At 30.7% G+C, this 72,089-nt stretch overlaps 7 protein-coding genes across 7 annotated transcripts; 5 read left to right on the forward strand and 2 right to left on the reverse strand.

Annotated features, from left to right (window-relative positions):
- The first annotated feature begins 13,554 nt into the window (after positions 1-13,554).
- Positions 13,555-16,337, forward strand: LOC120201819 (ankyrin repeat-containing protein ITN1-like). The gene is made up of 7 exons (XM_039202356.1): positions 13,555-13,876; positions 13,949-14,431; positions 14,600-14,749; positions 14,826-14,903; positions 15,013-15,060; positions 15,148-15,602; positions 15,700-16,337. Exons 1-7 carry the CDS (start codon positions 13,570-13,572, stop codon positions 16,288-16,290), a joined length of 2,112 nt encoding a protein of 703 aa, XP_039058287.1. The 5' UTR covers positions 13,555-13,569; the 3' UTR covers positions 16,291-16,337.
- Positions 16,338-26,712: 10,375 nt separating this feature from the next.
- LOC120201928 (cyclin-T1-5-like) lies at positions 26,713-31,731 on the forward strand. Its single transcript, XM_039202444.1, has 6 exons — positions 26,713-26,768; positions 28,839-28,973; positions 29,430-29,605; positions 29,692-29,843; positions 30,092-30,185; positions 31,278-31,731. The coding sequence occupies exons 2-6, from the start codon at positions 28,857-28,859 to the stop codon at positions 31,729-31,731; spliced, it is 993 nt and encodes a 330-aa protein (XP_039058375.1). The 5' UTR covers positions 26,713-26,768; positions 28,839-28,856.
- A 2,661-nt stretch (positions 31,732-34,392) lies between these two features.
- Positions 34,393-38,778, forward strand: LOC120201820 (protein argonaute 2-like). The gene is made up of 3 exons (XM_039202357.1): positions 34,393-35,039; positions 35,330-36,506; positions 36,984-38,778. The coding sequence occupies exons 1-3, from the start codon at positions 34,565-34,567 to the stop codon at positions 38,434-38,436; spliced, it is 3,105 nt and encodes a 1,034-aa protein (XP_039058288.1). The 5' UTR covers positions 34,393-34,564; the 3' UTR covers positions 38,437-38,778.
- A 1,211-nt stretch (positions 38,779-39,989) lies between these two features.
- LOC120201821 (ras-related protein RABF2b-like) lies at positions 39,990-41,878 on the reverse strand. Its single transcript, XM_039202358.1, has 5 exons — positions 41,759-41,878; positions 40,826-40,874; positions 40,602-40,675; positions 40,283-40,376; positions 39,990-40,173 (listed from the first exon to the last, which is right to left on the reverse strand). The coding sequence occupies exons 1-5, from the start codon at positions 41,861-41,863 to the stop codon at positions 40,037-40,039; spliced, it is 459 nt and encodes a 152-aa protein (XP_039058289.1). The 5' UTR covers positions 41,864-41,878; the 3' UTR covers positions 39,990-40,036.
- Positions 41,879-44,582: 2,704 nt separating this feature from the next.
- Positions 44,583-45,923, forward strand: LOC120201929. The gene has a single exon (XM_039202446.1). The coding sequence runs from the start codon at positions 44,583-44,585 to the stop codon at positions 45,921-45,923; it is 1,341 nt and encodes a 446-aa protein (XP_039058377.1).
- Positions 45,924-51,784: 5,861 nt separating this feature from the next.
- Positions 51,785-52,507, forward strand: LOC120201823 (photosystem I reaction center subunit III, chloroplastic-like). The gene has a single exon (XM_039202359.1). It carries the CDS (start codon positions 51,853-51,855, stop codon positions 52,504-52,506), a length of 654 nt encoding a protein of 217 aa, XP_039058290.1. The 5' UTR covers positions 51,785-51,852; the 3' UTR covers position 52,507.
- A 3,658-nt stretch (positions 52,508-56,165) lies between these two features.
- On the reverse strand, positions 56,166-57,351 carry LOC120201765 (transcription factor JUNGBRUNNEN 1-like). Its single transcript, XM_039202302.1, has 3 exons — positions 57,088-57,351; positions 56,691-56,995; positions 56,166-56,606 (listed from the first exon to the last, which is right to left on the reverse strand). The coding sequence occupies exons 1-3, from the start codon at positions 57,284-57,286 to the stop codon at positions 56,202-56,204; spliced, it is 909 nt and encodes a 302-aa protein (XP_039058233.1). The 5' UTR covers positions 57,287-57,351; the 3' UTR covers positions 56,166-56,201.
- Positions 57,352-72,089: the final 14,738 nt, after the last annotated feature.

Below are 72,089 nucleotides of genomic sequence, written 5' to 3' on the forward strand. Positions count from 1 at the left end.
TTAAATTTGCCATAGGAAAAGAAAGTCTATAAGCTCGCCCTTTCCTTTTAATGAGTGGTATTTAATACTATCCAATAGCTTAGCTAAGATTTCCTTTAGCTTTCTTTACTACTTTTTGTTGTAAGATATATATCTCTATCCATCTATCCAAGAGCGGTTTGGTTCCTTAGTTTTTTTTTTTTTAAATGTTGTCAATATTTTGACTAAGAAATTATAGAGTAAACAATACGTGTAGTACCTCAACCATCACTTTTGTTCTAGTTTGATTATTTAACTATTTTTTTAAATCATACATAATATTTAGTTTTGATTTCATTTTGATCATTTGTCAAAGATAATGTCATGTCATCAATGATTTAAAAAAAATACCATGCCAGTAGTTATGTTATTTGTTTAACGGTGAGTGACCAAAATGAAATCAAAATATTATGATTTTGAAAAGAAAAAAAATGAGTGATCAAAACGGTACAAAAGTAATAGTTGGAACACTAAACGTGTAGTTTACCCTAAATTATAACTGATTTTATTTGTTACTAAATATAGACCACCTACCCTTTGTTACTTAAACGAATAGGATAGGGTTTTGAACATTGAGTTGTTTAAATTCTATTGCACTCCTTTACCAACAAATTAAAGAAGCTATTAATGAACAAAACGTGATAATTCCAAAATTAAAATGCGATTAATCATCTTTCTAATTGAATTAGTTTTAGGGGAAATGGAGCCAGTTGTCCTCTTTTCTTCTTCTTCAATCTATATTTGAATTATTTACCAAAAAATGAATCAATGATTAGAGGATACAAATCTATCATTATGAGTAGTTAAATTTTATTATTGATCTGTCGATTAATATCATATTTTCAATATACCTTTGATTTCGAAACATACTGTTTTTATTTGTAAAGAAAAATTTATTAGAGACAATAATTTAGAAAAATAATAGAGATTAAAATATATTTAAGATACTGAAAAATAAATGAGTGGGGTGAGATAAATAGGTTTTTTTTGGTGCAATAAGAGAAGATGGAAAGTGGGATAGCTGACTTCAATAATGTAAGTTTTGAAAGAGTTCCATACAATTTCTTAAAAGTAGCCTCACCCACCATGTGTAATCTTATGCAACTCAAAATAAAAAATAAAAATATTAAACTTTAAGTAGGTCGAAATTTATAAAAGGTTTTTACATTATTTTTAAAGTTTAGAATTTATTTATTTTTCTTATTTTGATTTTATGATATTAACTATTAAGTTTTTTTTATTAAAAGTCCTTTTATTTTTTGTTTGTCTTATTTTAATCATCAATTCTAAAAAAGATTTGTGTTTCAATCAATTACGTTATTGGTTGATTATATTTTGATCATTGAGTCATCATCTCTCAATAGTTTAATGACTTGTCATGATAGTAAAATTTTGATTCTCGACACGTGTAATCTTTTCTTTATCCGCTCGTGTCAGTGTGATGTTTAATTGGCCCCCACTTATTGATTTTTGAGTTTCATTCAACTTACTTATTCCATTTAAATTGCCTTCTACACTAACTGGTAAAAGTTTCTCGTGAAAGATAAATGAAAACAAAATATCCATAATTCTCTTGAGATATATTATTACTTTAAAACCCATTTATTTAAATACATATATTTACAAAATTATTACTTCTATATAATTAAAATCCAGATTCAACCTTTGCTAGTCGTCAATTATTTGCTTTAGTTTCCAAGTGATTTTTCATTTCTTCATCGGGGCGTACGTACACCACTACGAAACTTCAACCTGTACGAAAGGGAATAATATGAAGTTATAAACAATATTTGACCAGGTTCACTTCTTCGAAAATTGACAGGTTTTCAACGACGTGAAGAATTAATTACTTCATTTATATAAAATGTAAGCAAAATGTTAGTAAAATGAGAGATATGATTGTAAAAGGATTCAATTTATACATTATTTTCTCACAATATTTATGTTTTTCATGCGGATTAACTAAAAAAATTATTATCTTTTAATAGTACTAAGTGTTTACGATGTAATATATTTTTATATTTTTCTTAATTATTTACAAAACACACATAATAAATATAATTGCTCAAACTCATAACAAGGATACAAATTACGACTTAAAACCATTAGTTTAAATATATAAAAAGGAAGCTTCCCTTGAGATATTGTTACATGGAGTGGAGATAACGTCTCTTAGCAAGCAATGAAGCATAATTCAAAGTCAAGTAATACTTATCACAATATCTAACTGTTTTTGTGCGCAAGAACAAACATATGATTTTTATAGTAAAAGAACGAACTTTTAAAATTTTAAGAAATAAAAATATATTATCAATAGAAAATATAAAAATATATCTAAAATATATGATAATTAATTTTTTTTAAAAGCGATGACTGCATCACATGCTCCTCTTAATCTGTTGATTTTTTTATCAGGAGATTAACATGACATCACAATCTGTTGGTACTTAACCTTTCAAACTAGCCAGCTGCCTAATTAATTGTAATAGTGTGGTCAAATTCATTTGCAGACGCATTGAACTTTGTGGTTCGCCCCTTTCAAATAAACCCTAAATATGATATTGGAACTAATTAACTTCTTATTTATCGTTTTCGAAAACGTAAGTGACAATGCACTATGCAATTTATATAACATATATTTGATTTTCAATGACAAACTCAATGGGCAAGTCGGGAATATTTTATGACAAGTTGAAAATGTTGTGAAGGGTTCAGTTTTGATGAAGCAATTAGAAGAATGGAATAATTAATCTATAACCCTAAGTGACACACTTTATTCGTTTCATGACATAACCCATATGGCCTATCACCAACCGTTTTAATCATCAAATGTTTGGTCAACTAATTCAATTCATTTTGGCTACTTCCCTTCCTAACTAGCGTCTCATATATACATTACATATATAATATTCATGCACGGAGTTTATATTTGTTCTTATAATGTTACTTTTTATCATTTAATCCTATTCTCTCTCTTCTTTGGAGTATAACATGTCTTATGACTGTATTCAACTTCGTATATAGCATCAAAAGAAAATTTAGTAATTAATGAATTGTTGTTATCCTTTGAAATCTCGAGTTTAAACATTACATACGCATAAATACTAGTGTTCATTATCAAATGATTGAGAATCTTTGAGCATATATTATATTGTATTTACTCCAAATTTATTAAAAGAACTTCATATATATATATATATAGAGAGAGAGAGAATACTGTTTACTTTCCCTTAGAAACAAACAATATTTTTTTTATAGAAACATAAATAACTAATTTTATTAAGATATAAAAATATTTAAAATTAGAATAAAGGTTTAAACATAATTATAATATTTTTCTATAATCATCAACATAAGAAATTAGTCACTTAAGATCATTATAAGACCATACAAGCGAAAGGTAAAAAACTCATCCCAAGAAAAATCGAACAAAAAATAGATATGAATTGATCCGACCGGTACGAAAAATAAAACACAAGTTCACAATAGGATATTAAACTACTAAAAGGTCATCAGAAAATGCAAATCAGAACCAACTATTGTGAGAAAAATATCTATGAATGTAAGTTGCGTATCTAAATTCAATTTGAAGGTCAAAAGCATAGAATATCAACGAGATAAAAAACAAGCGTAAACTTGATCAGTCGCGATGACTTCAAATTCAACTATGAGAAAAACAAACGCCAAGAACAACTAGAAAAAAAATGAAAAGACATATAAAAACATGTCATAAAGATAAAAAAAATCGTGTCATAGGATAATTATTAAAAATAAAATAAGAATAAAGATACAAAATAAAAACAAAAAAATATCGATGACGACAACTAACACTAATACTCCTAACAACCAAAAATAAGAGAGAAAAGAGCAAACTATGTGTTAGAAAAAAATATAATATTTTATTCTCAAAAAATAGGATTACAAATATTTATTTGTCAAAAAAATCAAATTCATCTGATCGAATACTTATATATATATATATATATATATATATATATATATATATATATATATTGAATACAATGAAAGAAATATAAGCTAAATCAACTACATCCTGTTGATCAAAACAGAAATTTCAGCAGCCAATTTCAGAAGGACAAGTTTATTTATTTTTAAATATTATAATAGTGTAAGTTCATTTATATTTTAAATATTATAATAGTTACCAAAAATTATGATAAAATATAATTTAAATATCCTTTTTCAATTAATACACCATTATTTTCTGCTTTGAGTGCCAATTATTTGTCAATTTGTCGGCTTAAAATAACATTAATTTGGAAACCCCATGTCACAATCAAATAGCTTTGATGGATCTGCATTAAATCCTAAGAATAATATATACAATTAAATTTGAGGTGAAATCATCGTTATCTTGCTTTAATTATGGGAATACCAAACAAATTACTTTAATAATTAAAAGTTGCACCTCCTTAAGTGTAATTAAACTTTTTTATATTAAATTAAATAAGAATAAAAATGATTTCAGTAATGTATGGTTTTCTGCTTTCTTTTTTAGAAAACTCAATGAATAATATATTTAAAATAATAAAATACAATTGTTGATGTTAGTTTTGGAAAATAATAGATAAGCAGCTGTTCCTAATGCACATGTTAATGGAAATGAAGAATTTACATACATATAATTTAGTAAATAATAGATAACATTGATACCCTTGATGGTGACCATTTTCACATAATATGGTTGTTATGCATTATCAATTAAATAATTAATTTTCAATATGTAAATAATATTGTTTTTAGTAAAATATTTATTTTTTTTAAAAGATAATTTATATTTTTAAATAAAATTATTTTTAAATATTTTTAAATTAATTAATTTCATTAAAAATATGTGATATTTTAAAAATATTTGAAGTATTTAGAATTTTATAATCATTAATTAGATAAATCAGTTTTAAACTTTTTAAAATTAATTAAATTTAATAAAAATAAAAATATTATAAAAATCTAAACATTCCCAATTTCAAGAATTGATAGTTTTCAATGATTTTTATTAATTAGTACAAAAGAAATTGATATAATGTTTTAATCTTAGAAATATATATATACTTTCTATTTTATACTTTAGTTTAAGCATACTTTTCAAAGGTATAGTGTCACTAGGTTAAGTGACTAAATTGAAATACACTTTAAAAATATACAGTATAAAATAAATGAATAATTTAGATAAATTTTATTTGTGAAAATTGAATTTTCAAATGATTATGGTTGAAATGGTAGAGGTTTGTGTACAATAACTTTTAGTACTGCATTTGAATTCAAGTAATAATTTTTAATAATTTAATAAAATTATGAAATATTACAATATGGCGCCATCTAAATCCATTTTTCTTGTACGAATTAAATGAGCTTAGTGATTAAGATAATATTGTTAATTTTTGGGGTTTTGAGTACTAGTACATTATTTGTAAATGTTTATGAACATTGACGTTAAAAAACAAATATTATCTTGTACTCACTCAAATTAATAAAAAAATATTTTTATATTCTTTTTAAATCACACTCTATTTGAAATCCTAAAAATTGAAAATCAATTTCAAACCTCTGAGTCTGAGATATCTATATTTCGTTCAATTATTGATCCAACAATTCAATTAAAAATAAATGAAATATTACATATAACTTCAATAGTGAATACATAATAAACATAATAAATAATTGATAAAAGTATATATTTAATTTAATAATATTTTATAATAAAAACAAGAGTTTAAAGATTTAAATTTTACGAATTCCAAATTTTATTAAAAATAGACTAACATAAAAGGACTTTTAAATGATCTATTTAATCATGATTGATATTTACCGAATCGAAAAAAACTCCGATTAGAAAGATACGTTGTCCATAGACACCATGTAATGTTGGTGTCACAAAGGAATGGACAACAATTCATTAGTACGCTAAAAAAAAGGGATGTTAATTAAAAACTATGATTAAGTATGAAATGATTTGTTATATGATGCACAAAGTTGCCGCCCATGACGAACCCAATCAACCCATGGATGATTTATCATCCATATCTTCTGGTTGACAAATCAACTTTCTTTGTAACAGAAAAAAAATGTTTTTCCCTTCTAGTTACAAGGTTTTATCTTAATTAATCCAAATCGACCCGCGTCGTACACCTGATTCTGATGGGTGAGTCTTCCAGTAAAGATTTTCTGTATACTCGAACTTGAACTTTGCTTAAGCGATATCAAACTACTGAACCAACTTATGGGTAAAATGTTCCATTATCTACTGCAAATACAATTAGTTTCTTGGTGTGATTGCTACCTAGTTTTGTCCATGAAATATAATCAGGGTTGTGAAAAGGTCGTCCCATCAAATACAAAATCGATTGTCTTCTTACCAATTGAGTGTTTTGCTTGATTTGTGCAATGTATAATGCCTAATCTCATCTTTGATTCTTTTATTATCTTACATCACTTCAATGAAGAAAAATAAAAAAAAAAATATTTTTCTATCTTAAGAAAATGGGAGGCCAACCACCCTCATGTCTACTTTTGTATTTACCAAAGTGAAATAAAGATAGGATAAATTACACTTTTAGTACTCCAACTATGATTTGTTTTGTTTTAACCATTCAACTATTTTTTTTTTTCAAAATCATATCTAACGTCATATTTTTGTTTTATTTTGGTCTCATATCGTTGAAAAATTAACAATGATGCTGATGTGTCACCATAAGGTAATATCATATCATTATTAATTTATTTTTTAAAATACCATGTCAGTAGTTCTGTTAATTTTTTTATGACGGGTGACCAAAATGAAACTAAAATATAATGTTGGGTATGATTTAAAAAAATAATAAATGAATGATTAAAATAAAATAAAAGTGATAGTTAAAATACTAAACGTGTGGTTTATCCTTAAAAAAATAAAGTATGGTGTTCATTTTCAGCCTCAATGTCATAGAATCACATGTTAATGTCATGTGGGTCATTTCCTTTCTCCTCAAAGCTTTCTTGTTTATCCTCAATCATAACACACACATTTTAACATTTAATAAAAAGTTGATAGACTTAAAATCTCTCCATACACCATGCACCATGTCTCTCTTTGATGACAAGAACAAATACAGTCAATAAAAAATAAAATAATTGTCATTTTCTTTTAGCTTTGCTTCATTTCTTAGGTTATACCTAATCATACTTTGATAAAAATTTGAAATTATCAATAGGTTTATCCTTACAAGAAATCAATAAATTTAAGCAATCAGGCATAAAAATAGGTAGAAGTTGATTGCTTTTGTGGAATGGCCTATTAATTGAATCAATGTGAATGGACGGTTTGGAGTGTAGGAGATGCTTTGGAACTTTTGACATGAAGAGAAAAAGACTCATCTTTTGGACAACATGGCCATATCAAGACATAACAGGCTATCAAGACAAGCTATTAATTCATCCCACATGTTTTCGCCAACCTTTTGATATCAAACAAGTATTGAAAATGACACATTGGTCCCCACACTCTTTATTTGTATTATTATGGGTATTTTGTGAGTGGAAAGGACCCAATGTCTGACACAGAATAGAGGATCCCAGCATCTAGGTCCATGTCCTTATATCTTTGATTAGTGGGACAGTGTCCTTGACAATGAGAGGGAGAATGGGATCCTGTTGACTAAAGAGATGGAAAGGTGTGTCATAAAACATTCCACTTTGTAGTTGGGAAGGTGTCCTACTCTCAAACACCAAGTTGAGATAGATAAAAGGGAGCCCTAGCAATCTAGAATCACGACCTTCTCCGGTGCATTAGGGGTAAGCGTTCGAACAAGTCGAGTCAAAAAAAAATTGAGTTATTAGAGTTTGCGAGTCTTAGTTTATAACTTGGACTTGACTTGAAATTTTCTCGAGTCGAATCAAATTTTTGAGTTTCCATTTAAATTTAATTATAAATATTTACAAAATTATGACATTACTTGATTCTAATTTAAATGATATTTTATAACTATATACAATACATATATATATTTTTCGTATTTTTCTCATATATGATTCACATATACCATACAAAGTCAAGAGATTCGACTCAAACTTGAAAATCAATCTAATAATTACTAAATTTTTTTGAGTTATTCGAGTTATTCGAATTGTCTTTTACAACTCGATTTGAACTTGAACTTTTTTTGAGTCGAGTTTATGAAATTATAACTTGAACTAAATTCAAGTCGCGTTTTTTCAAGTTGAATCAAGTAGAAAAAACCAGTTTTTCAAATCGAGTAGAGTTTTGCTCAGCCCTACGATGCATGTGCCTTTATTTGGGAAATTTTCAAAGGCATGGGCTTACTTTTAAGGCATATAAATTCTAATGGTGTGATTTTGTACAAATTGGGGGTGGTATTGGAGTGGAAGTAAAGCATTATTCGATGGTTGCATCAACCAAAAACACCAATAGGGGAGGGAACTCTAAAAAACGTAATGTATTTTTTAAAATAGGTTAGAGTGATTATGAGATAATATTTATTTAAAATTTATTTAATTTATTGATAACACATATATCCCTTTAGACACGACTGTTCAAATCCAGAATTTTTAACGTCTCTTTTATTATTGAGTTTATTTAATGTGTTTAAAAAGAGCGATATTTGTTTAAGGTGTTAGCAAAGATGAGATGGGTGATCACATTGTATTCTCCCACTATAAAATATAGTAATTCCCTTGTGCTTTGCCTTGAAAACTTTTGGGTCCTTTTCGATTCCGTTAATGGAGGCTTAGTGCAAATCAAACCAGCACTCATCTTGAGGTACAAGGATTTTGTTTTCCTTTTTCAAGTTTTAAAAAGGTACGATGTAAAGATAAGTGTTCAAATTATGCTTAAAGTTAAGGTGTTTAAATAATTTTTCGTTAAAAATAGGTGTCTAACTTTTCTAATGTTACACTTTTAGGTGTCTGGATCGTTACCATTGTTAAATTTAACCGTTAAGGTCAGACATATAAAATTTCACAATTTTTTGAATATTTTTTTAAAATTTTTATAAGCTCGGCACGTGTCATTTAACAGTCAAATTTAATGACAGACACCTAAAAGTGTAGCGTGTGAAACATTAAACACTTATTTTTAACGAAAAAAATCTTTAAACATTAAGTTTGAACTTTGAGTATAATTTTATCACTTATTTTTGCGTTAAATCTTTTTAAATCCTTAAAGTCATAGTGACCAACATAAATGGTGGATGCTACTTTCATGTATGGAGAGAGATTATGGTTCCATTCATATTGTCAAAGTGGTACACATTACAATCCATCTCAAACTTGACTTTTTTCAAGGGTGCAACCACACCACAATACCCTTTAGTTCATTGCTTATAATTGTTATATGTTGAAAAAAGTTGACAATAAAATTTGTTTACATAGTAGCATTTGTTCATATATTTTCTTAACAGATAATACACACATATCTTATGGACGTAATTATTCGGACATGAAATCTCAAAAAAAAAACAACACTCTTCCTTATCCACTGAATAGGTTAATTGCTTTTGTTCTATGTATCATGTCGTGCAAGTGGATAATTTGAAGACCAATTTGAACAATACTGATATAACCCTCGACTGGGTTGGTGTTTCAGTGGGTTCAAGATATTGACCCAGAAAAGATTGAAAGGTCCGAATGTTGTGAAGAAGATGAGAGATGTGGGCGCCCAAGTCATTGAAGTCGTCACTTATTTATTAATAATTTATCATTTTAATTAAAAAAAACACGTCAGTTATTTCTGTCATCGTCGGTAGTGGCTGAAAGCGGCGAATGCCGTTGGTGAACTCGATGCGACCGATATTAAAAATACTAAAATCTATTAAAATTAAAAATACATCACAAACTATAAAATGGTTAAATTAATAAAAATAAAAAAAAATATTATATGTCTTGTTTTTTTAGATCTTTGTGAACATGTACATGTTATATATTATGTTATGCTTGATGTTTCACCATTTGACCATTACATGTGATACTTTTCCTTCTTATCCCATAATTTTTATGCTTAAATCGAAGTTGTTGACTTATTAGAGGACTCGATTGATGATATTTTAATTTCTTTTGAAATTAAACAACACCGAATAGTACTTTATAGTCTCTCTTTCTATTGAAGTTATTTATGGGCATGACCATGTTTCATACATGTTTAGTTGATATGAATAGTACTTTTAGTATATATATTCTTATTTTTTTTTTAATTTGATTTTTATTTTTGTATTTTTATATTTACTTTTTTTGGATAATTTTATATTTAAAATTTAAAATATATTTTTTAAAAATTTAAACAAGCCATTAAACTTTTAAAAAGTGTTAATCTGACCCTCAAACTCTACAAAAAAAAATCAATATAACGCATAATTAGTCACCGTTGATCATCACGTCAGCATCGTAACAGTCAATAACGGAAGTTGTTGGTCACAGGACCTCATTAAATTTTTCTTGAGTTTGAGGGCCTCGTGTACCATTAAACCAACAATAGAGAAAATTAAGAAACAACATTGAAAACTTTTCAAAGGAAGCCCAATGTAGCCTCCCATTGCAGTTTTCCTGGATCCAGCCCATCTTGAATCATTTTCAATTTGTGATAAATTTCTGCATCTTTCAGAGTGATAGGCTGATAAGGCGAGGGTGGGTAGCATTGCTGAATTTGAACAAATTTTATGTCTTTTTTTTTTTTTGAAGAAAATGGATTCCTTTAAAACGCTTGGTCCTTTAAGTACGCTTGGTCCTTGAATTTTTTTTTAAGATTTTGCTGCTGATGTTTATCTGAAAACTTGCTCCCATCAATTCCATCGCAAAGAAGAAACAGCAACTACGTTTGATAAGCTTTCCACAACATTAGTTATTTAACTTATATTATAAGGAACGCCAAAAAAAGAAATGGAAACAAAAGTAACAATAAAACAACTCGAACCTTAACCTATTACGAAATATAGAAGAAAAACAACTTATTATTAATTAATTTAAAATATAAAATATTAAATTTATTTTTATTTTAGATCTTATTTTAACTACATTTCTAAATATATAATATGTATTTAATTATTAATATTTATTTAATTGTTAATTAATAATTTCACTTTTTATTAAAAAATAAAGTGTACGAATCATTTATATTTAATTAATCTTTTTATTGGATCATATAGTTAAAATGTGTAACTGGAAGTTGATTTTAATCTTGTACAAATCTTAAATCTCTTTTTTTAATATTGCATAAACTAGTGTTTAACTACTTAAATTTTGGCCTATTAAGAAATAGAAAAAAAACTTAACTAACTAAAAATGATGTAATTATCAGTTAATAATTAAATACATGTTATATATATATATTTTTAAAAGTGTAGTCAAAATAAAAATAAATTTATTATGTTTATATTTTAAATTAAATTTAATATTCTTAATTATTTAATAATATTTATTTTGAATTATAAGTGTAAGTTTTTTATATTTCGTAATAGTCTAAGGTTAGATTTGTTTTACTGCTACTTTTGTTTTCCTTTTGTATTTTAGCTTCTTTAATATAAGTTAAATATTAAATGTTGCGAATCATTAGCCAAAAATTGCTGCGGGCGCAGTGGTAGAGTGGACGCTTAACTCTTTGGAGACCGGGGAACAATTCTCTATGGCAACAGTATTTCAAATCAACTCAATTTTTATTCATTGGTGCCATATGTCAGCATTTGATTGGAGGAATAAAAATTTTAAATTATACAAATTTTATTAACTGCGATATCAACTAGGGTTGTTCATGGACAGTTAATCGTACCGTTTAGCCTAAACGATCGGTTAACCGTTATAACGATTATGAGATTTTTCTAATTGTAACTTAACCGTTGAGAAACGATTAACCATTATTAACGGTTCAGTTATAGGTTAACCAGGTTAACCTATTACAATTATTTATCAAATTTTTTCATAATTCATACTACAAAAAATATATATAACTTAACATATACTTACACCGATGTAAGTAAACAAAATAAAAAAATATAACATTTGACGCATACTTACATCGGTGTAATTATGTATATCTCCAAGTATCTTAGTACTTAACAATAAACACATAATTAAATTGGTGTAAGAATATTTCTATATTTTCAAAGAAATAAAAATGATTATATATATATATATATATATTAAATTATTTGCATACAAAATTTATTAAATATATATATATATTATAAATCATAGAAAATTATATTAAGTTATTTGTGTAAAAATATAATAAATTAGAAACATAATTATAAATTTAATTTCATAACGGTTAACCAACAATTAACCGTTCATCAAAACTTATATTAGGTTATTTGTGTAAAAATATAATAAATTAGAAACATAATTATAAATTTAATTTCTTAACGGTTAACCAACGACGTTCATCAAAACTTGTAACTGTAACCTTAATCGTTAACTATCACTTTTAGCAGTTCAATTAACCAAAACCGTTTAATATTAACAGTTCGATTAATTAACCTGTTAAATATGACGATTATACCAGTTAACGGTTACGGTTAACAGTTTCGGGTTTTTGAACACCCCTAATATCAGCGCTTCCATTAAACGTTAACGGTAAGTGGCTTAATTGAATGCATTTAAATAGTTGGGTGACTTGATTCAAGAGAATTCAAAAATGGTAGTCAAAATGAAAATGGGCTATAGTTGGGTGGTCAATGGTATAGTTTACCTTTTATTTTACATACTTTTATGCTAGAATCTGAGGACTTCATGGTCCCTTAACTTTACTAGTTTAGTCATTTTAGCGCATAAATTATCATTGTTTTTTTATCTCAAACTTTTGTTTTTTTTCATATTGACCCATATGTTACTGAATCGTAACTCTATTTTTTCTTACTGAAATTTCCACATTAGCTATTTCAAATTATTATTGTTTTGCCACATCACATCTGGGTCAATTTGACAAGAGAATAAAAGTTTGAGGGCGAAAAAGAATGTGAAAAAAGTTTGAGGGCTAAAATGACTAAATTGATAAAGTTAAGGAGTAAAAAATCTTATTCTTCTAAAATAAAATAAATTTGAAGTTATTTGACTCACTATATACCAAATCTAAGTCCTTAGACAAATACATTCTAAACAAGAAATACCCTACATGATCAGTGTTGTTCAACATCTTCCCCTCTTTTACCATGCAGAAAAAAAAAGAACTTTCCCTTAAAGTCGTTGCCAACGCGTTAACTTCACTTCCTGCCCTACTGACGGGGCTGCCTTGACTTTAACGGGCTAGTAACTAAGAACTTTCCCTTGTACTATCATATATATATTTATATAAATATAATGTTGAAATTTTTATTCCTCGTGCAAAGAAAGCTTTAGGATGTTTCTCTTTTCCCATTTTCCATCTGTTGGCCTTTTGTAAAGCTTTAGGAAGTTTCCCTTTTCCCATTTTCCATCGGTTGACCTTTTGTAAGAAGTTTTTGCTCCTGTTTTTGATTTGTGTATCCTTTGGCATTGCTTGTATGCATATATATATAGGTTGAATGACTTGCCTATAATGAGTGGAACAAAGTCTAAAACTAACAAGAAAACATGTTTGTTAGGAATCCTTCTATCAGATCATGTCCCCCGGAGAGATTCTCCAACTCAAGCCTTGATGAACAAACGCGACCCTCGGTTTCCGGCCCTTTTAATAGTAGTCCCTGTAAACTCCCACTCCCCCCGGAAGATCATGCAAGTGCTGCACGGTTCTCGCAGCAGACTCATGTTGTCAACAACATGGGTATTAACGTTCATGTTAGTGCTGCAACGCCTGTTCAAGTAGTTGACAAGTTCATACCAGAGCATTCTCTTGCAATTCCCCCACCCTCTATGTTACCAAATGTGCTTCCAACGATTGGTAAGTATCAACGAGGGTTTAAATGATATTTCGAGTTCATTTGTCGAATTCTAATATTCAATATAGTGGCAGGGAAAAATAGGAGTTCGACACGGCTTACCTTGTATGCTCCTTTATTTCAAGCTGCATTGAAAGGTGATTGGGGAAAAGCTAAAGAGTTCTTAAACATGCATCCGGGTGCCGTGAATGTGAGGATAACCAAGGGATGGGAAACAGCTCTTCACATTGCTGCAGGGGCCAAACACATTGGATTCGTGGAGGAGGTAGTCAAATTGATGAGCGATTCAGATTTAGAAAGGAGGAACAAGGACAACAACACCGCGCTTTGCATTGCCGCTGCTTCGGGTGTTACACGGATTGCAGAAGTAATGGTGAAAAAGAACAAAAAGTTGCCAGGGTTAAGGGGGAACAAGGGAATCACACCACTCTACATTGCTGCAGGGGTTGGCGACCGAGACATGGTCTGGTATCTTTACAACGTGACTTCTGCTCAGGATCTTACGCAGGAGGATCACGTTGGGTTGCTTATAGCATCCATCGCCACTGATTTATTTGGTATGAACTATGATTATGAAGTGAATTCTATTAGACGTTTTTCTATGCATGTAGTCAGGGTTAGTGCCAGTAGGTCCATAATGGTTCATTTATTTGTAATTACAAAGAACTATTCGTAGGAAGAACCCTCCTTCACAAAATAGCTAATCATTCTCCATTTCTACTTAGATGTAGCTCTGTTCTTAATTCAGCACAATCCAGAATTGGCTGTTCTGCGTGATTCGAATGGGGAGACAGCACTTCATGTTTTAGCTCGAAAACCTTCAGCCTTTGCCAGCAAAAGTGAGCTGGGAACTTGGGAGAAATTTATCTACCCATGTAAGTTTTAATTTGAGATTAAAACCAGAAAAATTGTCCTGTAATCATAATAACATATCCTTGTACGCTCTTGCAGGGATCTACGTTGAACCAGTGGTAAAAAGCACATGCTCATCCGGCATATCAAAGCGCTGCTGCTGTGATACGAATCAAGGTTTCTCTCTCGTTTAAGACTTGGGCATTTCTGGAAAACTTCATGTTTCATGGTATTCCAGGTTGATCAAAACTTCAAGTTTAACAAGTTTTTTTGGGAATGTCTGCAGTGTTAATTGGCTTAGCCGGAGAACTTTGGAATGCAATAGTGAAAACAAGTAGGTGCTGATATGAAATTTAGATTTTTCCCCCTTCTCCTTTTGGAATAGCTAAGAATCCGATATCTAATTTGTTTTTAACTCTAGTCCCAGGACATAAAGCTGTTTATGAGAAAAAGTTACTGCATATGCAAGCCGTTGTCCTTGTGATGTTGTTATGGGATCAAATTATATTATTAGAAGACTCACAAATTACAGATATACTAAGAAGCCCTTCACAAGTGTTATTTATCGCAACAGAATTCGGAGTTGTGGAGCTTGTAGCTGAACTTATACAGTCTTATCCCGATCTAATATGGAGAGTCGATGAGGATAGCCGCAGCATTTTTCATATCGCCGTCATTCATCGTCAAGAGAAGATCTTTAGACTTATCAATGATATTGGGGCACATAAGGATATGATTGTTGCTTACAAAGACGAAAACAAAAACAAAAACAACCACTGCATACTGCATTTAGCTGCAAAGATTGCTCCTCCAGATAGACTTAATATTGTATCTGGTGCAGCTCTTCAAATGCAAAGAGAACTATTGTGGTTTAAGGTCAAATTAACTCCATTTCTGTACCAAATTTTGAATATTTTGGTTTACCATTAGACTTAATTAGAAGTCGTAATTTGGTTTGTTCTTATCATCACAGGAAGTAGGGAAGAATGTGCAACCATTGTACAAGGAAATGAGAGACGTCAACGGCAAAACGCCACGAATGTTGTTCGCGGAAGAACATGTGGAATTGGTCAAGGAAGGAGAGAAGTGGATGAAGAGCACTGCTTCCTCGTGCATGCTCGTTGCTACGCTAATCACAACCGTAATGTTTGCTGCTATCTTTACAGTGCCAGGAGGCAATGACAATATCAGAGGAACTCCCATATATTTAGAATCTAAATCTTTCATAGTTTTTGCTATGGCAGATGCATTCGCATTGTTCTCTTCGGTCACCTCGATATTAATGTTCTTATCGATCCTGACTTCGCGTTACGCCGAAGAGGATTTCTTCAGGTTGCTCCCACAGAGACTGATTGTGGGTCTTGCTACTCTTTTCTTGTCCATAGCAGCAATGCTGGTAGCATTTGGTGCAACGTTTTGCATTGTGCTTAGCCAAAAATTGGCATGGATTGCTGTCCCAACAGCCTTGATTGCTTGTATTCCAGTCACTTTGTTTGCCTTCCTACAGTTCCCACTCCTTGTTGATATCATCCGATCTTCATATGGTGCTGGCATCTTTGCCTGAATCAGTTAATATTCAATTCATTCATTTATTTCTATTTCTTCTGTGTTCCATAAAAAGAAAAAAAACTTATTTATTAGATCCCAATGCAAGAATATATAATGTTTACAAATAAAGTAAAATGGATTTGAATGGCCACCTTCATAATAGACCTATGGTTAACTTTAAAATTGATAATCTCTCGTGGATTTTATTAACAAATGTGTTTTGTTCATTTAAGATTTTTATTTTCTTTTTGTTTAGTTTTTTCTATAACATTATTTGAGGATTTTATCTTGCATTATATAATTTTTTTGGATTAATCTAAGGTGATTACAAGTGGTAGTATCTGTTCTAAAATATTCTCAACAATTTGACAATAAACGTTCAAATACCCTACAATCATTGATGCTAAAACCTGAAACTTCTACGAATATCAATTATTCTTTTAACAACTGAAATAATTTGATTTTTGTCTTATTGTATAAATTTTGACATATAAATTGCTCACTTGTCATATCAATTCAAATATAAAATAAAACGTAAAGCAGAGAAATTTTACCATAAATATTCATGACTTATTTCCAATCATTTACTATATATATATATATATATATATACTCTCTGAATGAGTACAACACTCCTTCCCAAAACTCGCCTATTTTTACCCTGACTGAAGAACTCGTGCCTAAAAATGTCTTGTTTTAGGCACGAAAAAGGCTATCTTTCCACTTCAAAGGTCTTATTGAAGTTCTCATTTATTATATAAGTCTTACGTATGATTAAAGGGATTATAAAAGGGCTTTTTAACATGCTTAAACATCAAAAGATGCAATATACGATGAACATGATTCATAACTCATGCAACCTACCATTACATACCTAATAATCTACATGTGGTGGAAATAAGTTAGAAGGGTGTAACCTGATCATTTAAACTATTGAGAGCTCTGAAGACCTCAACCAAGAGTGGGTTTCTCCTTTCCTCTACCTTAGGAGCTTTCTCCAACTTCTCTCACTATGCAAGAATCAAACACAAGGGTTGGTAGCTGAGTGTAGAGGTTTATAAGGGTTTAAAAACACTTCCTAAGACTAGAAATCTCTTAAAACGGATTAAATCCTTCAAGTTCCTTAAACCCCCACAAAACCAGTTTTTGAAAATCATAACCAAAGATTGTGTTTGAGGGCTTGAATAAAAGCTTTAGGAGTGAAGATTATGATTCTTACCTTAACCTAACCGGACTAGGATTAAATACCAACAAACCTTCCACCTTTGTTCAAGCTTCTAAGGGAAGAAGACGAAGTTTGAAGGTGAATAAGATGATAAAGGAGAGTTGAGAAAAGGAGGAAGAAGTCAAACGTTAAATCACCCAAATTAATGGGTTTTCATCCTTAGTTTTGAAAATTGGTATAAACACCTCCTTGGTTCTTCAAACTTTGGTCACAATTCAAAAATATCATTTTTAAGGCCAATCCGGCTCAATCCAATCCCAAACGGACCAAGCTCTCCTACAAGTCCAATAGGGTTTGTTTAAACACTTCCGGGTTAGCACAAAATACTAACCCGAGATTTAGAGCATTAAATTGATAAAGAATATGTCGAACACCTTTTTGCACTCGACGTTGTGGGGGCATGGAGGAGGAGTCTCGATTGTTATGGAATGTATCTTTTCGCTGCTCTCAAATGTAAAATAACAATGATACTCATGTTTTATTTGTTTGAGTATTCATCAGATTCGATACCACTCATTCAGTAAATTTGTACAATTCTTGAATTCAAAAGATTTCTTGTTTTGGCACCGTAGTTGATCGTGATAGTCAGATCATGCAATAGATTTTTCTGTCAAATTTGTCAGCTCAACAAGTGTGTTCCTCATAGTGTTATATTACCATTATGTTTTATTTATCTGAATTAGTCTAAACTTCTGAGCATATCATATGTTTTAATGGTATAGTTTCTGATTATCATTTTTCTCGTAATCTGTATACAATTTTTTGGATTATTGAAAATTTTTCATATTTTAATAAGTTAGATTATTGTTTATTTTAAGATGCGTGCATATTTATTATTTTCATGGGGTTGGTTGTTATAGGAGGAAATAATTCACGTTTAGTCTATAACTTGTAAGATTTCATCGTACGTTCCTCTATTTCGTGCACAATGTACATTTTTATCTTATGTCCTCATGCTATATGCAAAATGTCCTTACCAACCGCAATTATGAGGATCCTATATATTTTTAGAGATCAAACGAGGATAGTTATCATGTTTTCATATTTTTAAAATAAATTTTTACTTGTGCTTTTATATATAGGATGATTCTTCTAGCTCGACGATCGGCGATGAGTACCATTAACGATGAGTACCATTAATTTAATTTATAAAAGTTTAAAATTTCAAAGGACTCAACGTATAATTATAAATTAGTTGACAATTTAAAGGTAAATTATTTAAAATAAAGGGTAAACTATACAAGTGACTATCTAACTATTGTCCCTTTTCATTTTGACCATCATTTTTAAAATTTTGTCAATCAGGCCACTCAACTATTTAAATGCATTCAATTAAGCCACTTGCCGTTAATATTTAATGGAGAAGCTGATGTGTCAGTTAAAATATTTTGTATAATTCACATTGATCAATGTTACTTATATATTATATCAATTTGATTCTAATTTTAATAAATTAAAATAAATTTAACCCTCAAATCAAATGGTATCATATGTCACTGGTTTTAATTATTGGAAAATATTTTAATTAATTCTTAATTTACAATCATCGTTGTAAATATCTATTATAATTTAATGCATTCTTTAATAAAATTAATGACTTCTATAAAAATATATTAATTAAACAATTTTGATCCCAAAAATCAAACGATACCATATCCATGTCCCTAACTTTATTTCTTTTTACCCTATCATGCTAATAAAGTTAGATTTTTAGTCATATAACTGCCTTTGAAAGTTATATGTCCTCAATCATAAAATTTTGTTTTTAGTTCCCTCAAATCAATAATCATGTTATACTGTTAAATTGCACACATGGTGCTCATGAAAAGTACTTGATTACTAGTATGATATATATATAGGTCCAATTCTTGTTTTAGGTCCCTCTATTATGCCAAATTTTAAAATTTGATTCATATACTTTAATATGACATAATTTAGTCCCCTGTTACCATTATATTATTAATTAATCCAAATTCGCAATAGCATCAGCTATTCCAATTGAAATACCAACAAGAAAGTTTTCTAATATTTGTCATATAAAAAGAATGATTAATTTTTAATAAAAAACTCCAGTGAAACAACTAACTAATCCATTAAAACTTTTCATGTTGATCAAGTGTTTAAGGGCGTTATTTAAAAAAAATCTACTTCTTGAAAGTAATAGTCAGCAATATTAATAATTTGGCCTAACTTAAAAGTAAAAAGATTAAATTATGTGAAATTAGAGTAGAATAATCAAATTCTAAATTTTAGCACAGAAAAAGGACAAAACAAAACTTTAACTATATATATATATATATACATATAAAGGAGTTTGTGCAAGACACTTGAGTTTGTAAGATATCAACATTGAAAGTTGTAGTGGGGTACTATTAACTGTGCAGTGCAATTAATCTTTTATGATATGTTCTTCAACCCCATTAAAGGTGAAGGGAAAAAGGATACTTTACTGGTAATATCAAGCATTATGAAGAGATCTTTTAGATCTGTATGTGGGAAGGCTGAAAAAACCAGTAATTGGTGCTTTTGTTATGCTACAAAATTATTTTACGTCTTTCAGGAGAATAAGAAGGTAGTTGATAGATTTTCCACGAGCAAATTTTAAAATTTAAGTTTATTTTAATTTATTAAAATTAGGACTAAATTGATATAATATATAAGTAACAGTGACCAAATGTGTAATTATACCAAATATTTTAACTGTTACATCAGTTTCTCCGTTAAAAATTAACGACAAGTGGCTTAATTAAATGTATTTAAATAGTTGAGTGACTTGATTGACAAAATTTCAAAAATAGTGGTCAAAATGAAGATGTACATTAATTAGGTTGATCACTGTTATAATTTACCCTTTATTTAAAATAATTTACCTTTAATTTTTCAACTATTTTATAATTATACATTAAGTACTTTAGAATTTTAAATTTTATAAATTAACTTAATATTGATCATCAATGCTTGTTAAGCGTTATAGAATTTTTATTATATACATATATATACACTTTAAAGAGCATATATACTTTAAAAAGCATAATGTGCATTTTAGCTCATTCCCCTTTGTTTACTTTTTCAGATATTACTAAACAATAGACTTTGGATTTGGCATTTCCAGAATTGACTGCTTTCCGTTTTTATCTATACCTTAGTTATTTTTTATGATATGAAATTGTATTAATAAATACTATATATTTACGTTTTATTTCTGATATTTGACGTTATTGATATCTATACACATGATATTTACATGGTTATATATATATATATATATATATATATATATATATATATATATATATATATATATATATTTATTTATTTATTTATGAGGTTTACTCAATAAATTTTAAATATTATTTTATTAATAAATAAAGTTTTTATGAAAAAATTATGTATTCAAACGAGTATAAATTTATAAAAATTTCTAGGATACATTATGCGACTAACTAGATCTGGTCGTAATACTTAAGTCGGATCTAGTATGAACTTCTTCTAGGTCGGTTGCACCATGAAAGAAACCCAAAAACAATGGAGAGCTTGCTACCGTATCCTTCCAATGACCCCAAGATTTTTAACCCTTGAGTCATCCCTAAGTGCAATGCTTTGATTTTCTTTGTGCTTTTTTCTAAGTGATCTTCTTCTTCAATTGATCGGGGGACTTATCATCATCGCACGTTCTATCTTTACACGACGAGAGGAAAACCCTAGCATCAATGTTCGTTTGTAAATAGTTTTTTTTAAACAATGATACAAAATTTTATTAATAAGGTAATGGAATGAATCAAAATTGCAATGCACTCAAGTATAAAGAGTGAAATGAGGATAATAGTAGCAAAAAATTTATACAAAAACAAAAATATTAAAATCAAATATATAAAAAAATCTTTTATTGAGAATGATATCTAATATCAAAAGAACCTAGTTTTTACAGTGTCTCTGTCGAACGAGACACTTTACGAAGTGATAAAGAAAAATCAAGCAAACCAAATTATTTGACAAACTACTTCATTACACAATTCTGATTATATTGACAAATAACCTTTTATCAAATAGAAGATTTGACTATACATGATCAACAACAAACCAATCACAAAATAAATTTCATGAGGATCTTTGTGCGAGAAACAAAACGACTGTAAGGGTATGAAAAAAAACATATCAAAAGTCATAAAGATCGTGCCACAAGAGTATAGAAAAATTATATAAATTTTTATCCAAATTGAAAACAAAATTAAAAAAAATGATATAGTATGAAAAACAATAAAACTTATAACGTGATCAACAATCAATATTAAGATTGATGTCGCCGTCGACTAAGCAAGTATCAAAAGAAAAAAATATGACACAAAATTATTAAAAAAACCATCTCAAAAACCCTAGTCACCCCCTTTCCTTAGTCACTCTCCCCTTTGTCTTTTTTTCTTTGAGTTTGTATCTTTTTTTTATAGATCAGATCAATTTTTTTTTTATTTAAAGTGGTGACACTGGTTTTGATATTGGTTGCCGACCGTCGATTCTCTTTTCTTTTTATTTTTTGCTTTTGTCTTTTAGTAAGAATAATTTTTCCTGTGTTGCACGTTTATATATGCCTTTGTGACACATTTATCTCTACCTTCGTGGCACATTTTTCATTTTATTTCTTGGTCGTTTGCCTATTCTTTTATTTATATTTTCTCAGGGTTAGATTTGACGACACCACGACTAATCAAGATGACGCTTATTTGAAAACTTGTTGATCTTCCCTACTATAGACATTCAGATTGAATTTGGATGCGTGATTCTGCGTTTGTGGATAGTTTCTCACTGCGCTCAACTCTGATAAACAGTTTTCGATGGTCTTTCAATAACTTAATTCCCTTTTATGGTTCATTTGTTGATGCAATAAGATTTATTCGTATATATTTTTGTTTTAGTCTATTGGTTTGTTTTTAACATTTTCCATGTATGATCCTTATATGATCTAGAGTGGCTAGTTTCAATGTTATAGGAAAAGTCTAACTTATGTATTTAATTTACGATGATAATTATAAACTCTTATTGTAATTTTGAATAATTTCACTTTTTAATAATACTAGTGGCTTTTATTAAAAAAATAAATGTAATACTCATAGCACATATACATCTCGTATTACGAGTTAAAGATGTCACATCAATTTAACAGACACTTGTTGAACATAAATGCTTAAAATTTTGTTTTATTTAAAACAACATTTTTTTACAAATTTAAAAGTTGTTTCCTTTAACATGCTTAATCATAATATTATACTTCATCATTCCAAACAAAGTTGTTTTTTAGGCAACAATTGGGCAATTCCATGTTATTTCGTATTTATATTAAATGGACTAATATTTCTTGATTTAAAACCTCCATAATATTTATTCTTAAAAACAGTTATAACAAAAATTAATCAAAATTTAAAGCAGTCCTAAATTACTATTACAGACCCTTTTTAGAATAAATCTGATAAAACAACCTAACAGATATAATGTATATGCCATTAATAAGTCAAAGTTACGATGTCTTACTGATTCTATCGGTAGGTTTGATTTCCATAAGATGATGACAATCTCCTCACTTCACGTCCTCTACTTTATTCGACCCTACGCATGAAAATTTTCACGCGCTAAGAAAAACTTAGTAAGGCAAGTAAATAAATCAGAGTAAACTATATCAATATAATATCATAAATAATTCAAGACATAAAAATAAAATGTAAATAAAGTCTTTAAAACTCCAAACCGAACTTTCCAGGTCATATTTTTTTCCTCATCAGAAACCTGAAAATCATGGTCTCCTAATTTTATCAATATCACAATAATCAATACTAGCAATAGTATACTTTCCATATACTTTCCATTCATACACATTTTAGAACTTTCATATTTCGTATTCATATTCTTTTACCTTTCAGTCACTTTAAGAAATTTCCTTATTTTCATTTTTATAACTCAATATATATTTATGAGAATGCAAGGTATGTGAGTAGAGTGTGCACTGGACACTTTAGTGCCAATTCTAACTTAAATTGAAACATATGATGCATTATAACATGAGAATCAACCGTGTAAATAACTGAAAAATGATAAGTAATCAATTAATGGCACCTCAATTATAACTACAACTCTTAATGCAACATACAATGAGTTTTTAATTCCATATTATAATCATTTATTCATCAACGTCTGAAAATCATAAATATTTAGAATTCTTTCTCATAAAATTCGTACTTGGATAGTTCATACTCTATATCATCCATAAAAACATTTATGTAAACACTATGAAAACATTCCATAATTAAAATAGAAAATATACTTGAAAATAGTTACGAGGTTGACTTATCACTAATCGTCATCAATCAAATTAATTAAATTAAATAATAAATTACATTCACTTTGACACTTTGCTAGTAAATCAAAATATAAGTCTCTCTAAGGTCTAGAATTAATCATTTGTTCTCAAATGCTTCAACGATCCAATTTTATCAAAATTTCATGCTTTGATATTTTGCACTCCCTTCAAAGAAGTATTATTTTGTATTAATCTAAATACTTAAAAATTAATTCGTTAATACCACTGAAAACTATACTCAAATATGAATCTAACCACATAAGACACTTATTCTAGTTCAACTTGTACAATTTATAGCGAATTTTCAAAACTGACTCACCGAAACTGTTTTGAGTAGAATCTACAACCCTAATTTCTGACCTATCATCGATTAAAAATTCATATCCTTTCGTATACACCTCAAAATTAGCATCCGTTTGTTTTAGACAAAATTAAACTGATACACGATTTCAATGGTATAAAATTCATCTTTAATCATTTCTATATAATTTATTATGAATTCCTAAATTTACTATTTGATTCATAATTTCTAGAAAATTTTCCCTAATTTACATCCTTAATTCATTTCTCTAATTATATAAACTTAATAAATGAACATATAGGCTAAAATCACAATTCATATAACATTAGAAATCACATTTTATCGTAGTAATTTCGACACTGACTCATCTCAAGCCAATGTTTGTTTGATAACATAAACACAAATTAAATGCACTCACTTTTGTCTCACTATCGAACATTCTCTACGATAACCTTCTCGATCCCATACTTTTTCCTTTCCACTTGAGCTAGTTGGATCACTAGGTTTACTGGGTCTGACGACATCATATTTTAACATAGAATGTTCAAACTATATATTAATATCGAACTAACATAATATGAGCGTAAATATAAATTTGAAAATCGATAATTAATCGATTTAATTAAGTATACTCTCATCATAAACTCAAACTTCTCACGAATACTTATTAAATTCCATAAATATTTATTTCCTCATCAACCTTTCAACTTTTGCTAAATACACAATTTAACCACTAGTTTTAAATTCTTTCTAGAATTCACCTCAATTTTTTTTTTAAATTCGTAATAGTCCTTCACTATTATGATTATGTCACAATAATCACATAAAATTTCCAATACCTTAATAAAATATTCAATTCAACACTTAAACATTCAAAAGCTTGCAATTTCATCCTAAACTTTCATAGGCTTTTCGAATTCAACCACTGACCTTATAAACTTGTAATTAATCCCAACTTAAATAATTAAACTCAAAAATCAGCAAACTACTAAATTTTCCAGCAATATACTATTTTATCCAAATGATATTTTCACATTTAAAAATTTGAAATCAAGTCCCTATATTTACTTTTCGAATTCCACCCCTAAATTTTACCAAATTTGAAATTTGGTTTCAAACAACTTTAAGACCTAAATTTCCAGCATTCAAATATTAAAAAATTAAACCTCCAAATATCACATTCTTGCAATAATGTCCCAAAATTCTCAAAACTTGTACATTAGCCCTTTTACTACCTAAAGCTTTCAAATTGATTCAAATCAATCTCCAAATCACATAGAACACTTCTAATATCGATTATAGACCATAGGTAATTTTTCAATATTTCCCCCCTTAATTTTCCCTAGTTGCCGAATCTTGCTAAGAAAAAAAGGCAAGAATTTCATTCAATTTCAAACATGAATTCAACTTCCTTACTTCAAATTTACGCTATACAAATCAATACATCCTCAAATTGCATTAAAATCAATCAATTCTCCACAAACCGTAAAGTAACCAAACCTAATATAAGCATGTATAAATAATTTTAATCATCATACATGCTTTAAAATTAATCTCCGACGTCAAAAACATAAAAATTCTTCATCAATCTTTCAAAATCCCGAAACCCTACATAAACCCTAACTTTCAATCTCAACATATAAGCATCTTCACCATGAAATATTGGTATCAAATGATAGAGAATTTCATGTAGGTTAAGTCTCTATCTAATAGTTTAGTCCAAAAATCAAGTATATAGCTTTAAAATTCAAAACAAAAATCTTACCTTGGTAGCTAGGCATGTTTCGGCCTAAGGAAGAAAATTGGATGAAAATTATACTAAATTCTTATTTATTATAGTATTTCCACCTTTACACTTGTCTTAATAATATAATTGAATTTAAAATTCATTTAATGATAAATTCCAAAAATACAATTAATGAGACTTGATAATTACCCAATGCCATTACATTATCCTCCATTAAAATATTACTTAGTCAAAGATTAATCAACTTGTCTTTGACTTTCTATTTTAGCCATGTAATTTTCAAAAATTATATTTTATTCACTAAAATTCCACTGTTCGGTCCAAACAGGAAAACTTACACTGTTATGTGCTAAATTTCTTTGATATAAAATATGGAAATAATATTTCCAACCATTATCTAGCATTCTTAATTTTTTTTTAAATTCCAATTAGATCTGATTATCCGATTTATATCCCGAAGTTTATTGCTTTATAACTTTTTCTACTCATCCCAGATCAAAATATGAATTTCATAAAAACTTCATATTTAAAGATAAACTATTCATTTATGAAATAATATTTTGGGAAAAATTACCACTTTAGTCCCTAAACTTTTACAAATTTATACTTTAACCATTAAACTTTTAAAATTTACATTTTGGTCACTTATCAAAATTTGAGGTATTACAATTCTTCCCCTAAACATTATATTTTTATCACACAGAGATCTGCTATTTTGACATTGAGTGCATTTATAAGCATGTCAATATTTGCTGGTATGATTGAATTTGATTAAAATTATTACTTGATACAAGCCCCAGGTAACAATAGCCACATCAATTATCTTTTGTCATCGATTCCTAATTCGACAATCACATGCGAAGAATGATAGAAGAGTGAGTGATCGCGTGTATAAGTGTGTGTTGTGGCACGTAATTTTGTGCAAGTATACATAATCGAAGCAAGTAATATAATAGTAAGTGAGTTATCGTCTCCACAGAGATTGGTGGGAATTTTTGATGATTTCTATAGCTAGAACTATGTGTCACTAACTATTCCTAAGATTCTTGTCTAATGGTATTCATAAAGGAAAAATAAGTAGTAGCAAACAAATGGAAAAAGGTATGGCCAAGGCAAGAAAAATTGTAAAGTGAAGTCAGCAGAAAAGTTTTGTTGTGGAGAGAAAAATATGCGAAGGTAAACAGATAAAAGTTATCAAGGCAAAGGAAAATGTTTAGTTCAATATATTATGAAAAGCCTCACACAATCAAACCTCTAATGGAGCAGTTGTGTTAGATTCGCTACGTCAAGAAATTATTCTATGTCTAGAATGATTTAGTATGCTATGCCTATGATGCTTGACAGGATTTACTAGAGTGTTCGTAGAACTTTTGCTACGACAATACTACCCAGCGTGAACTGCAACCCTTGGTTTGTCAAATTATTGTTGCGACAATACCCTCAGCGTAAGTTGTAGCTCTATCCTATCTACTCAAGCATTTACCCTTCTTAGTCGAATGAAACCCTCCCCTTATCTCTAAGGCAGATTAGAACCTTACCATCCCAGATTAGTTCGCTTGTTCACGTAGATCTAACCTAACTCTTTCGAATATTAGGTATCAACTCCTAGAAAAATGGCAATCTTTCAAAGACTAGGAATGTTTTGTCGTGACACCAGGCAATCTTTCAAAAACTCTTATAGTGCCAAGATAAAATATTAAAACAGTGAACAAAACAACATTCAACAAAAACATACTTAATCATTCATTAACAATCGAATAAAGTATCATTCAAGCATTTCCAACACCAAATAAAATAATTTATGGTGTGACAAACATCATCTCAAAAATAATCTTTAAATATAAGCCCTTAAATGATATGGAAATGAAGAACAAGAGGAAGAAAAACTCCGAGAGCAGAGCTATGCCGTGACATCAGACTATCACCATGATTGTTCTAGTGGCCAGCCTCTCTCGAGGTTCTGACTGCTACTCCGACGAAGCCCGACTATAGAGGGCACCAAGGACGGTCGAGTGGGAGACGATGGAAAAGGATGTGCTTCAGCCGCCTTTCTCCAAGCCTCGCTTTTAGGGTATGTTCTCTCCTCTCTCCTTTAGGGTGGTATAATGAGATATTTATAGTGAGAATTTTTAGAGTTTAGTGCCCTTAAAAATTCCATAAATACCCTTGGTTTCATGCCCATCGTGTGAATAATATGGCAGCTGGTAGTGGTCCCAAATTCCTTAGCAGGGGTATGGTTTCACGTGAGGTGTATTGGACAGATGGCCAAGTGACGTCAGCAGTTTCGTCTTGTACTGTGTCAGACTTGTGAGATAAAAACTCGCCTTGGCAATAAAATTTGTTCCTCACTATCGTTGTCTTTTTTTCCACTGGCCCTAACAAATTAATTTGTCTCGGCAAATAAATTCTTTCTCAGTCATTTCATGCATCATCACAACCAACAAATAACCCTTTTCCTCAACAGCATCAGTTTAGTCAAATAAACTTTGCCTCGACAAAACTTATCCACCACATGCCAATATATCCTAAATGCAACTATATGCAGCTAAAATGCTATGTCAATGACTTTTAGACAATCAATAATTTAAGTAAAAAGACCTAAAATACAGTATTTTTACAGAGTTATCAGTGAGTTATTATTCTCAGTCTGATGAATCTTGTTAAAACTTCATATAAGCTAAATATCTTCCTACTGTAATCTAAGCAATCTTTGTATTTTGATCCCATTTCATTATGAAATTCAGTTAGCTTTTCTTTTGGATGAGATAATGTCAATCTGCATAATGGAATGGTTAAGGGTTGAAATGTTTTATAATAGAGGTTGTAAACATCATTGTTTCCGTTAGCTTTACCTATCATTTATTTCTGATGGAAATTTTGGGCAGCATTGCTTTGGAACATTCTTATGATCATTTTGTGCTCAACTTCATTTCCTTGCTTGACAGACTATTGCTACTGTGTGTATGTTCCTTGCTGGGAAGGTTGAAGAGACACCTCGTCCATTAAAGGATTTCATTGTTGTTTCCTATAAGATAATAAACAAAAAAGATCCCGCTGCAGCCCAGAAGATCAAACAGAAGGTATTCTTTGAGTTGTGCTTTCATTATTTTATTTGCTTTGCTTGTTTTTTATGCTTGAGTTCACACTTGTCCTCCCTGTCATGTTTCTTGCTCTGATTTGTATAATCTTTGTAATTTTCTTTGCTCTTGTGTTTGTTTAGTTATCATCTTCACTTGTTTTCTTATTCTTCTGGCATATAACTTGCCAGTATTGTGCCATGTTTCGCTTTCCTTCTGCCTGAATTTATTACTTGAATTTAAATTTCTTGCTTAGAATCCACTTTTATTCTCTAATAGCTGTGTCCTTAGTAACAGCAGATCTCGCTGCTTGCCTCACTTTTTCTTTAAATATTGTCAAAATACAACATTCTTATTACCCTAGCTATTTTGTTTTTATTTTTCCTTCTTTCCTTAATTTTTTTTGTTTGCACAGTAGTGGTTATTCGAGTTGCTCATAAACTTTGATATATCCTGCAGAAATTGTATGAGCAACAAAAGGAGCTAATTTTAACTGGAGAGAGGGTTGTACTTTCCACGTTGGCTTTTGACTTCAATGTTCATCACCAGTATAAACCTCTTGTGGAAGCTATAAAGAAATTCAAGGTTGCACAGAAAGCCCTTGCTCAAGTTGCGTGGAATTTTGTTAACGATGGGTATGTTTTGAGTGGTGTTCCTTCAAAGTTTTTAAAATTATATCTTCTTTGTGTTCTCTTTTGACACGCTGCAAAGCGGCTTGCAGGCTGAGGACGTCACTCTGCCTGCAATTTAAGCCCCATCATATTGCGGCGGGTGCCATTTTCCTTGCTGCCAAGATCCTCAAAGTGAAGCTTCCATCGAACGGTGAGAAGGTTTGGTGGCAAGAATTTGATGTCACCCCTCTTCAATTAGAGGGTTGGTGTCCTCTCCATAACTTTGTAAAAAAGATACGGTGAATACAATTGGAGATTTATTAGAGGGCCACAATGGAACTGGTGTTGCTTGAATATGACCCATGGCTATCTGTTTCATATAATTATTTTGGTTTCTGTAGTCGGTCTACTTATTGACGTGTGGAATGCAATCATGCTTGGCTAATCTCTGTCTTTCTTTCTTTTTTTTCTTTTTTTCTTTTTCCACTTACTGACTGGTTTATCTTGCAGAGGTTAGCAATCAAATGCTGGAACTTTACGAGCAAAATAGAGCACCCCCTTCTGAGGGTAGTGAAGTAGAAGGAAGTGCCGGTGGTGGTGGCGATTTGATCAAACTGACATCTTTTAATCGAATATCTCCTTTTTTAACATCGTTTGTTCTATATTTCTCGAAGTGACACATTTTCGGTTGAGGTGGCGAAAGGCGCATCCCCGGAGACGCGCTTTACCTGGTTTTACGTTGAGTTGTATGCCACGTGTGAAAGGGGCATCCCCGGGGACGCGCCTTTCATTAAATGTCTTAAATGCCCATCCGATTTTTCCCCAACTACCCCTCCTCCTCCCCTTTATAAACCCTCTCAACCCCCTCATTCTTCACACCAAAATCTTCTTCTCTATTGCTATTGAGGGACTCAGGTCGTCTAAAATCTACTAGAATACATTGTGATATAGATATTCGGGAGAAGTCAACAGAACAAAAACGATGTGGGCATTGTAGAAACATAAGACACAATAGAAAAAATGTCCAGCTCTATTATCATCACATAATCGTTAACCCTTATGTAACCTAATATTCTATTTAAATGAATGTTTTTGTTTCTAATATTTAAATGTAATTGTATTTTTTATAATTTCTCAATGTATAATAATAATAACAGATTAAATGTGTAATTATATTAATTTTATTAACTTATGCATCAATATTTTGGTTAAATAATAATAACAGATGACTATATTGATAATATTTAAATAATTAAGTGATAAAATTAATAGATCGATAATCAAAATAAAAAATAATAATATAACCATACGTGTAATATAATAATTTTATACATTTTTCATATAACTACAATAAAATAAAAATTAGTTTTCATCTGTTGTTCTATCCGATTAATGTGGATAATACACTCCACCTTTAACACACATTAAAAAAATACATTCGATAATTATTAAATTATAACTGAAATAATTTACATAATATATTACTAATTTATAATAACAATAAAAATAAAATTTTTATTATTAAAAAAATACTGTATGACAACTGAATAAGCAAAATAAAAATAAAGCGCGTCTCCGAAAATACGTCTTTCACCACCTCAATCGAAAGGGTGTTACTTCGAAAAATATAAAATAAACGATATTAAAAAAGGAGATATTCGATTAAAAGGTGTCAGTTTGATTAAATCATGTACGTCTATAGGGTTCCGGCAAAACATCCTTCTGAAAGTCAGGAAAAGCAATCACGATTGACAGCTGACAACTCGTCTACTGACAACCATGGAATGCAGTCAAGAACCGCTCAAAACCAGAGTAACGATAATGGGAGTGGGGAGATGGATAGTGTCATTAGGGATCACAAAATGGAGAACAAGGATGGCCAACATCATGAGCAGTTGCCCCACAAGGATAACACGGGGGAAGTTTCAAATAAATCAAGGTCTGGAAAGGAGCGAACTGGTAGGGAAGATCGGGAAAGAAGTGTTGGGAGAAATGAAATTGCAGAAGCAGGTGAGTGGGGGGATGATGGAGCATCACGTAAGGCTAGCAGTTTGGTCAGGCGAAACATGGATATTCGGGAAGGACCCGTTGGGCAGTCCCCCAAAGAAGCTATTAAAATCGACAAAGACATCCTCGATTTCCACTCCTAAATTTTACCAAATTTAATATTTGGTTCCAAACAACTCTACAACTTAAATTTTCAGCATTCAAATATTAAAATCCATCATTAAATCTCCAAATATCACATTCTTTCAATAATGTCTCAAAATTATCAAAACTCGTATATTAGCTCTTTTACTAACTAAAGCTTTCAAATTGATTCAAATCAATCTCCAAACCTAATATAAGCATGTATAAATAATTTTAACCATCATACATGCTTTAGAATTAATCTCAAACATCAAAAACATAAAAAAAAATTCATCAATCTTTCAAAATCCCAAAACCCTACATAAACTCTAACTTTCAATCTCAACATATAAGCATCTTCACCAATGAAATATTGGTACCAAATGATAGAGAATTTCATGTAGGTTAATTCTTTATCTAATAGCTTAGTCCAAAAATTAAGTATATAACTTCAAAATTCAAAACAAAAACTTATCTTGGTTATACTAAATTCTTGTTTATTCTACTATTTATCCACCTTTACACTTGTCTTAATAATAAATTGAATTTAAAATTAATTTAATGAGAAATTCAAAAAATACCATTAACTAAAAATGATAATTACCAAATGCCATTACATTATCTTCCATTAAAATATTCCTTAGTCAAAGATGAATCAACTTGGCTTTAACTTTCTAATTTGTCCATATAATTTTTAAAAATTACATTTTAATCATTAAAATTCCACAGTTCGGTCCAAACAGGATAAATTACAATGTTATGTGCTAAATTTCTCTAATATAAAATATAGAAATAATATTTCCAACCATTATATAGCATTCTTCGAATTTTTATAAAATTCTAATTCAATCCGATTATTCGATTTCTACATTGAACTTTATCATTTTATAACTTTTTCTACTATCAAAATGTGAATTTCATAAAAACTCCATCTTTAAATACAAACTATTCATTTATGAAATATTTTTTTTAGAAATTACAACTTTGGTCCCTGAACTCTTCTAAGTTCAAATTTTAGCTATCAAACTTTCAAATTTTACATTTTGGTCACTTATCAAATTTTGGGTATTAAAAAAATTGTTTTGATTTTTAAACGTTTAATAAAATATATTTTCAATTAAAACTTCACAAAATTGTGTTTCTCTTGAATAACTTATCCACGAAAGTAGTTTGTAGTGTGTGGGGGGGGGGGGTTCTGTGGTGAGAATAAAAGTCGTACAACAAAAAGAAAAAATGTTGGAAAATTGGGTAAACTACATATTTAGCATCTCAATTATTACTTTTGTTCTGTTTTAATTATTCAACTGTTTTTTATTTCAAAATCATATATAACGTTACATTTTGATTTCATTTTGGTCATTTACAATTAAAAAAACTAATGTTGTCAATATGTCATCATAAGGTAATACCATATCATTATTAAAAAATAAAAGAATATCATTTCAGCAGTTCTATTAATTTTTTAACAACGGGTTATCAAAATAAAACCAAAACATACCGTTATGTCTGATTTTGAAATAAAAAATAACTGAGTGATAAAGCATAACAAAAGTGGTAGTTAAAATACTAAATGTATAATTTACCTAGAATAATTGGGATTTTTCTCATCTTACATTATCAAGGCAATTAGCCAAGAAATCCTCCGCCCTTTCCTCCCACTTTCCACCCACTCCCAAGCCCCTCGAACACATCGAACTTTCTGGAATTTATGTAGATTCCTTTCCTTATCTCTTTCTTCGTTATTAATCAATCTTCCATTCATTATTTCCATTATATTTATATATATTAATATTATTTATAATTTTATATTATTTTAAAAATTTATTTATTTGAATAAAATTAAGTTATTATATACTTTTTTATTTTAAAAATAATTTTATTCTTAATTTTGTTTCACTTTATTATTGATTATTGTTATATAACTATATAAAGTAAAATATTTTTTAGTTATCTATATTTACGGTTTTTATATAACTATAGATAATTAATAAATTATATTATTTATTTAATTTAAAGATTCCGAATTAAATTAATAAAAATTATGAACATAAATAATTCAAATATTTTTTATTTTTCAATTGTCAAGTCAATTACTAATTCTATAATTAAAAGCAGAACTGATACTTTTAATAAAAATAATTAAAAGAATTAATTTCATAAAGATAAATTATTAAAAATTAAATTTAAAATAATAATGATAAAAATCTTGACATATCTGAACCCGTCTTAAAGACAACGCGTCTTTAACTTTAAGCTCCGAACTAATTTAGTGATAAATATAATGGTAAACTATATGTTTAGCAGCCCAACTATCATACTTGTTCTATTTGGGTTACTCAACTATTTATTGTTTTCAGCATTATACTTAATATTACATTTTAGTTATTTATCGTTAAAAATTGACAAAACTATTAACATGAAATGTATTATTTTTTTTAGTAATATCTTGAAATTATTTTATGGTGACACGTTAGTATTAACAGTAATATTTTAAATATGGTGATCAAAATAAAGTTAAAACGTAATGTTATGTATAATTTTGAAACAAAAAATAATGTCGTGACCAAAACGAGATAAAATTGATAGTTAGTATGCTAAATGTGTAGTTTACCAATATAATTATTTTAAATTTCAACCAATGTTTTGCCAAATCGCTGAAACGAATTAAGGGTATTCTGTAATTTCCGTTCTACACGCGTCTTCCCTTATAAACCCACGGTTGTAGCAGCTTGTCCTGCTCTCTCTAAAAGTCAAATCTTCGTTTTTATATTCTTGGGTGTTTCTGATCTGTTGTTGCTTACTGAGTGTGTGAAGACCGAGTTGTTTTCTGTCCTAGTTTTGCTCCCGAGTCCAATGGAGAGTGGAGGTAGTTCTAGAGGAAGAGGAACCGGTGTTAGTGGTAGTTATCATGGTCGTGGAAGGGGAAGAGGCAGAGGTAGAGATGGCGGTAGGGATCATCATCAGCAGCAGCAGCCGCCGCCTCATCTGACGGGGTTAGGCCGAGGACGAAGTGGGCCCCACTGGAATCGAACTAACCCTCAAGCGAGTCCTCATCAAGTTACGGGACAGGAGGGCGGCGGCGTACGAGGTGGTTACGCTGGTGGCGTTCGCGGAGGTGGCGGCGGAAATGGTGGAAGGTTAGGCTGGGTTGCTCGGTCTCAGTCAGAGAAACCGAGTTATAGTCACGCGACGGAATCAGCGGGCGGCAGAGGCGGTGGAACTGGCGGGGTGCCACAGGGAAGACTGCGGCGGCCAGTTGCTGGTCAGACACCGGAGCCTGAAGTTGACAGAGCGGCATTGCCTTCCAGCTCTACACAGCCTGCACCTGGTATAATTTCTCTTTTTAATTTGACTTTTTGGAGAATGGGTCTAGAGTCCATAGTACTAAATTGTGGTTACGGTTGTGGAGGGTGAATTGTTTTCTAAAAATAACAATGACTTTATGTTGCGGTTTGCGGTGACCTTGAATAACGCTACGAAATACTATGGTCTAGACTTTTCTACTATGTTGACCAAGTTGAATTTTCTAACACTCTTGGCATGATTTTCAGTTTCGATTAATTCTTGAATTTGAGGGTTAATTTTTGTTTAATCTTCGCCATTTTACTTCCTGTACAGTTCCTGCTGTGATTAATATTATAGAACAGTTGGCTTCTACATCATTATCTCCGGGGAATGAGAATAGATACAACCCTATAATGCGACCTGATGAAGGTGGAAAAGCCTCTGTTGCAACTGTTAGGCTTAATGTCAATCATTTTCGTGTTAACTTCAATCCCGAGAGTATCATTAGGCACTATGACGTTGACATCAAGACAGTGGAGCCACCCAGGAATGGCCGCGTTGCCAAACTATCTAAGCTACAACTGTCTACTATCCGGTCGAAGTTGTTCACTGATAACCCTCAATTGCCATTGTTGATGACAGCGTATGACGGTGAAAAGAATATGTTTAGTGCTGTCAGATTACCTGAAGGAGAATTTAAGGTGGAATTGTCTGAGGGTGAAGACTTGAAGCCCGGTGAATATAAATGTTCTATAAAGCTTGTGAATGAGCTCAAACTTTGCAAGTTGCGTGATTACTTGTCGAAGAATGACTCCTCGAATCCCCGTGACATATTACAGGGGATGGATGTAGTTATGAAGGAGAATTCAGTTATGCATATGATTCCTGTTGGCCGAAGCTTCCATCCTACCAAAGAGTCTCCAGAAGATGATCTTGGATATGGCATCACAGCATCTAGAGGAATCCATTATAGCCTCAAGCCCACATTCGAGGGTCTGGCTCTTTGCCTGGATTATTCGATTTTAGCATTTCGCAAGAAAATGTCGGTTCTGGAATTTCTAGCTGAACACATTCCTGATTTTAACGTGAACAATTTTCGAAGATTCAGGCGAGATGTTGATATAGTGTTGAAAAACTTGAAGGTTAATGTAACCCATCGAGTTACCAAACAGAAGTATGTTATAGTTGGGTTGACGCGGGAAGATACTCGCCGTGTTTCATTTCCAGATGCAAATGATATTCGAAAGAATATTAGAATTGTTGATTATTTCAAGGAGAAATACAACAAGAACATTACCCACTTGGACATTCCTTGCCTAGATGTGAGCAGGAACAAGCGAATGAACTATATCCCGATGGAGTTCTGTGTCTTAGCTGAGGGGCAGATTTATCCAAAGGAGTATTTGGATGACAATGCCGCCTTGTTATTGAAGAATATGTCCTTGGCAGAGCCACGTGTAAGACAAAGCAATATCTGTGGTATGGTTCAATCCGAGGATGGACCATGTGGGTATGTATACAAATCAATTGAACCTTTTATTTCTATTCTTGCATCCATTAGATGCTTGTTTTATTTCTTCGTTTCTGACAACAATATTTTTTCCTTTTGATATTGCAATTATTAGTTTCTTTGTTATGATGGTGAATACTAGTAGTTGGCCGATGTTGATATTTTTATTCTCGCGTAAGTGCCTTGATCGATAATTTCTGCTTATGTTCTTGATGTAAGGTTCTTTCTTGGCATGAATGAATTGAGTTTTGGTCTGTTTATGTAGTTGTTTCAAATGGCTGTACATGTACAGGTTTTTCTCAGTTTCATGTTTTAGATGGTTATTTTGTTTGTCCGATTGATACCTGGATTATAGGAAAAGAACATGCTATTGCTGTATGAAACTTTCATGCATCATCTATGCTAGTAACACTACCCTAACAAACTGAATGGCTGCTTATAATATGAATCTTGTTTTTCCGTTTTTTTTTCTGGCAGTGGAAACATCATCCAGAATTTTGGTATTGAAGTCGATATTAATATGACACCTGTGGAAGGACGTGTGATTGAACCTCCGGTTTTGAAGTTGGCTGCTCCTAGAACTGGCAAATTGATGAAGATAACAGTTGACAAACAAAAATGCCAGTGGAACCTGGTTGGAAAAGCTGTTGTGGAAGGAAAATCAATTCAATGCTGGGGTGTAATTGACTTTACCCGTTATGAAGAACGAGCCAGACTGAATTGTCGTACATTCATTCTGAAGCTGATAGATAGGTGCAGGAATCTTGGGATGAGATTGGAGGAACCTCTCTATGAAAAGGCTGGAATGCAAATATTGTCCAATGTTAATGCACTTGGTCAACTGCTTGAAGGAGTTACCAGTCAAGTAGGTAGAGGAAATTTACAGTTTCTACTTTGCGTGATGTCGAGGAAGGATGACGGCTACAAATGTCTCAAGTGGATCTCCGAGACGAAAATCGGTGTGGTGACCCAGTGTTGTCTGTCCTATCATGCTAACAGAGGGCAGGACCAGTACCTTGCTAATCTTGCTCTAAAAATCAATGCCAAGCTCGGGGGCAGCAACGTGGAGCTGAATGACCGGCTTCCCCACTTCCATGGTGAAGGTCATGTTATGTTTGTTGGAGCAGATGTTAATCATCCTGGCGCTCGTGATAAGACTAGCCCATCTATAGCGGCTGTAGTAGCAACAATGAACTGGCCTAAAGCTAATCGTTATGCAGCAAGGGTTCGCCCTCAGCTTAATCGCAAAGAACAGATCCTAGAGTTCGGTAAAATGTGTTTGGAGCTTGTTGAATCTTATGGTCGTCTAAATAATGTCAAACCAGAAAAAATTGTGATCTTCCGTGATGGAGTTAGTGAGGGTCAGTTTGATATGGTTCTTAATGAAGAGTTAATGGATATCAAGAATGCTTTCCAGAAAATAGATTATTTTCCTACAGTCAGTGTTATTGTTGCTCAGAAGCGTCACCAAACTCGTTTCTTCCCAGTGAGAGAAAAGGATGGTGGTCCTAACGGAAATATTTCACCAGGTACGGTAGTTGACACTACAATTGTGCACCCTTTCGAGTTCGACTTCTATCTTTGTAGTCACCACGGAAGCCTCGGTACGAGCAAGCCTACGCACTACCATGTCTTGTGGGATGAGCATGGGTTCTCCTCCGACCAGTTGCAAAAGCTTATTTACGACATGTGCTTTACATTTGCGAGGTGTACAAAACCGGTATCTCTGGTCCCACCTGTGTACTACGCCGACCTCGTTGCTTATAGGGGACGGCTGTACTATCAGGCAATGATAGAAAGAAAGTCTCCTCTAACATCGTCAACCTCATCTTCATCATTGACATCGTCGTCATCAATGTCATCGGCAGCTTTGTTCCAGGACTGGTTTAAGCTGCATGCGGACCTGGAAAACATGATGTTTTTTATTTGAAGAATGGCCGAATTTCATCTGACAACGAAAACGCCTCGAACGCAGGTTTACTCCTTCCCTAAGCTCGGGTTTGTTCGTGAATCTAATGGGTATGAAGGCTTTTCTAGCATTTCCTCTTTTACATTGTTGCTTTATGCATGCGATGAGTTGAGGGAACTGAATGTTTTGTTTGCTTACGTTCTGCTTTTTTTCTCCCCTTTTTTTTAAACTTTGTTGTCAACTCTTTTGTGTTGCATTTTGTGATTTTTATGTTATGTTATTTTGACTCTTTGACTTGCCATGTGCTGAGGTGTGCAATGTTTAGATTTAGGGTAAATTATTTCATGTCATTGAACTGTAGACGTTTGATCGTTCATATAGTTGGACTTTTAACTGCTTCAATTATAGTATTGGATTATTGACGTAGATTTTGAAACAGAATGACGTTGAAGAAAATATCAAGGACCTTAGAAAGAAAAATATAATGTTTAACTACTACACAAACTTAAAATTTTGTTGATGATTTTACTCGAAATATATATATATATATATATATATAGTAAAATTTAGTTGAAATTAATTTAATAGTATAATTTTCTAAATGATAATATCATTTGTCTTTTTAAAAGAAGAAAAGATCATTCATTGTATAAATATATTAATTTTATAAGCGATATTCTTTGATTCTTCCTATTGGCCATGAATGGTCCAATCCGATGTCATTAAGCTGAAATTTTATCGTATCTTCGTCCTCTATGGAAAGGTCAAACATGAAACAAAGCTATAACTATTAAATTGCAAAACATAGCTGTGAATCTTATCAAAGATACTACAGGTAAGAAACTAAAACGGATCAGTTGATCAAGAACTGTCATGATAGGATCTAAAGTTTTGGACTTATTAAGAAATACTCGCTGGTTTTCTTATTATGTTTAGGAACAAAGAATAAAAATGTGATGGACCAAACTTCATAAAACTATATTATCAGTGACCGCGGAAATAATTGGCAGAACCTTTGAGCAAATTTGGTTCAAGTCCAAGCATCAAAGTTTACATCTTGCTAACGAGATGATAAACTCGACAATCATGGAAAACAGAAAACCTTGTTTGTTCGTTAGCCTATTAACATGTATTTGGACACAAACTAAACTAAATGACCTTAGCAGATATTTAAAGGGATGATTGTTATCCCCCAGAGACCCCAGATTCGAGCACAACATTTGTACGAGTGTTTGAACGTTCATTGTAAAATGGTTTAAATTCTTTCGAACATATACTGCATTGCAATCACCCGATTAATAAATTAACATGAATTTGGATTTTAGACTACCATCAAACAATTTGCTACCATCATACATAACAGGTAAAAGAGATGTAAACAAGCAGGAAAGTCAAAGCAAAAAAGGGCATATATCTATTTGGACATGCAGATTGTACTATGGATGTGAAACATAGCATTACCACACTTTTGACCACATGGAAACCAATCTCCAACTTAATAAACGGGTTGACACCAAAGCCTCTAGACAACATGCATGTACAGCTCGGAATGAATAGAAGTGTAGTAAAGATTAAAGGAAAGATAAAACTCTGATTGCAGAGACAGAGAGCATTACAGGAGCTATTTAGAAGATACAGGCGGGAATCGAAACCATCGCCTACGAGCAACAAGATCCACTTCCAGCCCGTTCTGCAGGTCTATCCATGAGACCATTCCAGCAGGATTCTGTGCTGGCTGCTCCCGGGGTAATCTTTTAGCTGCATGAAATAAAAAACAGGTCAATTGCCACTTCATACAAGTGGTACAGCGAGATTTTCGGAAACGTTAGGGGTAATTTTATCATTATGCCGACAACATATAAAGCACCTATTTCATAGAAAATTTCATCGACATTGGATGCTGTCTTTGCATAAGTTTCCATGAGGAAAAATCCATTCTCCTGCGCATAAGTTTGTGCCTCCTGAATCACCAAAGAGAATAAAAAGTCAAATAGGGATTTGAATGAAGGTTTAAGTCAAAAACAAAACTGGACTGCAAATCTATTTGACCAATTGACCTTTTACCATCTCAAAGATAGTTGTTTTGAGATGCCAAAAAATTTAAAGTAGACAAACCTGAAATGCTCATAATTAATGATTACAAGTCATAATAAGAAGTGACGTGAACAAGAAAACCGATAACTTGCCTCTGGTTCCACCTTCCTTGCATCTAGTAAATCAGCTTTGTTCCCAGCAAGTGCCATTACCATGTTAGGATTGCCTTCACATGAAAAGGAAAAGAACAAAAAACATAAACCTGGAATTCAATCACTCAAGAGTCCTTAACATTAAACATTTCATAAGGACAAAAACAGGATATATTGACAACCAAGAAGGATGTTGTCAAGGAATAGAAAAGGAAGAATACTACCTTGGGCTTGAAGTTCCTGGACCCATTTTTTGGCTCTCTCAAATGATGCCTACAAAATAAGAAAGAATGCTATTACCAGATGTGAATTTACTGTATTTCATTTCAAACTGAAACAAAAGTTCACCAAGTTTTTAAAATCCTAGCCAATGTAAACTGTAATAGTGAATAGAATAATGCACTAAAAATGCCTCAAGTATAAACCCCTTTCACTCCCCACCCCCGTTCCTTAAGAGGGGAAGAACAAGCAACTTTACATACAAAAGGGAAAAATTATCAAACAAAATAATTAAAGAGGAAAGAAGAGAGAAAGAAATCTAAAGAAAATCTTAGCTTTCCTTCAACTAACAACCATCAGACTTGAGATTCCTTTTAAACAAATCGTAACATGTAGTAAACATGATTTTGGGGAAGATACCAACAATAGTGATCAAGGCATAAACCAGACAAAAATAACATAATGTTGCGAAAATCACAATATAAGATTCATAGAAAGCTTGTCCTCATACCAGTAATGTTTAGGTCCAGTCTCGTTAGCACTTTTCACATTCTTTTGATAAAAAGTGAAAACCAATAAATGCAAAAAGAATATAAAAACAGAGGCAAATAGCAAAAAGCAAAACCACCCAGAAAAAATAGAACCTTTGGAAATCGAACAGAGTATGACCTAGATTCCATGACCCCAAAATTTTAATACTTCATCTCACAATGTTGTCTTTTTTATTTACTTGTAATGGATATGCCTTACTCCGGTCGTCAATGGTTTGTGTCACCTTACTATATAAAGGACTCATTAGTCATGCTTTTCAAGCAACCCTAACTTCTTCTTCACCCTTTGCTAGAAATAGTTTTAAGAGCAAAACAGGCAATTGCTTGTCAATCAATTAAAACTATTTAAATCTGCACAACAAAGAAGGTTAAGCTCTCTTAGATTACCAACAATACTTCTTGTCGAGCTAGCCTCAAGAAACGGAGGGTAGGGTTGGCAAAAAAGGTCGAGGAGTTGACCAATTTATGTGGCATAGAAGCTTGGCTTCTCATGTACAGCCCGTGGGAACAGGAGCCAATGGCGTAGCCATCGTCTGATGAGGTGAAAAAACTGATCGAAAAGTTTTATCTCGTTCCAGAGCCAAAATACAAAAAGAAAATGATGAATATGGAGACGTACATGATAGAAAAGCTTTCCCAGGTGCAAGATCACCTTATGAAGCTTAACAGTAAGAACAAAGAAATAAAGGTGGGGCAATTAATGCTTCAAATGCATCAGGCAAACATCATGGATGAAATTAACTTAAATGAATTGGATGCATTGATTTGGTTCGGAGAAGAAAGGAGGACAAACATAAGGAAATATATTAAATATTATAAATAAGTTACCTACTCACTGAGCCCTCTGAGAAAGATGTTCTTTTCCAGCCACTACCACCCCAAGGACTTACTAGTAGTATAGATTCTGAAATTTTTGTGCCACTGTAGGCGTTAGAGACAATGAGAGAAAAGCGATCGAATATTTTTCCTGGGACGATTGGTTCCACAAAATTATAAACACCAATAAGTTCAGAGGTAGAGCTACCAGCAGCAGGCTTTTTTTGGCCCAATAAGGATAACGGGCTTTTTATTTAGCCCATTAGGGCATCTCGGTTTATATTTTGAGATCAACGGCATTTTTTACAGTGTTCATTGAACTCATCACGTCAAGGTGACAAGTTTCAATAAAAAATATTTTTTATTCAAACTCATCACCTCGAGATGACGAGTTCTAATAAAATATAATTTTTTTATTAAAATTTATCATATCGAGATAAAAAGTTAAAATAAAAAAATATTTTTTATTGAAACTCATCATCTCGACGTGACGAGTTTCATGTCACTGTAGAAAACACCATAGATCCCAAAATAAATTTTTACTTGCCCTGGCTAAATAAAAAACCTATATACGATACTGGACCAATTTTGCCAGCAGCTGCGTACAAAGTGATATGGGCTTAACTCATTATAACCCATATGATGCGTCTGGCAGCTCAAGTTTTGCACCTCATTTCGACTATCATGCACTTCTTATGGTGGCAACTCGAGCGTTTTCGCTGTTGACTTGGGCTGCTAGGATCTCAAATTGGTGGTAACTCAAATGCTGCTACCGAACAGGTGTCACCAAGGCATCTTTTTAGTAGCGACCCATCAACTGCAGTCGTAAAAGAGGTACCACCAAGACTTTCTTTTGATGATGAATCCTCAAGTGTTGTTACAAAATGTGTCATCAAGACGTCTTCTTGGTAACAACTCCTCAAGTGTTGTTGCAGAATTGGTGTCGTCAAGACAATATTTTGGTGGTAGCTCCTCAAGTGTTGCGACTACTACCTTGGGGCTACCCATGTCTGAAACTTTCAGCACTCTTACGACGTGTGTTGATCTGGCTGAAGGTGACTATTTTGGTCTTTTCGAGGGTCATGATTTCAGGCTGAGATATTTTATGTTAAGATCAGTGGGATACATTTCTCCTGCAATGGAGGTGAATCTCTTTGGATTTTATGATAATGAAAGCGGCATCAATAGAAGCACATCCAATAGTGATGTCATGACCAGTGATGATGAAGTAAGATCATATGACGACCGAATCTAATCCGCAAATTTTTTCTCTGGAATTCGATTTCTTTGCTACAACAACTTCTTTTTATTTATATTATGATTCAAAAAATATAATGTTCTTGTCCTCAATTATTTGTTTGAAAAACACATGGATATCATCATTGAGACTAAATATATATTTGAAAGAATAAAAAATTATTTATACATCTTAACAAACAAGAAATTGTCCATATTAATTTTGGCAACATCATACTAATTTGTTCGTTTCTAGTTGGAGACAACTAAAGAGATAAATTTCGTTTTAAAAATGATGTTGAGAGACAAGATTAATATTAAATATTAACTATATAGTTGTTCGTTTGGAAAATAAATAAAAAATTGATATTTTATGCATTATTATTTTGGTTCATTTAATATATGTGACTTAAAATTTTTAATCTCACTAATTATGCTTAAAGATCATTTATTTATAAATTCTCTACTAATTTTTTATGGGTTTTCTTAGAAAATGTATTACAACCTTTGATATAGAAACCCAACGAACTCCAAATTTGTTTTCATTATTTAGAAACAAAGATATTTATTTATTTTTGAAACTGATGTATGTCGATCTAAAAAAATTGACATATTTATTTCTCTTTTTTAAGTGCATATTTATATCATTTAACACGTGATCTATAATAATGTTTATTGTAAATGAAACATGCATTTGATCATATTATTGAGATATTATTTTTTTAAGGAACTACTTATAAAAATAATATTGTAATTAAATTTTAATTACTAAGTATACTTGTCTTCTTTAGATACAATAAAATTTTATCTCTATGCAACATGAATATATTTCTTTCTTTTAATTTTATACGTGATTAAACAAATAAATCTAGTATAGATTTATTACTATAATAGCGTTAAATCTAGTACAAATCTATTACTATAATAGTGGTGAATTACTTGCCATAATAAGCAATAAATTGAATTATCCAACCAACCAAAAATTATTTATTTTTTTTACCTAAATTTGTGTCATCTTACTCACTATATAAAGGATCCATTGGTCATTCTTTTAGAGCAACCTAACCTCTCCTTCACCATTTTCTAGAAATAGTTTTAAGAGCAAGAGACTTTTGTTTGCCAATCAATTTAAAATATTTAAGTCTACAAAGCTATAGAAATGACAAGACAAAAGGTTAATCTCACTTGGATTGTCAACAATACTTCTCGTCGAGCTAGCCTCAAGAAACGAAGACTGGGTTTAGTTAAAAAGGTTGAAGAGCTAACCACTCTATGTGGAATAGAATCTTGTCTTCTCATGTGCAGCCCCGGGGAACATGAGCCAATGGCGTGGCCATCGCCTGATGATGTGAAACAATTGATAGAAAAGTTCTATCTTATTTCGGAGCACGAACGCATGAAGAAGATGACGAACATGGAGACATATATGACAGAGAAACTTTCCAAGGCGCAAAATCAATTTATGAACCTCAACATGAAGAACAAAGAAGCAGAGGTGGGACAATTCATGTTTCAAATGCATCAAGGCAAGATGGTCGATGAATTTAACCTGAATGAACTAGATGCATTGATTTGGTTTGGGGAAGCAAGAAGAACAAATCTAAGAAAACATAGTCAATATTATAAACAAGTTCCTTACACATCAGCTGGGCCCTCTGAGGGAGACGTTCTTTTGCAGCCACCGCCCCAAGGGTCTGCTCCAATTGTAGATAATGAAATTGGCAGCGTCGGTGCAAGCATGGAAGATAACAAGAGGGAAGCCATCGAGCCTTTATCCTGGGACGATTTGTTCCACGACATTATGAACTCCAATAAGTTCAGAGGTGGAGCTAGCAGCAGCAGCGTACGGGGTGATATGAACTTAACTCATTATAGTTCATATGTTGCGCCTGAAAGCTTAAGTGTTGCACCTCACCTCGAACTTCGAGGTCCTTCATATGGGGGTAGCTTAAGTGTTTCCGCTGCTGACTTGGAGCTGTCAGGACCCTCATTTGTTGGTAGCTCAAGTGCTACTATAAAACAAGTTTCGTCAAGACATCCTTTTGGTAACAACTCAAGTAATGTTGCAGAACAAGTGCCACCAAGATATCCTTTTGGTGGCAGCTCTTCAAGAACTACTGTAGAACAAGTGTCGTCAAGACATCCTTTTGATGGCGACTCCTTAAGTGTTGCTGCAGAACATGTGCTGCCAAAACATTCTTTTGGTGATGTTTCCACAAGTGTTGATGCTACTGGTCTGAGGTCGCCTCTAGTCGAAAATTTTAGCACCTCTATAGCTAATGCAGATCTAGCTAAAAGTGATTACTTTGACCTTTTTGGGGGTCATGATATGGGGCCGGGACATTACCCGTTGGGACCAGTGACAATCAGTTCTCCTGCAACTGAGTTAAATCCTTTTGAAGTTCATGGTGGTGAAAGAAACAATAGTAATAACGCAACATCCAATAATTGTGCCGCAACAAGCAGTGGTGAAATGGGACCATTTGATGATAAAAATTAGCACACCAACTTTTCGCCATGAGATTTGATATCTTTGCTAAAAAAAATTATTTGTTTCATGCTAATTTATCCACATTAATTTGTCAGATTCTTGAATAAAATTTAAATAATTAGTTTCTTTTTGTTTTCATGTCGAGGTCGTCATTTTCTTGTTCTTTTCTTAATTTTTTTTTTGTTAAACTCATTTTTAGTAAAATTATTATTCAATAAAATATTATATTCTCGTCCTTAATTCTTTGTTTAAAAAATATATAGATACAATCATTGAAATTAATAAATATTTAAAAGAATATAAATTTATTTATACATCTTAAAAACAAGAATATTAATTTTGACAACACCATATTAATTTATTCTTTTTTAGTAGGGTACAACTGAACAACTAAATTTCCTTTTAAAAATTTTGTGGAGAAAAATATTAATATTAACTGTAGATGTTCATTCGAAAAAAATATTTTTTAGGATTTTATATATTATTAAATTAATTCCATTTAATATATGTGAATTGAAATTCTTCATCTCACTAATTATGCTTAATGAGCATTTATTTACAAGTTTTCTAATAATTTTACTTTTACTTATTGATTATGTTTATAGGATATTTATTTTAAAAAAATAAAACTTATAAAGAAAATGATAAAATTTTTGTATAAGTGATAGAATTTATGTATAGTTAAGCCGAATGATGGCAATAATATTTTCAGAAGAACATAGATTTATGAAAATCTATTTAATCTTAAAAGTTATTATAATTAATATGATTATTTAATAAATTATAAATAAATTTTTATATATTTTAGTTTTATATAGTATATTTAAAAATCTATTTTAGTGGCATGTGTTATAATTTTAAATAATAAAATGATACTTTCGTTATCTGTAATGAAAACAATAAGTAGGAGATTAATCCAAGGAGAAAAACCTAAATCCAAGTCAAGAAAAAGAAAATAATACATTTAGTCCAATCACTCGCTTTTTACTCATTTTAAAACTACTGTTGATGCTGCTAATAATAATAATAATAATAATAATACTATTATTATTATTATTATTATTATTATTATTATTATTATTATAGTAAAGAAGAAAAAAATCATGTAAATGATTTTCATAAATGATTTTTAAGGAAATATTTTTATTAACTTTATTAATATTACAAGCATCTATTATCATTTTTATTAATAGTATTAAATAACTTTAACAAGGAAACAAATCTAGGATAATTAGCATTATGCAATTCATGATTTTAAGGAAAAATATATATTTTTTTGTTGTCGTCCAGGTCACCACACACCTGACTTTGGTGGGTGAGTCTCTCAGGAGAGATTTCCTGCATACACAAGGACTCGAACTTGAGACATTGCTTTAACAATATCAAGGTGCTTACCACTTGAACCAACCCCTGTTGGTGAAGGAAATATTCTTTAATGATATTATTATTATAAAATTAATTATTTAAATCTATATTACTTAACTTTCCTTATAAATAGCGTCAATTAAAATTTATTACCAAAATTAAGGCGGTCTAATTTGTCGATTAATTACTATACCATTTTAATTAGAGAGATTTAGTTTCAAAATTAAGATTAAATCCTAAATTAATAGCAGAATACTACCATAAAAAAAGTAAATAAATTTATAAACATTACTATAAAAATAATACTTTCTCTAAAAAAAATTCTCTATATATAATTTTTAAAAAGATTTATAATCCTAAACATGCAATACAATAAAAATTCATTTAATCAAAATCGCCCAAAATTTATGAAATGAGTATGGATATCCAAACTTACTTCACAAATACATATTAAATCGATTACTAGCTATATAAAATAAAGAGTTCACTAAAAATCTTACTCGCCAAAAATGAGAATTTTCCTTATTCTTGTCTCCAAACAACTAGGAATCAATAGAATATTGATAGGCTGGATAGAAGAGGATAAAAAAATTATAAGTAGGCTCAAAGAGTACTATTTTTAGACTTCCTTGGGAGTTGACACCAAAAATATATTTTGGTTTTTTTAGAAGACGGTGAAGGGTGATTTGGAGTGCTTAAGGTTGTAAAATATAGAGATTTACTATTTAGGAAGGTATTTATAATTCAGAGAGGTCTAAATAACATTTCTAGATCAAATCCAATTGAAAACCTAGTGTTTATAACATAAATATGAATACTTTAGTCTTGGTATCCAAAAATCGGTTTACGCATTGATACATTGGACCACGTATTAGTACTTGGACCAGAATATTTCAACTTGGGCTTGCAGTTATTATCAATTCAAGGTCAGCGAGCTGAGCATGATGAAGATCAGCTTGGGGTAGGTTATTATCAGGGGTGATCGTGTGATCCTTTTTACACCGGAATCATGATGATTAAACTAAGGGAGCATGATTAAATCTAAATTTGCAAATAGATTTAATATCTTTCTAGTAACTAAAAAAAAAATTAATACGAGATTATATATGCATTTGAAGTATCCATTAATTCTTATACATCAAACTATGTACTTGGATTGAGTTTGGAAAAGAGTGGACAGGCAATTGGAATTAATGAACGTAGGGAAACATTCATGGCTGTTTTACGTTCCTTGCATGTATTTGCCTTAATCTATAGGTTCATCATTGTTACCGTTGGTGCTACAATAAACTGCAAAGTCCTAGATCTGTTACGAAGAAATGTGACCTAAACTATCATAGGAAAAGAGAAGCAATTAGGGTTTGAATGGTTCGTGTAAAAGATTATTATCGAGTAATAAAAATTTTCGGAATTCATGCCTACCTTCCTATAAAAAACAAGTCTTATCAATACGAATTATTTTTTAATAGTATGAGTGATTACAAGATATTATCTATTTTTATTTTTTCTTAACCATTGACAACGTACACACACCTTACAGACGTAGTTGATCGAACTCAATACTTCAATGAAGAACAACACTCTTTTAACCATGTATGCCACTCAATAAATCTCCCTTTAAATTATTTTTTTTATTTTTTATAAATAGATAATTATTTGAGTGAAAATTATTTTTTCATATTAATTTAATATTTAAACAGTGTTACATATATTTAGATAATATTTTAATATTTAATTTATTAATATCGTGTTTGTGATGTTTCAAATGATGTGTAGTGAGATTGAATGTTGTTTAGGAATGAATAAGTTAGGAGTTGATGTCATTAAATTTATTATTTGATCTATAAGATGTTATTTATAATTAAAAAAAGGTTTATATCATAAATAAATATTTAAAGAATATCCTCTTTTTCATTTAAGTACTTAAAATATTTTTTTGGTCAAAATAAGTACCTAAAGTTTTTTTTATCAAAATATGCACATAAAGTATTTTATGTCAAAATAGGTACCTAAAGTATTTTATGTCAAAATAGGTACCTAAATTATTTAAACTTTTTCATTTAAATTCTAAAAAAATTGACATGTGACATTAATTAAAGAATACTTTAGGTACTTAGATAAAAAATTGAATACTTCAGGTACATATTTTGACCAAAAAATACTTTAGGTACCTATTTAAAGATAACTTTAAGTTCTTATTTTGACCAGAAAATATTTTAGGTACTTAAATGAAAAATATAATATACTTTGAGTACTTATTTTTTATATAAGCCTTTAAAAATACTTTTTAACATATGAAATTTATAATCTATAATTTTTGTTAGTATTTACTATTTTTAGATATTTATTATTATTATTATTTACTATTTACTATAATTTATTTGACGAATTATTATAGGTAATAAAAATTAAAAAAATTGAACGCTTTGAACGTTTAACGTACGGTAATTGACAAAAAATATTTTTAAAAGTCAACAAAACACGTAAATAATGTTTTGTTAATAATTTGTGGTGATTATAAAAGAATATTTGTTGATATTTTTTCTTAGTAACGTATATTCGACTTGTAGATAGGGATGTTCAATAGATCAGTTTGGTTAACCGACCGAATCTAATCGAACCAAGCTTTCAAAATTTTCATTAACCGAAATTTTTTTCTCTTTAACCGTTAACCGAAACCAATTTTTTCGAAAATAATTAATTGAACCATACAAAGTTCGCTTAATCGGTCGGTTAACTAAATTAATCGAAATTTTAAATAATATATGTTATATATTAAATACTTAATATTTTTGGCTAATTCGGTCAATTAGTTCGATCGATTAATTGGTTAAAACCGAAATTTAAACACTCCTAAAGCTATATAAAGAATATATTAAATATTTAAAAATTTCGGTTAATTCGGTTAATCAAGTGAATTAATCAATAACAGAACTTTGAAAAAATCATTAATTGTTAACCGATCAAACCTAAAATTAACCGACCGATTTACTCAAAAAAATTTCGATTAGGTCGATTTAATCGGTTAACCAAAATTCTAAACACGCCTACTCGTTGATGTAGCTGCTCAAATCCAATATTTCTAAGGAGAATAAACTTCTTTAACTACTGAAGTTGTTAAATAAGTTCATATGTAAATATAATTTATTTTTTAAAATAGTATTTAATAGATTAATTATATTAACAATATATTAAATCTAAAGTTCTTGTAAAATTTAAATATTATAATGAATACAGTTCTATAAATTTTATGTAAATATTTTTAGTTTAATATAATAACTTTAATTTGTTAAAAACTATAGGGCAAACTACATGTTTAGTACCTAAGCTATAACTTTTATTTTGTTTTAGTACCTAAACTTTCATTTTTTTAAATCATACATAATGTTTACTTTTTGTTTTGTTTTAGTACCTCATCCATTAAAAACTTAACAAGGCATTTTTTATGGTTAAATTACATTATTCATCACTCCACTATCTTCTCACTCCTATTTTGGGCACTAAAGTTTTAAAAATCTCAATTTAACAACTCAAATTTCAAATTGCTCTTGTTTTAATCACTCTATTTTATTTTATTAGTATTTTTGTTACATGACATTTTTATTATTGTTTTATTAATATATAATTAAAATAAAAAATTAAATTTAAAATTATACTCAAACCCAAAAAATTATATCACAAACCCTAAACCACAAACCACTCATCCCACCCTCACAATGTCACTCTTATCGGCCGACCCAACTCGTACCTTCTTTTGTTATTTGCATATATATTAATAAAATAATAATTAAAAGATGTCATGTCATAGAATATATTAATAAAATAAGAGTGCTTTGAAAGTTAAGTGATTAAATTTAAAAAATAAACTTCGATGATCAAAAAATAAGAGTGAGAAGATAGTTGAGTGATAAATGTTATAATTTACCCATAAAAATACTATTTGTTTTTTAACGAGGCACTAAATGAAACAAAAGGTAAACATTAGGTATGATTTTAAAAAATATAAAAGTTTATGTATTAAAACGAAACAAAAATGACAGTTTAGGTATCAATTGTGTAGTTTAATAAACTTTACTTTCATGTAATGTTATATTTTTAATCAAATATTTTAATTTTATATTATTGACATATGAATGAAAGGATATAATATATGATAATGTAAATAATGTAGATAATTTTACGTGCACTTAAAAGATCATCTCAAAATAATAAGTAAACTAAATAGCAGTATTTTGTCAATGGAAGTTCAAATATTAAATCAAAGAAGTAAAGGGATTAAAATTAAAATATACAGAGTGAGGGGATGGAGAAGAGAATCGGACCAAAGATGAGATAGAAGAGATACGTAAGATAGAGATATGGATAGAGAGAGAATCGAAAAGAGGCTAGAATCCAATAAAAGCCATCCAACTCAGCTTTGTCTTTGAGAAAAATCCCATCTTCATCTGTATCTTATCTTCCCTCCCACCACTAGCCCCGAATCTATTACTCTCAAATCCTTCCCATTTCCCTTGTTCATTCCTCTCCATCATCAAACAATTTACAGAACCAGAGAGAGAAACCCCCATTAACAATGTCTCTCACAATCCCCACCAATCTCTCTCTTTTGAAGCCTAAGCTGAACCCCCAGACACCCCCCAAAGTTCCACCATCTTTGGTGGTCTGCTCCTCCTCCGACAAGACTCCACCGCCACTCCAAGCCTTCTCAGCCGCCCTCGCCCTTTCTTGCATCCTTCTCTCGGCTCCCCAGCCGGCCGCCGCCGACATCTCGGGCCTCACGCCATGCAAGGAGTCGAAGCAATTCGCCAAACGCGAGAAGCAGCAGATCAAGAAGCTGGAGTCGTCGTTGAAGCTGTACGCCCCCGACAGCGCTCCGGCTCTGGCCATAAAGGCGACCATCGAGAAGACCAAGAGACGGTTCGACAACTACGGGAAGTACGGGCTGCTGTGTGGCTCCGACGGGTTGCCTCATCTGATAGTGAGCGGCGACCAGAGGCACTGGGGCGAGTTCATAACGCCGGGGGTGTTGTTCTTGTACATCGCTGGATGGATCGGGTGGGTTGGTAGGAGCTACCTCATTGCTATAAGCGATGAAAAGAAGCCGGCCATGAAGGAGATCATAATCGACGTGCCCTTGGCCACCAGTCTTATCTTTAGAGGTTTTATTTGGCCTGTCGCTGCTTATAGAGAGCTCGTCAATGGCGACCTTGTTGTCAAGGACGTTTGATCTCCTCAGGTGACCCTTTTTCTCTTAAAAACTTGCTTACTGTCTTTGCATTCGTCTATGTTGCTTGCCTTAGACAGTTATTGCCTGTGGAAATGTAACAGAGAGACAGGATGCAAGGGTTTGGACTGCATTGTTGGTGGAAAGGAGGAAATTTAATGTAATTCGAAATGAAATCTTATGTAATGCTAATGTTTAAAAAAACATTTGTTAACTGATAGACTTTCTATTTCAAACTTTTGTTAGTTGTTACCCAAATACGAGTGAGTTTCCTAGAGTACCCATACTAAAGTGTGATTTATTTTCTAAAAGTAATTATATTTATATATTATGAATGCGATTTACGTTGTACCCAAATATAAGTGGGATTTCTTAAGTATTGTTTTTGTTTAAGGTTTTGAATATAAACATTTATCACGTAGAATGTAGGTTGTAAATAAATATAGAGAATATATTATATTATAATTATTCTAAATTATTTAAAAAAACTAATTTAATATTCATATTCTCTTTTAGTTAATGAAATTTAACAATTTATATCAATCTTTTAATTATGAATAATTGAAGAGTTGAATCTAGCATTTATATTTTTATGTTATAATTATCACTACGATTTCCACTTATTTATACTATCATTAAAGAATTAGTTGAAGTTTTAACTGTATTTCTCTCCATGGACGAACCAAGGGGTACCGTTCGTATATGGGTAAGGATGAGTCTATAATGAGTGGCATTCATTGAAATGCATCGCTAAAGACATACATCCACAATAAGTGATATTCATTGAAATGCATCGTAACTAACATGCATTGAAATGCACAACTAATATAAAATAGGATAAAACTCATAAATAGTCACAAATTTTTTTTAAATTGATTTTATCAATCATTGAATTTTTAAAAGTTACAAAATAGACATTAAACTTTGAACTTTGTTAAAAATAACAATTGTTAAATGTTATTAAGGGGTGAATGACATACTAAATTAATAAAAAAAATATCTTATTTAGCCCCTTGAATTATAACTAAAATTTCACTTTAATATTTATAATATAAAATTAATGATGATATTTATTTTATCAATATCTATTTTATTTTCAATTCAACGAACCAAATAAGAATTATTTCAATTAAAATCAAGAGCAAAATTACATTTAGTTATAATTGAAGGGTCAAATGACATATTTCTTAATGGTATTGTGCCCATTTTATAACAAAAATTAAAATTTAATATTCATTATGTAACTTTTAAAAGTTAAATGTTCAAAAGGGTAATTTTGACATAGTTTAATGACCATTTCTAAATTTTACCGTATAAAATTAGCGGTGAATTGCAATGAATGACATGCATTCTAGAATTTTCCATGGGGTGATTATTCCTTGAAATTAATCTTCTTAAAAATTAAATAAAATATAGGGTAAAGTATACAAATGGTCTTCCGACTATCAGGTGGTACTTTATTAAATCCCTTGACTATTAAAAGTTACAAAATGATATTTGACTATCTAATGTTGCTTTGTTGAGTCTATCGACTATTAAAAGTTACAAAATAGTCACCTGAGTATTCATTGTGTTCCAAACTCATCATTTTTCATTAAAAGTTTATACATTCTAAGCTGAATGTTAACCTATTGACTGTGATATGATAAAATTGATCCTAAAATCTCAAACAATTACTCCCTCCATCCCATTAAAATTTCCCCTTATTGACTTTTTAAAAGTAAAAAATTTTAAACTTTAATCACAATTATTTTAAACATTTAAATTTTTTTTATAAAAATATATATTTTAAAACTACTTGATTGAATTTTTTAAAATATAATTTTTCATATTTTTATCAATAATAAATTTTAAATAATAAAGAGTCAAAGTTCAAAAAAATTGACAAAAGAAAAGTCAATAATGAACATTTTAAATGGGACGAAGGTAGATCATATTTCAGTCATCATGTTAACGTTCAGCTCAAACGACCGTCAATTTTTTAACGAAAAATGATGAATTTAGAGCATAATGAATAATCAGGTGACCAGTTTGTAACTTTAATAGTCGATGGACTCAACAAAGCAACACTCCATAGTCAAAGGACCATTTTGTAACTTTTAATAGTCAAGGGACTTAATAAAATAATATCTTATAGTTGGGATACCATTTGTATACTTTATCCTAAAATATATGGGAAGAAGAAATATTCTATTGTTGAAATCTACCATTATACAGTTTCCTTAAGATAGATTTTATGTCACTCTTTGATATCGAGATCTTTTGATCATTTGTCTCTTATGATACGACAATTAGATGGCCAATGAACAATAGCACAAACTGTTGAGATCATGAATTATTCCTGCCTTTGCCTATCACCGAAAATATAATAGGGATTTTCAATAGAGATTTATCCAAAATAGATATATTTTAATATTCAAATTTAAACAGATAATAATATCTTTTAACTTAAAATATTCAAAAGATATAGATATTTTATACTATTCAAACTTAAACAGATATTATTTTAATTTGAGATTCAAACTGATATAATTATCTTTTAATATTTAAAATTAAATAGATAATAAATGCCTTTTAAATATTCATAAGAATAGTTATCCTACTAATATTCAAATTAAAGAGATAAATATCTTTTAATTTATAATATTTAAAAGCAATATGAATTTAGTTTTAATATTAAATAAATCAATGAAAATTACTCTTTTTTCAACAGGGTATTTATCCCCTGAAATTTTCAAACAAAATATATTTTAGATATTTTATTTGTACTTTCAATTGATTCTATGTTTTGTTCCTTAAAATTTTATAATTTTACTCTCCCAAAAGTTTAAAAATTTGTCCCCTAACATAAAATCATGTATTCATCTTTATGTTTCTTCTAAATCTTTCTTGATCTATCTATCACCTAATCATAACATAATTTTAATCAATATTAAATCTTTTGATTTTTTCAATCATATTTTAATTTTAATTTAATTATTAAGCTATTAATTTATAAATCTTTTAATCACATTAAAAACTAAAAAAATTATGACATTACAATCAATGTAATAAATAAATTAAACACATCCATGAGGAAAAAAATTAAGAAAAACGTATAATATAAATTTTCCACATGAAATAGGAAATGTTTGCTAAAGTTTGGCTCTTTATGTAAAGTCGTAAACCGTCGCCCATATGTCTAATCTCCACTAAATAGGAATATAGTTATAAAGTTTTAAGATGTAATAAACTTATAAAATTTAAAGAGATAAAAATAGATCATAAATAGAATATATAAAGAAAATATAAAAATATATAAAAATTCGAAAACATGACGAGCAAAGTAATCGAAATCGAGTATCCATGACTGCCTGTGCGTTTCAATCGATGAAAAGCAATTTATAAGATCTTCGTATTATCTAATAACATCATGAAGTGTAAAAAGTAATCATAGTTGGGTGTCCAATTACTACCTGTGCGTTTTAATCAATGAAAAACAAATAAACAGTATATTTCTGCGGCAATTTAGTACCAAGAACAGACATGGCCATGTTCTTATTAACTTCTCCATTAAACCAAGTATATTTATTTCAGATTATATATTCTAACCTAAAAAAATCCCATCTAGTTTTACTACTCAAAAAAAATACGAGCATCCATGGATGATTAGTATATAGTTTGCGAAGAGATTCTTCATTATTTGGATGATCCAAGTATTATATATCCCTCAACATTTTCCAGTCACTGTATAGCAGTGATGTAGCCAGGGTATTATAATCAACCACTGGCCCAAGCTCATCCCAGTTTTGATGTCCCAAGTCGAATTCATCTGCATTCGGATTCGAAAAGCTTAAATAGGACGGAAGAACTTGAGTCGTCGTCCCTGCAAACGACTGGTTCCCTCCATGGAAATGATCATTCACAATCTTCATTTCCATCTCCTTGAACTGCACACTATTCTCAGACTCTACACTGCTTGTTCTTGAACTGTTAGCTGTTGTAGTAGTGAAATTAACACTATTTTGTTTGGAAAGATTAGTCTTCTTCTTGTGCCAATCTTGTGCTGCAAGTTTTCTACACGAAGCGTCGCGTTTAAAGATTCTGCAAAGTGTCCAAACTTCCTGCAAATAGTTAAAGAAAACGTGTCTGAATAAGATGAATCTATCTCGGTTAATTAAGAGAGATTAATTCGTATGGATGCTTACAGCTTCTGCCAAGTTGTCCTTCTTGGTATTAGTAGGAACTTGAGTAGGTGGAAGGCGAAATTCATGCATCATCCAATCCGTTTTGGTGCCTTTCCCTGCACTTCCCCTGTAATAAACCAATGATTTCTTGAGGCCTAAGCAATCGTGGAATCTGCCGACGGGATATATCGGCTTGTCGATCCCAGTCGCTTTCCAGAACCCGGACCCTGTAACCCTGTTCGGCCTTATGCTGTTCCTATATTTTCTGCCTCTCCTGCAAAAGAAGTACCATTCCTTCTCCGTAACACTGCTAATTTTGCTGACTTCTGCAACAAGTTTCACAGCAATTAGTTATTGAACATCCATCAATTGAGGAAAAAAGTTTCGAAACTGCGAAATCAAGAAGAAAGAATCGTACTCGGAAGATCCCAGGGATCGAATTTGTAGATATCGACCTGTTTGATCAGGTCGATACTAAAGAGCTTCTTTTCCACTTTCCGTTTAAGATAGAAGCCAACAAGCTCTTCATCAGTGGGATGAAATCGAAATCCCGGAAGCAGAACATCATCATGATCTTCATTGTTAACTGAAGAGATCATCTTCTCCATCACCTCCATTGTGCAGTGTTAGCTTTGCCACTTTGAGATCAATTTAAGAGACTTTATAATGTGTTTTTTTAGTCAAAGTCGTTGTTTTTGACTAGAAATATGAGATCCATTGCTTCACATTTGAAGACTTTATGGGCTGATGCAGATGTTGGTGGTTTGTCTGATATTTTCTACCAAAGAAAAAGACAATTAAAATCTTTCCATTTGAAAAAATAATTTTTTCCCTAAAAAACAGCAACAAGAAAAAGAAAAGTATTTTGAGCAAAAGTTTGACTAAAAGCTTTGGCATTTCACAATGAAAATGGGTTTTTCTTTCTGGTTTCATTACCATTCAATTTCACTATGAACATAATATGTGGATTTATGTCTTACGTACTTTAAATTCGTCCATTCCTATCCTATCGATCTAAAAATTTAAAAATAAGGTCTAAAATTTTAATACACTTTATTTTAATTTCACCTCTCAACGTATTAGACTAATTTTTATACAACTTTTTAAAATAACGGAGATGCACTTGATCGCTTTGGAGGCTTAGTAATATTTTGCCATCTTTGATCAATCTTCTTCCATTGTTTTGGAATTGTATTACCATTTAGTAAATATAGGATTTTCTTATGATTGTGGTTTTAAAAAGCGGTTGTTATATAGTAATTTTGGTGTCATCTGAAATTGTTATTGCAGTGATCGTGATGCCCACAAAGATCAGAATAACATCCGTTATGACCACAATCATGATAAACAAAAAGCAACCAAAAACGTAAGCATAACTGCAATTTAAAACCCCAATCATTATACTAAACTAATCGTTGGAGATTATATACTAACATAACTCCATATTATTTGTTACGGGAGTTTTTTTTAGTAGTCTAGAGTGATTAACAAAGTAGTATATGTTAATGATCTTTCTTAACAATAAATAACGCACACACCCTGTAGACGCATTTACTTAAACACAGGACATCAAGGAAAAACAACACTTTCTTTAACTTCCGAAACCACTCAATAAATTTTGTCACGAACACTATTTAATTTTACGAGTCCAACAATGAACTATATATTTTTAAAGGAATAAAAGTTAATTTTACTGTCGTTTCAACACAAATGTTTCTAAAGTGACTAATACAACAAGGTTAATTTCACTAAAGTACTCCACTGGGATTTTAAGTTATTCATAAATTTTGAAATATTTTAATTCAATCTTTAAAGTATTAGTATTAAATTAATTAGATTATTTCGTCAGTTTATCGTTAAATTAGACATTGAATATCAATTTAAATATAATGAATAGTTTATTCAAAATGAATAGACCATATTTCAAATGCATGTGTATCAACTTGATAAACAATTTAAATTTAACATGTTAAATAAAAATACAATGAAAATGATATGAATGGCTCAAAATTATCTATGTACACATGCCTTTATAATTCATATTATACTTTTGAGTAAACATTTACCCTTAACCAAAATATGTATCCATATACAAGTCTGTTTCCGATATTTTAGTGGCTTGGGGCGAATATAGAAATTAGGTCCCTAATAACAAGTATTACAAAAAAATGAATTTAAAAATGTCACTTTAGCATCGCTGTTATTATTTAATTATGAGTAACAAAAAGAAACAAAATGTAACGTTAAGTATGATTTTGAAGATAAATAATAATTGGATTATCAAAACGGAAAAAAAATAATAAGTGAGTGACTAAATAGAATATTTATTCTTTTTAATTATATATAAATTTATAATTTTAATCTCTGTGCAAGTTGGGTCCTGGACCAGTGCCCCTTTTGCTCATGCTCTTGGACGGGCCTGTCCATATATGACTTATTCCGCTATATATATATATATATTACCTAAATTTAAAAATAAATGTAGGATATGTTTAAAAAATATTATTTTTTTAGATATTTATTCTTTTTCAGATATTTTCAGATAACATTTGAGTTTCACTCCCTTTTTTTCCATCTCTTTTGAAGTAAAAGAAATACATGATGTAAACCATTTTCTCCATTTTCCATTTTAGGTGTAGAAAGAAGCTCGCTCTAGAGAAAAGGGGATTCATCAAATCAAATTCCAAAGTATTTACTGTTTGATTACCTGGGGTTCAATCCAAACTATCTTAATATATTAAATTTCCTACAGCTTCGAAATCTAAGAAATCTTAATACTATTGACTTTATCATTTTAATTGACTCTTGACTGCAAAAAAGTCTTTTTATTATGTGTGTTCTTTTGTTCGTTTGGGATGGATATAAGATTGTATTTATTCGAAAGATTTTTAATCATTTGATAATGACCAATTATATATCCCTTGCAGACGTCGTGTTCGAAAGATAACAATGATTCCTTAATCACTGAGATCATTTCTTTCGTGCCTGTGATATAAGTTAAATAAATTAAGATCATATTATAACTATAATATTTCACAAATCAATTGGTTAACTTAAATTTAAATATTATAAAAATTTATTATGAAAATAACTTTTCAAATTTAAATTACTTAATTAATAATATTAAAATTAAAATTTTAAAATATGTGAAGAGATCTAACACCATAATCAATGAAAATATTGCCTCTTTATGAATTTTTAAAGACATAATATTATTATCACGCATTCATCCATGCCCATTGCCCAGCGTCTTTTTTCTTACTTTAATTAAGTTATTTTAAAACTAAATAACTTAAATTTTTAAGTAAACGAATAAACGTATTAAAATTATATGTTAAAGAAAACCATTCATTTTAAAAATTAACACTCCATTTGTTTCGAATATATGCTATGTTTTTATTTTATTTTCTAATTTTAAAATAATTTTATTTTTATTTTTTGAAAATTAAAACATGTTTAGTTAATAAAATTAAAATTTTATTTCATTAAAAAAACACGGTTGATACTTGTTTTCTACAATAAAAATATGCGAAATAAAATAAAATAAGCTCTACATTTCAATTGATCCGAACCAGTCGAGATTTGATATATAAAAATTAGGGAAAATTGCACCTTTTCTCACTATACTATACTTTCTGTATTATACTCTTTTTCCTGTTTTACTTATCATACTTTCAATTTTTCTAATTTACTCATCAAACTTTCGAATTGTTCATGTTTTGCTCACTCCAAATTATTTTATTATTATTTTTGATATGACATGGCATTTGTTATTATTTAATATAAAATAAAAAAGAGGTGGTCGGCCGCCACCACTGTCCACCGCCGACTGTCGTATATGGTATTCGTTCTGTCCTTAATTTCATATGTCGGTTCATCTCTACACCTGAGTCCAAATCTGGTGGTTGTTTCACCAGAAAATGTCTCGAAACCCATGAATCTTGAGCAAAATGTTTCCGACTCCTCACTTTCAATCTTCATTTCATGGACTTCAAAGCAAGTTTCGATAAAATTGAGGTCAGATTCAAACTCACGGTGTCGAGGCGAAGTTACTTATTAAATTTGAGATTGAACGACTACCATCTACGACGGTCGATGGTGGCCGACGGTGGTGTTCTACCACTTTCTATTTTCATTTTATATTAAATAATAATAAATAAATACCACATCTTTCAAAAAATAATAATAAAATAATTCAGAATTATCAAAACATGAACAATTTGAAAGTTCGGTGAGTAAATTAAAAAAATTAAAAAGTACGGTGAGTATAATAGGAGAGAGAAAATAATTTAGCGAAAAATGATGTAATTTACCCTAAAAATTATTGAGAGACAAAAAATAGGTTTATATTTATATAAATTTGAATCAAGAATACCCAAAAAAAATCGAATCAAGATCAATTCATTTAAGTTAAAAATAATTTATTTTTAAAATTTTCAATTTTTTCCCCATGTGAATAATATGATCAACTGAACCGGCGGTTGATACTTTTTAAAGTCTTTCAATTATATAACATATATGAACAATAGTTTTTTTTCCCCTTTTTTTTTAATTTCTTCTAATTTTGGTCCAAAAAATACAGCAGTGGTGGCTGGGTCTCACTTGAAAAATGAAATCAAATCTGCATTTTACGTTTTCAACATCATTAGGGGTGTTTATCGAATGAGTCGTTTGCGAGTTGTGCAGTGCTCAATTAGTGCTCATTAGAAAATTTTGTTGCTTAACTCGACTTGTTGCTTGTTATGTTTGTTAAAACTTTGTTTAGCTTGTGATCGTTAAAAAAACTTGTTACTCAACTCGTTACTCGTTGCTTGTTAAACTCACTAAAATTTTTACCTTATTTTTCAACTATAAATAAAATATACTAATATTATATAGGGAATAATATAAATATAAATGAATAAGTTTAACCAAAAAAATTATGAAAATAGTGTACTGCTTTCTTCTTTACTGATACAAGCTAAAGCTCTTTAGGTGTACTGCTTTCTTCTTTACTGATACAAGCTAAAGCTCTTTAGGTGTACTGCTTTCTTCTTTACTGATACAAGATCAAGCTCTTTAGGTGTACCGCTTTCTTCTTTATTCAAAAATAAAAATAATAAATAGGCTTTGTTGTTTTGGTGTAGTGAAATATTAATTAATAATTTAATTATTTTTAATTTTATTAGAAAATTAATAGATTAACAACTTATTATTTTTTATTATTTATTAGTAAATTTGTAATTTTTTAATGAAATAATTTGTTAAAGTAATTACTAAAAAATTATATTAAAAATATTAACGAGCTGCTCGTAAACTTATCGAGTCGATTTGGACTTTGCTCGACTCAACTTGTTAAGGTCTCTAGTCAAACTCGAGTTTGAGTTGAGTTAATCCGAGTTGAATTTTTATTAAATTTTGATCAAGTCGAGTTCGAGCTGTTAACGAATTGCTCAACTCATTAAACACCCCTAACTAGAGATAGACTAGGGTGAGGGCAATCCCCTTAAAATTTAAAATTATCATATATTTTAGATTTTTTTAATATATTTTCTATTGAAAATCTGTTTTCGTCCCTTGAAATTTTAGTTCGCCCGTTAACATAAATTCATGTGTTCGTTCCTACCCCTAACCTAAACTCAACTTCACCGGGGAAAAAATGAGAAAATGTTAAAGAGATTAATAAATTATTTAAATTAAATATATTTTACATAAATTAAACGATCTTAATAGTTACAAAATTATTATTATCTTTTGAAATTTCAAATTGCAACACCGTACACGTAAAGGTAAGAACATCTAAATGCACTTCCTCATATATAATTATCATTTAATCATTTATCTATAAATAAAAGTTCTATATTTCTCCTGCCAATAAATAAAAATCCTCTATTTTTGACGTATATTACTTTATTAATAATTATTGTATTTTTAAAAACTTGTTAATAATTATATTTTTCAAATAAATATAAATTAAAACTTTTCTTTATGCTATTTTGATTTTTCCACTCACATATGTGTGCATCATAAAATTAGTATTATCATTATTCACAAGGTATTGACACACAAAAAAGAAGAAGAAGAAATTGAATAAGAAATTATTAAACTATCCTAATTTATTCTTTATATTTTAGAACCATTTATACTTTTCCACATATATTTAAATAAATATTTTAACTTCACAAATAAAATTTAGAAATATGATGGGTGAAAAAAATTGAGAAATGCATATGTTGAAAAAATAATTTGAAATTTAAATCATTTGTTTTCAGTATTCGTGAAATTCATCATGTCACACGATAAGTTCCAAATACATTGCAGCAAAAGACTTAAATTCTATTCAACCAAAAAAAACTTAAATTTTAAATTAATTTTTAATACCTACATTTCTTTAATTTTTTTTTTCTGTCTGAATTATTAGGCAACGAAGTCAACTTCACACGTCATTTTGAAAAAAAAGTATCCTGAATAAAAAAATTTTAAAATTATTTTTTCAACTCAATAATGACGAAGATATAATTTTAGAATAATATCCGATACCAGTAAATACAAAATTTATTGGACACATTTATAATTTTTATTTTTACTTGAGTTTCATATAATCTTAATCTTATACACTGTTACAAATAGAGGGAAATAAAGTAATTGTCATAGTCATAGAGATGGATTTTTCTTCTTTTTATCATCATCTGTTACACATGTTTGTTTTTAATAGAAATATTGAATCACTCAAAGTCAAAGTTTTAACAAAAGAAGACTAATTATGCCTAAACTAAATCAATATAATTACCAAAAGCATGTGCTGATTAAATTAAAATCAATTAGATATTCACGTGTTATTATTTAGTTGTTTTTTTGATGCAATTATTTATTTAGTTATATTGATTTCCAACTATACGCAAAGGAAGAAACATGTTTATGATTGATTGAACTATGTCATTACGTTATAATATAGCAAGCCCTCTGCCTTCTCTAGGTAAAACATATAATTAGCATAGTAGGAAGCTTCTAATTCAATGTGTAATAGTATAATACAAAATGGTTAAAGGGATTGGGCCTAGAACTAAATTTTGGTGAAAATTTAAATGAGTTGTTATAAAACCTCGTTCGGTTATAAATGAGCTCTTATATAAATATAAAACGATGTTGTTTTGGTGAAAATTTTATTTTTCTAAAACGTTGTCATTTTAACGTCGTTAAATATTTAACAGTTGAGTGGCCAAAAATGCTAATTATTTTAAGTTCGGTGAGGAAATTAAATGAATTTAAAGTACAGTGAGTGAAATAAGAGAAAGAGTAAAGTTCAGTGATGATTAATGTAATTTACCCAATAATAGATTTATTTTGATCGATCTCATTGATTTTCATTATACTAAAATTAATTTTTTTATTTTTACTTTAATCTATGACATCATTTCAAAAAATGATTCAAACGTTTAACTAAATATGTTGAAAACATTTTAATATTTCGATATAACAAATTAAGTTAAATGAATTTTAAGATTTTCCAAAATGATTTTCTAAGTATATTCGATATAATTATTCGAATATCAAAACATTACTCAAAATATTTCAAAAATCATTTTTAATCCTTACTTAAGTGTAAAATTAAGTTTTAATCTTAAAACAATTTCAAAATAATCTTTCAAAGTATTTCGAACCATTTCAAAGCTAAAATTTCCAGATTGCTCAGAGGGAACCGATTCCCCCCCATAGGGGGTACCGATTCCCCCTGAATGGTCTGACTCCGAGATTTCCAGAATGCTCGGAAGGAACCGATTCCCCCATAGGGGATACCGATTCCCCCCTGTTCAACGGTCGAAATATTTGAATTTTACACTTAGGGAACCGATTCCCTATAAGGAGGAACTGATTCCCCCCACGCTCCAAGCTGTTTTATTAATTGTTTTCACACTAAAACGGCTATATTATCTTCATTAATTATCCCCAACGTTCAGAAGTGATTCAAGGTGTATTTAAACAAGTTCTGAAGCCCTTGATCAAAAAGAAATCATAGAGAAATAAGAGAGAAAGCATCAAACACAAAGTTTGTGCAATTCAAGCCAATTTTCATTCAATATTCATTTTGCTTTCAAAGAACACTTATTGTGCTCATTTGTAATTTTCTTTGAGTGTTCTTTTCTTGTTCTATAATTGTGCAAACATCTTACCTTGTGAGGTTTTCTTGTAAGTTTGCAAATTTGTAATCTTCTCTTTGGGAAAAAGAGTGTTCTCAAGAGTTGGGGTATACTCTTGAGGGAATTGTAAGGTTATCTCTTTGGCCTCAAAAGAAAGAACAAATTAGTGAATTTGTTGGAAAATCCTTAGCGTGGATATCTAAGGTAGTGGACGTAGACTTTGTTTGAGAAAGTCGAACCACTGTAAATCGCTGTGCAATTACTTTCAATTTTCTGCAAAAGCTTCCACAAAAATTTTAATTGCCAATTCACCCCCCTCTTGGCCGATTCCGTCAATCGATTAACTCAACAATTGGTATCAGAGCCTAACTCATTTGAAGGTTTAAACGCCTCTTGAGTCGATTCGGGAGAGTTATATCGATTATTAAAGTCATCAATGGCCTCCGCTTCAAACTTCGACTCCGGTCTCGATTCGATGCCCGTCAACAAGCCTCCTTTCTTCAATGGAGCTAACTATGCCTATTGGAAGAATAGAATGATGTACTTCATTCAAGCAAGTAACATGGGAGCATGGAATGCTGTAGAAGAAGGATACATCAAACCTCTCACTCATCCAAGGTTGTGGAGTGAAGAAGAGACAAGAATGTTCCAGCTCAACTCCAAAGCCATCCATATTATTTTTTGTGCTCTTGGACCAGATGAATACGGAAGAGTTTCATCGTGTACAACCGCCAAAGAAATATGGGACAAACTTCAAGTCACACATGAAGGTACAGATGAGGTAAAGAAATCAAAAATTAGTATTCTAACGCATAGCTATGAAAATTTCAGGATGAAACCAAATGAAGACATCAAAGCTATGACGGATAGATTTTCAACGATTGTCAATGGTCTCAAATCATATGGAGAGATCATCTCAAATGAAAAGCTTGTGAGGAAGTTAGTCTACTCCCTCCCAAAATCATGGCAATCAAAGAAGATGGCAATCATCGAGTCTAAGGACCTATCGTCCTTAACTCTTGAAGAACTTATCGGTTCACTCCTCACTCATGAGATGATGCTTGAAGATGAGGTGGACCTTGATAAAGTTGAAGAGACGCCAAAGGAAAAGGAGAAGAAGAAAAATATTGGAGTTGCTCTCAAATCCACAAAAGATGAGAGTGATTCTAATAATGATGATGATGATGAGGAAATGGCATTGTTTGCCAAACGGTTCAGAAAAATGATGAGACCTTACCAAGGAAGAAAATTCAAACGAAACGAAGGCCTAAAAAATGAACCAAAAGAGAAGGACCCAATCATTTGCTATGAATGCAAAAAGCCAGGGCATGTCAAATATGATTGCCCACAATTGAAGAAAAATGGTCAATCAAAGAATAAGCACAAGGCTCATGTGGCTACATGGAGCGATGAAGAAAGTCCCGATGAAGAGGAACAAGAAGTAGCGAACTTGTGCTTGATGGCATTCGGGGAAGATTCTAAGGTAACCTCTAACTCATCCGATTTTGATGATTTATCTTATGATGAGTTATTTGAGGAGTACAATGGGTTGGCTTCGGATTATGAGAAATTGTTTTTAAAATATAAAAATGATGTTTCAAAATTGAAAAATGAAAACAAACTCATATCCAAAACAAACAACGATCTTAAAAGTAAAATCAAAGATTTGCAAATTAAACTAGAAGAGTTTGAAAAGAAAAATTTAGATTTGCAAAATTTACTTTCAAAGATCAATGATGATCATCAAAAGAAAATTGATGATCTTAAAACTTCTTTTGATAAAGTTGGAACAAAACATTTTGAAAGAGGTGGAAATTCAAAATCCAACTTTGTTAGAAAAAGTTTTAGAAACTACAATCATAGAGGTCCCCAAAGAACCTCTAATGGAAAAATCATTAGAAGTATGTGGGTTCCTAAAGAACTCATTACTACTAAAGATAAAAATATCCTACACAAATGGATACCTAAGGGGACTAGGATTTTGGAAATTAATGAATATGGACCCAAAAGAATTTGGGTACCAAAAATAAAAAATTAATCTATGTTTGTAGGGAAATGAGCATTGCTACAAGGCACGGAAAACAAATTCAAACTCATGGTACCTTGATAGTGGATGCTCAAGACATATGACCGGAGACAAAAGCCGGTTCATTGAGCTTAACGCCAAAAATGGAGGAGAAGTGACTTTTGGAGACAATTCAAAAGGTCACATTGAAGGTATTGGTACAATAGAAAATACCTCTTCCATACAAATTAAGAATGTTTTATGTGTGAATGGATTAAAGCATAATCTTTTGAGTATTAGTCAATTATGCGATAAAGGATTCAATGTCATGTTTGATATTAATGGTTGTAAAGTCATTGACATTACATCTAATCGGATTATGCTTGTTGGTCATAGAATAGGAAACATATACATGGTGCATTTAGATTATATTAATATGACTAATTTGTGCCTAGTTGCTAAGGATGAACATGATAGTTGGTTATGGCATAGGAGACTAGGTCATGCTAGTATGAGTGTTTTGCAACGGCTAATTCAAGGTGATTTAGTTCGAGGGTTGCCTAAGCTTAAATTTGATAATGATAAAATCTGTGATGCTTGTGCTAAAGGAAAACAAAAACGAGTTTCTTTTAAATCTATTAATGATGTATCAACTAGTAGAGTATTACAATTGATCCATATAGATCTTTTTGGGCCAACTAGGACTACTAGCTTGGGAGAAAAACAATATGCATTTGTCTTGGTAGATGACTATTCTAGATACACTTGGGTTCTATTCTTAAGTACTAAAGATGAAGCATTAGAAAATTTCATCACATTTTCAAAAATAATCCAAAATGAAAAAAGTTACTCTATCACTAGTGTTAGAAGTGATCATGGAACTGAATTTGAAAATCTTGGATTCATTGAGTTTTGTAATTCTAATGGTATTAGCCATAATTTTTCAGCACCTAGAACCCCTCAACAAAATGGAGTTGTTGAGAGGAAAAATCGAACTTTAGAAGAAATGGCTAGAACCATGCTTTGTGAAAATAATTTGCCAAAATATTTTTGGGTGGAAGCCACAAATACCGCTTGTTATGTTGTAAATCGAGTAATGATTAGGCCAATTTTAAAGAAAACTCCATATGAAATTCTCAAAAATAAAAGCCTAACATTAGCTATTTTCATCCTTTTGGATGTAAATGTTTTGTTTTAAACAACGGTAAAGAAAATCTTGGCAAATTTGATGCTAAAAGTGATGAAGGAATTTTTTTGGGTTATTCCTTAAATTCTAAAGCTTATCGTGTATTTAATAAAAGAACTTTAGTTGTAGAAGAGTCTATACATGTTGTTTTCGATGATAATCCCCTTCCGAGGAAGGATTCTTCTGTTAATGATGATGTAGGTATTGTACAAGCAAATGACGTTAGACATGACGTTGGAGAATCATCATCAAAGGAAGAAACAAAAGATGAGGAAACTCATGATCCCCTCGATAATCCAACCATTGAAGAAAGGGAAGTATCTTTTCCAAGAGAGTACAACTATGTCAAGGATGGTGAAATTATAGGTGATCCATCAAAAGGGGTAACTACTCGATCTTCTCTTAGAAATATCTGTAATTATGTTGCATTTATTCCATGCATAGAGCCTAAGAACATCAAAGAAGCATTAAAAGATGAACATTGGATTATGGCTATGCAAGAAGAATTAAATCAATTTGAGAGAAGTAAAGTATGGACATTAGTTGAAAGGCCTAGTAATAAATCTACTGTAGGTACTAGATGGGTTTTTAGAAATAAACTTGATGAAAGTGGTATTATAGTGAGGAACAAGGCTAGACTTGTTGCTCAAGGCTATACTCAAGAAGAAGGCATAGACTATGATGAAACATACGCTCCCGTAGCAAGGATGGAAGCAATTAGAATATTATTAGCATTTGCATGTTTCAATGAATTTAAATTATATCAAATGGATGTTAAAAGTGCATTTTTAAATGGTTTTATAAAAGAAGAAGTGTACGTGGAACAACCTCCAGGTTTTGAAGATTCAAATTTTCCGGATCATGTTTTAAAATTGACAAAAGCTCTTTATGGTTTAAAACAAGCTCCTAGAGTTTGGTATGAAAGATTATCAAATTTTTTAATTGAAAAAGGTTTTTTAAAAGGAAAGGTTGACACTACATTGTTTTTAAAAAGAAAAGGTAAAGATTTATTAGTAGTTCAAATTTATGTTGATGATATAATATTTAATTCTACTAATGATGTTCTTTGCCAAGAATTTTCTAAGCTAATGCAAAGTGAGTTTGAGACGAGCATGATGGGGGAGCTCTCATTTTTCTTGGGACTACAAATCAAGCAAAGAAAAGATGGCATCTTCATTAATCAAGCTAAGTACGTCAAAGATATGCTCAAGAAGTTTGGACTGGAAAATGGGAAACCTCATAACACTCCAATGAGCTCTTCAATAAAGCTTGACTTAGATGAAGGAGGTAAATGTGTAGATGTTAAATTATATAGGTCAATGATTGGCTCTTTGCTTTATCTAACCGCAAGTAGACCGGATATTATGTTTAGTGTTTGTTTGTGTGCTAGGTTTCAATCATGTCCTAAAGAATCACATTTACTAGCTGTTAAGAGAATCTTTAGATACCTTAAGGACACTCCTAGTTTAGGACTTTGGTATCCTAGAGACTCTAGCTTTAGCTTGCATGCTTTTTCTGATGCGGATTATGGAGGATGCAAATTAGATAGGAAAAGCACCTCCGGTACTTGCCAATTCCTTGGAAATATGTTGATTTCTTGGTTTTCAAAGAAACAAAATTGTGTTGCATTATCTACCACTGAAGCCGAATACATTTCAGCTGGTAGTTGTTGTGCACAAGTTTTATGGATGAAACAACAACTTTTTGATTATGGAATTGAAGTAGGTACTATTCCTATCAAGTGTGACAATACTAGTGCTATTTGTCTCACTAAAAATCCCATCCAACACTCTAGAACTAAACACATTGAAATAAGACATCACTTCATTAGAGACCATGTCACTAAGGAAGATGTAGTTCTAGAATTTGTTGATACTTTGCACCAATTAGCGGATATCTTTACAAAACCCTTAGATAAGGAAAGATTTTGGACACTTAGGAGAGAATTAGGTTTAACTGACCTATCTTCACTTAGTGTTTAAAATAATTTTAGCATTTTTAATAAATCTTGAAAAATGCTTATAATAATATTTTTTGATTGCATTCTTGCTATTAGTTAGGGGGAGTTTATGATTCTTAGTGAAAATTAATTTTATGTTAAAAAAAACGATTAAAGATTAATTTAATTGTTTGAACATAATTATTTTTCAATATATGAGTTGCCAATACCACTAAAGAAGATTAATTTAGCATTTTGGATGTTTATAATCGGATTTTAGCATTTTTGTCCAGAGGGAATCGATCCCCCCATGAGGGAACCGATTCCCCCTTTGAAGGGGAACCGATTCCCCCCACAGGGGAATCGATACCCCATTGGGGTTCTGTTAAATCGGACAGAACACCCCCAAAAACCCCAAAACCCTCATTTTTCTTCTTCTTCCGTCGTTCTTCACCTCTAAATCTCTCAAATCTCCATTTTTGCCTCAAATCAACGATATTAATCGGAATTCATCTTCTAAACCTGTTGGAATCATTAAAAACGTGTAAACAACATCTAAATCTCCTCAATCTTCATCTTTCAAGGTAAATTTTTCTAAACTCTCTATTTCATTTTTTTTAACATAGGATTAGTTTTAATTAGTTCTAGGTTGAAATAGTGATCGGACATTGATTATTTAGTGATTAGAAACTAGATGTTACAACTAATTTCATCAAAAACACAAGAATTTTTCAAAATTTTTAAATTTTCGAAATAAAAAAAATGTGTTAATTTTCAAATTATTGTGTTTTGATTAAATTATGTTGTTATGAAAACTATACATATATTGTTTCTCAAAACCATATTTTTCAAATGTTTTTCAAAAACTTTGCCCATTAGGATTGATTTAGAGAACCTTGAAATATTGAGGACTCAATTGAGTTTTGGGATTAATTGAATTGCATACATTTGTTTTTAAAATTGCAGGTTATCAATTCTATTCCGATTTCCTAAACCATGTCCAATCCTAAACGTGCTAGGTCTTCATCTAGTCGTTCTAGTCGTCAACCAAATCCTCCTCATATTCCTCAAAATCCTATTCCAAATCTTGATCCTAACTTGACAATCCAAAATTCTTGTTTCAATCAACCGGGTCCTAAAGATTATCGTTATTGGTTTTACCAATATTTTGACTCGTATAAGATTAGGGAAGAACGTATCCCATCTCTTCAAACTATGGTTGATATTAACTTTAAATATCTCCCTATCTTGCACGAATGGAAATTTGATAAACTTTTCGAACTTGAACCCATTGTCTATCATCAACTTGTTCGTATCTTCTACTGTAATGCCGTTTGTATCAAAAATCGTGACAAAACCAAAACCATAGGAGTGCGTTCCTACCTCCTAGGTCAATATTTCCATCTTGATCCGGATTACATAGCCAATGCCTTAGGCTTGGATAATGAAGGTTTATCAAACGAAAAACAAGTTTTAGGCTCACGATATAAACGGAATGATAGTGCAAGTGTTTTAGATCTCCATGAGCGTTTTCTTCATCTTATGATCACTTAGTGGTTTCGACCATCCGGGGGTCGTTATTCTACTCTTAGAGCTTTAGACCTTTGGTGGTTGCATTGTTTTAAAAACAATATAAAAATAAACCTTTCCGAGATTATCTTTGTTGAGATCGTTGAAACCGTTAACTTAGTGCCAAATAAGAAACTTTGTTCTTCACTAGTTTACGGTTGTATCCTTAGTAATCTCTTTTCTAAAGCCGAGCTTCGAGTTGGTCTAGATGCCGCTTTTCCTCTTAAGAAACAAATCAATCTACTTTCTTTAACAAGAGCGGGATGGGTCAAAAATAAGGAAACCGGTGCATGGGTTCGATCTTCTGCAAATACTCCGGGATCAAGTTCTTCACAAGCTCCACCCGAAGCTGACGAAGATCCTGAGTTTGAACAATTAATGAGGGATATCGATGAAACTGAAGAAGAACCTGAACAACCCGAGGAGCACGCACAACAATCGACTCAAATGCCTCCATATTTTCAATCCTTTATGGAGACATTTGATTTCCGTTATGCGACAATGGATTCGCGCTTTTCCTCTATAGAGTCTCATTTATCCACAATGGGAGCTCAACAATTACAGATTCTTCAGGAGATGCGTGCAAACAATGAAGCAACCAATG

The sequence above is a fragment of the Hibiscus syriacus genome, unplaced genomic scaffold (assembly GCF_006381635.1).
Source record: "Hibiscus syriacus cultivar Baekdansim isolate YM2019G1 unplaced genomic scaffold, ASM638163v2 tig00008013_pilon, whole genome shotgun sequence".
NCBI classification, from domain to species: Eukaryota; Viridiplantae; Streptophyta; class Magnoliopsida; order Malvales; family Malvaceae; genus Hibiscus; species Hibiscus syriacus.

Bases quoted from the DNA above. Each gene is read 5' to 3' on its own strand.
- LOC120201823 (XM_039202359.1), top strand. From the start codon at position 51,853: ATGTCTCTCACAATCCCCACCAATCTCTCTCTTTTGAAGCCTAAGCTG.
- LOC120201819 (XM_039202356.1), top strand. From the start codon at position 13,570: ATGTTTGTTAGGAATCCTTCTATCAGATCATGTCCCCCGGAGAGATTC. The intron at 14,750-14,825 runs GTAAGTTTTAAT...ACGCTCTTGCAG, and splicing joins GGAGAAATTTATCTACCCAT to GGATCTACGTTGAACCAGTG. The intron at 15,061-15,147 runs GTAGGTGCTGAT...TTTTAACTCTAG, and splicing joins GAATGCAATAGTGAAAACAA to TCCCAGGACATAAAGCTGTT.
- LOC120201821 (XM_039202358.1), bottom strand. From the start codon at position 41,863: ATGAGAAGCCAAGCTTCTATGCCACATAAATTGGTCAACTCCTCGACC. The intron at 40,676-40,825 runs GTAGTATTCTTC...TTTCATGTGAAG, and splicing joins CCAGGAACTTCAAGCCCAAG to GCAATCCTAACATGGTAATG. The intron at 40,174-40,282 runs GTGCTTTATATG...TATTTCATGCAG, and splicing joins TGAAATTTTCTATGAAATAG to CTAAAAGATTACCCCGGGAG.
- LOC120201928 (XM_039202444.1), top strand. From the start codon at position 28,857: ATGTTCCTTGCTGGGAAGGTTGAAGAGACACCTCGTCCATTAAAGGAT. The intron at 29,606-29,691 runs GTATGTTTTGAG...AGCGGCTTGCAG, and splicing joins TGGAATTTTGTTAACGATGG to GCTGAGGACGTCACTCTGCC. The intron at 30,186-31,277 runs TTTGATCAAACT...AATCATGTACGT, and splicing joins AGTGCCGGTGGTGGTGGCGA to CTATAGGGTTCCGGCAAAAC.
- LOC120201929 (XM_039202446.1), top strand. From the start codon at position 44,583: ATGACAAGACAAAAGGTTAATCTCACTTGGATTGTCAACAATACTTCT.
- LOC120201820 (XM_039202357.1), top strand. From the start codon at position 34,565: ATGGAGAGTGGAGGTAGTTCTAGAGGAAGAGGAACCGGTGTTAGTGGT. The intron at 35,040-35,329 runs GTATAATTTCTC...CTTCCTGTACAG, and splicing joins CTCTACACAGCCTGCACCTG to TTCCTGCTGTGATTAATATT. The intron at 36,507-36,983 runs GTATGTATACAA...TTTTTCTGGCAG, and splicing joins TCCGAGGATGGACCATGTGG to TGGAAACATCATCCAGAATT.
- LOC120201765 (XM_039202302.1), bottom strand. From the start codon at position 57,286: ATGGAGGTGATGGAGAAGATGATCTCTTCAGTTAACAATGAAGATCAT. The intron at 56,996-57,087 runs GTACGATTCTTT...AACTTGTTGCAG, and splicing joins CGATCCCTGGGATCTTCCGA to AAGTCAGCAAAATTAGCAGT. The intron at 56,607-56,690 runs GTAAGCATCCAT...AACTATTTGCAG, and splicing joins AGGACAACTTGGCAGAAGCT to GAAGTTTGGACACTTTGCAG.